Here is a 72,089-nt window from a genome sequence, read left to right as displayed (position 1 = left end):
AGGAGGTGTTGAATTTTGTGTCTGCATGTGCTACCTGTACTCGTTCTAAGGTAGATCATACTCATCCGGCAGGGCGTCTTTTACCTCTGGCCATCCCCAACAGGCCTTGGACGCACCTATCAATGGATTTCATTACGGATCTACCAGTGTCAGCGGGGAAGACTGTTATTCTTGTAGTTGATGACAGATTCAGTAAAATGGTGCACTTTATTGCTCTTACCGCATTGCCTAATGCTAACACACTGGCTCAGGTTTTTATTGACCACATCGTGAAGCTTCACGGGGTCCCTTCCGATATTGTTTCGGATCGTGGTACCCAATTTGTTTCTAAATTTTGGAAAGCTTTTTGTTCTCGTTTAGGGGTTCATTTGTCGTTTTCTTCATCTTTCCATCCACAGTCCAACGGTCAGACTGAACGTACCAATCAAAACCTAGAGACATATTTGAGATGCTTTGTTTCCGAAAATCAGGAGGAGTGGTCATCTTATTTGCCATTAGCCAAGTTTGCCATTAATAATCGTCGTCAAGAATCCACCGATAAGTCACCATTTTTTGGTGCGTATGGTTTCCATCCTCAGTTTTGTATGTTTAGTGAGGGGGGGCCATCTGGGATTCCCGAGGAGGAACGATTTGCGTCTTCACTTTCATCAGTGTGGCAGAGTGTGCAAGAAAGTTTGAAGAGAATTGGTGGTAGATACAAACGTGTGGCTGATAAGAAGCGCTCTGAAGGTCCGGACCTTGGGGTGAATGACTTGGAGTGGTTGTCTACCAGAAATATCAAGTTGAAGGTTCCCTCGTGGAAATTAGGTCTGAGATTTATTGGTCCTTATAGGGTAATTAAGATCATTAACCCGGTGGCTTTTCGTCTGGAGCTACCTGAGACTCTAAGGATCCATAATATCTTCCACAGATCTCTGCTTAAGAGATATGTAGAACCTCCTGAACCATTGCCATTACCGCCTCCACCGGTGGTTGTTGATGGCAGTCTTGAGTTTCAGGTAGAAAAGATTGTTGATTCACAATATGTTCGCCGCTGTCTTCAGTACCTGGTGCACTGGAAAGGTTATGGTTCCGAAGAGAGAATGTGGGTGCCAGCATCAGAGATAAAGGCGGACAGACTCATTCGGGCTTTTCATAGGTCCCATCCGGAGAGGCCTGGTCTTGAGGGTCCGGTGGCCCCTCGTAGAAAGGGGGGTACTGTCACGACTGTGACTGATCCAGACAGGTCTGGGAGGAGAAGGTCGCAGCGACTTGCTACTCGCGATAGCTTGTGAGTTTGCTCCGTGGTTCAGGGTATGTCATCCGGGTTTTGCCTTGTGAACCTTTTTGTCCTGACTGGGAGTTTGTAGGCATCCTTCTCAGGTGAGTCCTGTCTGCCACTCCCAGCTACTATATTAGTTTCAGTTCCACTTGCAGTCATTGCCAGATATAGTCCTTACTTCCAGTGCTATTCTGACCTTTGAAGGAGATCGGTTGACGGTATTGCTGTGGAGCTCTTGTCTGGCGTGGACTGATGTTATTGGGATCACCTTCTCTGCTCGTGACTGGATAAGTCTATCTCTGCTGGAGATTGTTTGTTTGTTTATTTGTTTGTTGCTGTCTTCCCCTGTTGTTCTCCTAGACATGAGTGATGGTGACTAGTGCTCCCATCTGCCTTTCCCCAGTCTAGTCTTCTTAGGGGGACTGAGGGTTTAGGCATCCTGCTCGCCGCACGGGTTCACACCCCGTCTAGGGTATCAGGGCAGACAGGTGCCAGCTTAGAGTTAGTCAGGGGTGGCCGTTCTATTTCCCATCCGTAGATAAGGGTCCCCCTTCCCCTCCGTCTGGTGCGACATGACTGCTGCTGGGATAGCGGTCGTGACACTACCAGAAACTTTTCAGAAATAGAGGCTAAATTAGATTTAAATACACTGGGGTGTCCCCAAGCACTGACTCCATATAAGGACATAGCTATACACTACGTGCAGAATTATTAGGCAAATGAGTATTTTGACCACATCATCCTCTTTATGCATGTTGTCTTACTCCAAGCTGTATAGGCTCGAAAGCCTACTACCAATTAAGCATATTAGGTGATGTGCATCTCTGTAATGAGAAGGGGTGTGGTCTAATGACATCAACACCCTATATCAGGTGTGCATAATTATTAGGCAACTTCCTTTCCTTTGGCAAAATGGGTCAAAAGAAGGACTTTACAGGCTCAGAAAAGTCAAAAATAGTGAGATATCTTGCAGAGGGATGCAGCACTCTTAAAATTGCAAAGCTTCTGAAGCGTGATCATCGAACAATCAAGCGTTTCATTCAAAATAGTCAACAGGGTCGCAAGAAGCGTGTGGAAAAACCAAGGCACAAAATAACTGCCCATGAACTGAGAAAAGTCAAGCGTGCAGCTGCCAAGATGCCACTTGCCACCAGTTTGGCCATATTTCAGAGCTGCAACATCACTGGAGTGCCCAAAAGCACAAGGTGTGCAATACTCAGAGACATGGCCAAGGTAAGAAAGGCTGAAAGACGACCACCACTGAACAAGACACACAAGCTGAAACGTCAAGACTGGGCCAAGAAATATCTCAAGACTGATTTTTCTAAGGTTTTATGGACTGATGAAATGAGAGTGAGTCTTGATGGGCCAGATGGCTGGATTGGTAAAGGGCAGAGAGCTCCAGTCCGACTCAGATGCCAGCAAGGTGGAGGTGGAGTACTGGTTTGGGCTGGTATCATCAAAGATGAGCTTGTGGGGCCTTTTTGGGTTGAGGATGGAGTCAAGCTCAACTCCCAGTCCTACTGCCAGTTTCTGGAAGACACCTTCTTCAAGCAGTGGTACAGGAAGAAGTCTGCAAGGTAAGAAAAACATGATTTTCATGCAGGACAATGCTCCATCACACGCGTCCGAGTACTCCACAACATGGCTGGCAAGAAAGGGTATAAAAGAAGAAAATCTAATGACATGGCCTCCTTGTTCACCTGATCTGAACCCCATTGAGAACCTGTGGTCCATCATCAAATGTGGTATTTACAAGGAGGGAAAACAGTACACCTCTCTGAACAGTGTCTGGGAGGCTGTGGTTGCTGCTGCACGCAATGTTGATGGTGAACAGATCAAAACACTGACAGAATCCATGGATGGCAGGCTTTTGAGTGTCCTTGCAAAGAAAGGTGGCTATATTGGTCACTGATTTGTTTTTGTTTTGTTTTTGAATGTCAGAAATGTATATTTGTGAATGTTGAGATGTTATATTGGTTTCACTGGTAAAAATAAATAATTGAAATGGGTATATATTTGTTTTTTGTTAAGTTGCCTAATAATTATGTACAGTAATAGTCACCTGCACACACAGATATCCCCCTAAAATAGCTAAAACTAAAAACAAACTAAAAACTACTTCCAAAAATATTCAGCTTTGATATTAATGAGTTTTTTGGGTTCATTGAGAACATGGTTGTTGTTCAATAATAAAATTAATCCTCAAAAATACAACTTGCCTAATAATTCTGCACTCCCTGTATATGGAGTCAGAGCAGGGACTCCTAAGCCAAACTCGAGTCCCGAAACCCGCCCCTCTTCAGAGCAGGGGGTTCCTGGTTTAATGCTTGAGTTCCATTAATTTCCATTGTGCTCGGGTGCTCTGTAGAGCGCCCGAGCATCGGGAAATGTTCTACTCGAGCACACGAGCACTTTGGTGCTCGATCAACACTACTAATAATGTTTCCAAATAATAAATCCAAGAGAGAATGAATGACGACGGTATTGAAATACATGCTCACAACACTATTTTCCTTCAGAAGTGATAATTAGGGTTGAGTGAATCCAAGCATCCAAAGTGGACTTCGATCCAAATTTCAGGGAAAATTCAATTCGCCGCGATGCCAAATTTCCTAGTGCCTCATGGTAACAAATCAATTTTCCCTGAAATGGCAGGAAAAAAATATATACTCGCCTCATCCATTTAAGCATGAAGAGGCCGCCATGGCCATCTTGATTAAAGATCCCATGTGAAAACTTGTGTGCGGTTACGTATGATGTCACCACACCGCCCAGCGTGATGGCATCATCATGCACAGCACAAAAGTTCACGTGGGATCCTCAATCAAGATGCCTGCGGCAGCCTCTTCATGCTTATACTGATGATGCCCTCCTCTCCTACTTCGTTCTCCTCCTCTGACTTGGAGATTTTGCTCAAAAGTCGGCCACTGATGGGCCTGTGCATGCACACTGTTAAAATCAGTGCCTCTGCCCGTAGGGAAGTTGAGAAGTGCACATATGCAGGCTTGGCAGTGGCCGTCACTCATGCGAGATCTCCAAGCCAGAGGACGAGGATGAAGTAGGAGAGGAAGGCAGGCTAGAGGAGTGCAAGGGGAGCTGTCATCTGGGCAGATAGCTGAGGGGTCTGGGCACTTGCGGCCGTAACTCTGCCCCTGGGCATTTGCAACAGCCAGGTACTATTTTAATGTAGGGCAAACGTTCTATAATGCGATGTGAATGGTCTACAAAGCTCAGAGTAGGTGACTTGGAGGCTGACCATACACATTAAACAGCTGTAAGCCAAATGCTTGTTCAACTGACCACTCTCTCTACCAATCCCCATACATGTGCTCAGTGTCAGACTGGGGTGCCTAGGGCCCACCATTAAAATTAATTCTAGGAGCCCACTGTACAGATACATGCAAATATTACCTGCCCATACAGCGGCAGACAGCAGCAAGAAGGTAAGAGATGATTGATTATGGTGGTCTCTGCAACAACTTCAAAAGGTGGGTCCCAAGGAAGTGTCACAACCAGACAGCTGAGAAGCTCTGACAGAGGCCTTTCAGAACCTCCCCCTTGAGTTTCTGTGTTGTGGTATTCAGCTCCTCCTCTCGTTAGTCTCTCTCAGCTGTCATGTGTTGGACTAATTGCTTCCCTTTAAATTCTTCCCCAGAAGGCTTTTCTGGGCGGCTTATATTTCTTCCTGGAGTATGTGTGCATGCCCATCTGGTTCTCCTCTCCTCCACAAAGTTAAGTGTTAAACTGTTATCTGTTATTTTCTGTTTGCTGGATCCCAGGTGACCCTGACTCCCTCCGTGTCTGGTGTAGGGAGCCGGTGGTCGTGTCCCCTCACTATTGTAGGGTGCTCAGGGGTTATATAGTCAAGGTACGTGGATATGCATACCTCCACCATTCGGATCTATGCATAGGCTGAGCAGCCAGGGAAAGTGCCAGGTCTTCTACAGGGGTCTCCCTTTCGTTCCTTAGCTTTTGGATCCAGCGAGTCATTTATGCATGTTGTTTTGCCTTGTTACCTGTACACATTCCGTGACAGGAAGAGAGGATACTGGCTGGCCTGCCGGCATACCTAGAAGTCATCTTAGCCTCCAAAGCACCTATAATAATAAACTGGGTAGTAATCTACCCAGTTTTTATATTGATATACACGTAGGCTGGATGTATGTGTCCTGAATGCGGAGAGGTGAGAATAACACAATGCCATAAACACCTAGCAGCTGCTTATGTCCCAGAGAAAAAAAGGAGCAGGTAGCTGAAATCCAATATGATTGTTCCTCCCTTGATTTTTGCTGTCAGAGTAGAGTAAGAAGACCCCCGTATGCATTAGATGGTAGCACCAAAATTGGCAGATTCGGCCAACATTTATTTAACGTGTATGACCAGCTTATACTATGTGTATCCTATGTGGATCCTATGTGGATACTGTACTTCAATGCCATGATTTACATAGATAATAAAATGCTGGCATATAACTTTAGATAGCAGTGTTCTTAAACGCCACCTGCTGGCAATTTGTAAAATTCAAACCCCTGTTCTCATTAGTTGAACAGATCAATTACAAATCTCTGCAAGATACCTAAAGGGAACGTGTCACCAATTTTTTTTTTCTGCCAGTTAAAACATATTCTAAGTTTTGCACATGATTATACTATAGGGGCTGCCATCGTGCATGAGATATTCTTAATCGCATTTACAGATATGCTTTACAGCAGCCAGCATGGGCTATAGAAACTGAAACAGGAGATGGCTCATTGACTTCTATGGGAGAGTCTTCTAGGCCTGCTCTGTGACCTGTGCAGAAGTCACTGTACAAGGAAAGAATAGAGAAGCTTTGATAATCACCTATTGTGAATGGTGGATCCTGTCTTATCTATATACAGAAGTGACATATGTTATCCTAATCCTTCACACAATGATAAGGAGATAACTGCAGTAAAGTAATCTGTACTGACTTAGAAGTGGCGTTTATTATTAGGCTTAGGCCCCTTTCACACGAGCGAGTTTTCCGCACGGGTGCAATGCGTGAGGTAAAAGCATTGCACCCGCACTGAATCCGGACCAATTCACTTCAATGGGGCCGTTGCAGATGAGCGGTGATTTTTATGCATCACCCCTCAATCAACATTTTAGTGAGGTAAAAGCATTGCACCCACTCTGAATCCGGACTGAACTTCAATGGGGCCGTGCTCATCTGCAACGGCCCCATTGAAGTGAATGGGTCTGGATTCAGTGCTGGCGCAATGCTTTCCCCTCACTAAAATGTGACGTCAGAGCAGGTTCTGCTGAATAAAGATAAAAGATCCTTCTATCTTCATTCAGCAGGACCTGCACTGACGTCACTACGCGGTGAGCGCGATTACATCATCAAATGTCATTTTGCAGGTCCTGAAAGGAGAAGAAATAAGATGATGCCGGCTGCGTGATCAAGAGGATAAGGTCAGTTATTTTTTTTTATTTTTTAACCCCTCAATCGACATTTTAGTAAGCATTATTTTTCCTTATAACCATGTTATAAGGGAAAATAATAAAATCTACAGAACAGCGATCCCAAACACGAACTTCAGTGAAGAAGTCCGGGTTCGGTTCTGGGTACCACATTCAGTTTTTTATCACGCGCGTGCAAAACACATTGCACCCACGCGGTAAAAACTGAACAACGCAACGCAATCGCAGTCAAAACTGACTGAAATTGCATGCGCACTCTCGCAAGTTTCCCGCAATGCACACGTGACGCATCCGGAGCAAATCCGGGACGCTCGTGTGAGAGGCCTTAGTGTGAAAACTGCAGGATTGTATGTTGATTTTTAATATAAATATTGACATGGAAAATTCAAAATAATATCACCAAAAAAATTTTAAGATAAAAACTTGATTTAAATAATAAGTCATTTTCTGATGACCCATTCCCATTTAATGTGAGCCGTGTTTATGAGTTTATACTGCGTTGACTGAATCATTCATTAAACTTGATAGGGGAAAGGAACATTTTAAAATATACCAGTACATTTTGTGTCTTGCCAGGATTGATTGGAGTGCTGCTTACCATGCGCAGGAAGATAGACATCTATTGTATGTTTTTATCACATTCCTCTGCAGTCAGTTTATATGAGAAGCATGGGGGATGGAAATCCCAATTACATTGATTTAACATCAATGAGAACTTTCTTTGACAACAGACTGAAGACTGTGTCCTATATTTAGATTGACTAAATGTATTGTGTTGCATTTCATGTGAACCAGCCACATATCCCTGTCTCTGGGCTCATTAACCACATTGTTAAGTCCTTGGAGGAGGCTTCCAATGAGCGTCACATCTGCAATAATTAGTGCCGGCTTTATTCATTGTTTCCATAATTCCAGGTCAGCTAATTTCACATGAAACCATGAAAGCCATTGTATAGCATGCGCGGTAAATCCTCACTTATTGCTGTATGTCTCAGCTGCTTTTCCTCACAGTCACATTTTCTTTTCTGTTCTTCAGCATCACAGCTGGTGCTCAATAAAGTCCTCGCAAAAGAAAAAAAACACTGTCGATCTGCGAATTGCTTCCTCCGTACTCCATTTTAGTCATATATTTTATTATACCTTTTGGCTGCCAGAGCTTGTGGTCAATTGTGGCTGCATGAAAAATTGTCTTCTACTTTAAAAAGGAAAAAAATTTACTTCATGACATGCTGCATACATTATTTTACTAATGTTTTACATTTCTGTAAGCCCATCCCAGTCTCCAGCGGCTAAGGGCATGAGTTGGCTGACACCAGTGAAAAGCCTCATAAAATTAAAAATCACTACAGTCTACAGTTCTAGGAGTATTACAATGGGAAATTGGGAATTTACACAGTACATAAATCTCCCTTGTTCAAGCTACTGAATTTATTGAATTTTGGTTGTTGTCAATAAATACGGGCACTGAAATATCTGCTTGAATTTTTTGGAGTTTCTTATTTCTCTCTATTAGTTTTATCATCGCCTTTGCACCTGTGTTTATTTCTTAAAAGGGTTGTCTTAGGTGACTAAGGCTGAGTTCACACGGGCGAGATTTCCGCGCGGGTGCAATGCGGTAGGTGAACGTATTGCACCCGCACTGAATCCGGCACCATTCATTTCTATGGGGCTGTGCACATGAGCGATTTTTTTCACGCATCACTTCTGCAATGCTTTAAAATCGCAGCATGCTCTATATTCTGCGTTTGTAACGCAGGACAGGCCCCATAGAAATGAATGGGGCTGAGTGAAAATCGCAAGCATCCGCAAGCAAGTGCGGATGCGGTGCGATTTTCACTCATGGTTGCTAGGTGACAGTCTATTCACTGTATTATTTTCTCTTATAACATGGTTATAAGGGAAAATAATAGCATTCTGAATACAGAATGCTTAGTACAAGGGCAATTGAGGGTTAAAAAAATAAAAAATAAATTAACTCACCTTGTCCTCTTCATCGCGCAGTTCCCGGTCTCTTCTGATGAGCTGTCGGCTAAAGGACCTTTGGTGACGTCAGATCACATGCTCCAATCACATGGTACATCACCACGGTGATGTACCATGTGATTGGAGCATGTGATCTGACGTCACCAAAGGTCCTTTAGCCGACAGCTCATCAGAAGAGACCGGGAACTGCGCGATGAAGAGGACAAGGTGAGTTAATTTATTTTTTATTTTTTTAACCCTCAATTGCCCTTGTACTAAGCATTCTGTATTCAGAATGCTATTATTTTCCCTTATAACCATGTTATAAGGGAAAATAATACAATCTACACTACAACTAACCCAAACCTGAACTTCTGTGAAGAAGTTCGGGTCTGGGTACCACAGTCGGTTTTTTATCACGCGAGTGCAAAACACATTGCACCCGCGTGATAAACACTGAACATCGGAACGCAATCGCAGTCAAAACTGACTGCAATTGCGTACCCAATCGCGCGGGTTTGCCGCAATACACCGGGACGCATCCGGACCTAATCCGGACACGCCCGTGTGAACTCAGCCTAAGGCTGGGTTCACGCGGGTGTGTCCGGATTAGGTCCGGATGCGTCCCAGGTGTATTGCGGGTGCAATATGTTTTGCACGCGCGTGATAAAAAAACAACTGTGGTACCCAGACCCGAACTTCTTCACAGAAGTTCAGGTTTGGGTTCGGTGTTGTGTAGATATTATTTTCCCTTATAACATGGTTATAAGGGAAAATAATAGCATTCTGAATACAGAATGCTTAGTAGGTGATCAATTGAGGGTTAGGACCTGTGGTCCATCACCACGGTGATGGACCATGTGATTGGAGCATGTGATCTGACGTCACCACAGGTCCTAGCCGGTAATTCATCATTAAAGAGGTGGTCCATCACCGCGGTGATGGACCATGTGATTGAAGCATGTGATCTGACGTCACCACAGGTCCTAGCCGGTAATTCATCATTAAAGAGGTGGTCCATCACCGCGGTGATGGACCATGTGATTGGAGCATGTGATCTGATGTCACCACAGGTCCTAGCCAGTAATTCATCATTAAAGAAGTAAAGAAGAGACCGGGAACTACGCGATCAAGAGGAGAAGGTGAGTTAATTTTATTTTTTTTTTTAACCCTCAATTGATCACCTACTAAGCATTCTGTATTCAGAATGCTATTATTTTACCTTATAACCATGTTATAAGGGAAAATAATGCAGTGAATAGACTGTCACCTAGCAACCATGCATCAAAATCGCACCGCATCTGCACTTGCTTGCGGATGCTTGCGATTTTCACTCAGTCCTATTCACTTCTATGGGGCCTGTCCTGCGTTAAAAACGCAGAATACAGAGCATGCTGCGATTTTCAAGCATTACAGAAGTGATGCGTGAAAAAAAACGCTCATGTACACAGCCCCATTGAAATGAATGGGTCCGGATTCAGTGCGGGTGCAATGCATTCACCTCCCACATTGCGGCCGCGTGGAAATCTCGCCCGTGTGAACTCAACCTAAGACATAGGTGCCATATCGCTAGAATATGCCACCAATGTCAGATACGTAGGTGTGGATCCCACTGCCTCGACCTGCTCCTATGTCCAGAATGAAACCCTTAGGCCTCTTTCAGATGGGCGAGTATTCCGCACGGATGCGATGCGTGAGTTGAACGCATTGCACCCGCACTGAATCCCAACCCATTCATTTCTATGGGGCTGTTCACATGAGCGGTGATTTTCACGCATCACTTGGGCGTTGCGTGAAAATCGCAGCATGCTCTATTTTGTGCGTTTTTCACGTAACGCAGGCCCAATAGAAATTAATAAGGTTGCTTGAAAATCGCAAGCATCCGCAAGCAAGTGCGGATGCGGTGCGATTTTCAAGCACGGTTGCTAGGAGATGATCGGGATGGAGACCCGATCATTATTATTTTCCCTTATAACATGGTTATAAGGGAAAATAATAGCATTCTGAATACAGAATGCATAGTAAAATAGCGCAGGAGGGTTTAAAAAAAAATATATTTAACTCACCTTAATCCACTTGATAGCGCAGCCGGCTTCTCTTCTGGCTTCCTTCTTTGCTTTGTGCAGGAACAGGACCTGTGGTGACGTCACTCCGGTCATCACATGATCCATCACATGATCTTTTACCATGGTGATGGATCATGTGATGGACCATGTGATGACCGGAGTGACGTCACCACAGGTCCTGTTCCTGCACAAAGCAAAGAAAGAAGCCAGATGCCGGCTGCGCGATCAAGTGGATTAAGGTGAGTTAAATATATATATTTTTTTTTTAACCCCTCCAGCACTATTTTACTATGCATTCTGTATTCAGAATGCTATTATTTTCCCTTATAACCAAGTTATAAGGGAAAATAATACAATCTACAGAACACCGATCCCAAGCCCGAACTTCTGTGAAGAAGTTCGGGTTTGGGTACCAAACATGCCGATTTTTCTCACGCGCGTGCAAAACGCATTACAATGTTTTGCACTCGTGCGGAAAAATCGGGCATGTTCCCGCAACGCACCAGCACCTTTTCCCGCAACGCCCGTCTGAAAGAGGGCATAAAGGGAACAGAGAGCAGCCACACATGCGCAGCCGCTTTCCTCCATTTCTGTGGGAGGTGAAGGGAGTGATGGCTGCGCTTGGGTGGTGCACTCTCCATTCATTTGTATGGGTCTTCTGAAAATAGCCAAGCACACTCACTCTGCTATTTTTGTAACTCTCATAAAAATGTATGTGTCATTCATGCGCTGTGTGCACTCCTTCCTTCAAGGGCACCCTTCTTTACATAAGAGTAGGATCCAGAGGTGATATCTTGCTAGGATATACCACCAATGTCTGAGGTGACACAACCCCTTTAATATTACATACAAATTTGATTTTGATGATCACCAATTTCTCCAGGATATGCGCCTCGATCAAATCCTGGAGCCATTGGTGAGGTCCATCATCAGAACTCTAATGTCTATGCAATATTAAAGGGATTGTGTCACCGCAGACATTGGTGGTATATCCTAGCGAGATATCACCTCTGGATCCTACTCTTATGTAAAGAAGGGTGCCCTTGAAGGAAGGAGTGCACACAGCGCATAAATTACACATTAATTTCTATGAGAGTTACAAAAAGAGCAGAGTGAGTGTGCTTGGCTATTTTCAGAAGACCCATACAAATGAATGGAGAGTGCACCACCCAAGCGCAGCCATCACTCCCTTCACCTCTAAGGGACTGCTGAAAATAGCCAAGCGAGTGCTCTGCTATTTTTGGAACTCCCACAGAAAGGGTTGGCCCATCTCAGACATATTGTCAGGATATGCCATCAACATCTAATAGGTGTGAGTCCCACCTTCAGAATGAGGTCCTCAAGATGAAGGTTAGCACACCAGGCGTGGCGTGCTCTGCATTCATTCACATAGAAAAATTAACTCACCTCATCCTGTTGTTCGCGCAGCCGGCATCATCTTCTTTCTCCTTTTTTAAGGACCTGCAAAAGGACCTTTGATGATGTCATCAAAGGTCCTTTGGTAGGTCCTGAAAGAAAAAGAAAGAAGAAGATAAGGGAAAATAATAAAATATACAGAACACCGATCCCAAACCCAAACTTCAGTGAAGAAGTCCAGGTTCAGGTCTGGGTACCACAGTCCACCAAACACATTGCACCCGCGCGATAAAAACTGAACATCGGAACGCAATCGCAGTCAAAACTGACTGCAATTGTGTACCTACTCACACGATTTTCCCTGATTACAGACGCAACGCATGCGGACCTAATCCGGACACGCTAGTCTGCAAGGGACCTAAGTCAAATAATGTGGGTGAGGCCAAGGGAGACTTTTTTATGGCAATTTTTATTAAATGGGTTGGCCACTTTCTGGTTACTGTTGACTAATGTGCTTGTAGGATGTCTATATGGCACTTACTAATATAGCCTTTGTTGAAATTCTGCTCCATTTTCTATATTTCATAAGATATGCCACCAAGTTTGCCAAGTCTTTTGTGCTGTCCATACAAAAGTCTTGTCCATAAAATGGCTGCTGATGGAGGGTCATGTGACCAGGCAAATCACCTCCATCTAATGCCTTCTCCATTTAAATAAACTGCACCTGCCATTTGCACTTCACTGTTAGGAGTTTACTGCAGGTTCAGTGTGTTTGAATAGAGGAGACATCACATGGAGGTGTTTTGCCTGGTTACATGACCCTTCTTCAGTGGCTATCTTAGGACAGGACCTCTGTGTGGACAGCACAGATTTGTCTAACAAGGTGACATGGCTTATGAAATATTGCAAATGGCACAGAATATCAACCAAGGCTATATAATCATCTTACATACAAATTGGTCACAAGTAGCCAGAAAGTGGCCAACCCCTTTAATTAAAATTTCTTCCATTTAATTAAAAAAAATCGTAAATTCGTCAGACATCTGAGGCATTGCACTGGGATTCTTGTGTTGCCTGGGATTCTTGATGTTTGTGTACTCAGAAACTGGGTATGGCGTGTGGTGACTTGACATATAATCAAGTGCAATTCCAGTATGGTCACACTCTATACTGCAGTATTTCCAGCAGCACCAGTCCTCCTTGCTATCTAATCTCACTCTTCTAAATCTGTGACTTGTTCCTTAAAAAAGTTCCAGTATATAGTGGAACTTTCCTGGACTGGTGGTGCATGTCCTGGGGGAACCCACAATCATAGATCACAATTATATTCTAAAAATGAAGAAGGTGGAGAGCGCACAATACATATTTTAGTGCTGCCCACCTTTTTCCAGAAAAGCTCCTGTTTCCTTCATTTGAAAGATACATTGTTTATCTAGGTTAAGTTTGGGTTAATACCATTTTAAGTATGATGTCATGCTTTAATGAATCACTTAGTGCTTGCACTTAATGTTAAGCCTGAGTCTGTACCCGTGACATTTGATGTATTTTGATCGTAGAATCCACTTATTTAAAATAACAGAGAAAACTATTTCTAGCCTTCCAGAATTTTATTTATACTTGCCAACTCCCCTAATTTACAGCTATTACATTTACCATACAGCACCACATATTTGGTTTTGGTCAGACAAAGTAATAGGTGTGGTAACAAATGTGGGCAAGTAAGAAAAACTAAAATAATTCCTCAAGACGAATTCATGTGTTTAAAAGAAAAAAAAAAAAACAGGTAAGGTCACAAAGGAAAAGAAAACGTCATGACTCCACAAGGACCAATATAAAAGCAAACAATCCAGTAAGCCCTTGTAAAATAGTGCCAGCAGATATATATCAAAAGCAAACTAGAGAATATTGTGCCAAGTACAAAATCTAAGACTTACCTTCAGAAATATGACTACAAAATGCAGCCAAATCTGGTACTACAATAAAATATTGATTTTATTCCCTCAGCTAGTATCAAACTCAAGTGCTATATGATTTAACAAAAAAAAGCTAAGTTTTTCCACATGGTCACCAATTTAGTTGCTCCATTTCTTAAAGGAGTTTTACAGGCTCCCGATGTTGTTGCCCTATCCTCAGTATGGGTCATTAATATCCAATCATTGAGGGTCAGGCACCTTGCACCCCCAGCCATCAGCTGGCTGTTCCCTGCAACCTCCGAATTAGCACTGTGAATGGAGTCTTGTCAGGTTACTGAATCTCAGCTCCCGATCAATACAGGGACCTGACTGTGATTGATAGCTGGAACCCTGCTGTATCTGCTGGTTTTGCATTAAACGCCGATGCCAGCGGATTAACCCCATATATGCTGTGATCAACGCTAATCTCTGCCTCTTCATTGACCCCCAACGCTGTGGTGACAGGAGGTCGGTGGCTGTCATGGCAACCCGAGGCCATGCAAAGGACCCGGGGTCTGCCATGTACGGAAGCCTATGAGGTCCATTCCCCAGGCTGGGTTTCCTAGGCAACTGTCAGTGTAATACACAGACAGTCAATGTAGTACAATACATTTATCGTACTTCATTGAAACAGGGAACAGACCCTGAAATATTAACCCCTTAAAGGGAACCTGTCACCGGGATTTTGTGTACAGAGCTGAGGACATGGGCTGCTAGATGGCCGCTAGCACATCCGTAATACCCAGTCCCCATAGCTCTGTGTGCTTTTATTGTGTCAAAAACCCCATTTGATACATATGCAAATTAACCTGAGATGAGTCCTGTATGTGAGAGGAGTCAGGGACAGGACTCATCTCAGGGTAATTTGCAATGATATTTTATTTTTTGGGGATGTTACAAGGTTTAGAACTTTAGAAGCAAATATAGAAAATTTACAAAAACCCAATTTTTAGGGACCACTACAGCTCTGAAGTCACTTTGCGAGGCTTACATAATAGAAACCACCCAAAAATGACCCCATTCTATAAACTACACCCCTCAAGGTATTCAAAACTGATTTTACAAACTTTGTTAACCCTTTAGGTGTTGCACAAGAGTTATTGGCAAATGGGGATGGAATTTGAGAATTAAATTTTTTTGCCTAATTTTCCATTTTAACCCATTTTTTCCACTAACAAAGCAAGGGTTAACAGCCAAACAAGACTGTATCTTTATTGCCCTGACTCTGCCGTTTACAGAAACACCCCATATGTGGCCGTAAACTACTGTACGGCCACACAGCGGGGCGTAGAGTGAAAGGTGCGCCGTTTGGTTTTTGGAGGGCTGATTTTGCTGGACTGATTTGTTGACACCATGTCCTATTTGAAGCCCCCTGATGCACCCCTAGAGTAGAAAACTCCCTAAAAGTGACCCCATGTAAGAAACTACACCCCTCAAGGTATTCAAAACTGATTTTTTTACAAACTTTGTTAACCCTTTAGGTGTTGCACAAGATTTAATGGAAAATAGAGATACAATTTCAAAATTTCACTTTTTTGGCAGATTTTTCATTTTAATATCTTTTTTCAAGTAACAAAGCAAGTGTTAACAGCCAAACAAAACTCATTATTTATTTCCCTGATTCTGTAGTTTACAGAAACACCTCATATGTGGTCGTAAACAGCTGTACGGGCACACGGCAGGGCGCAGAAGGAAAGAAATGCCATACGGTTTTTGGAAGGCAGATTTTGCTGGACTGGTTTTTTTGACACCATGTCCCATTTGAAGCCCCCCCTGATGCACCCCTAGAGTAGAAACTCCAAAAAAGTGACCCCATTTTAGAAACTACGGTATAAGGTGGCAGTTTTGTTGGTACTAGTTTAGGGTACATATGATTTTTGGTTGCTCTATATTACACTTTTTGTGCGGCAAGGTAACAAGAAATAGCTTTTTTGGCACCGTTTTTTTTTTTGTTATTTACAACATTCATCTGAAAGGTTAGATCATGTGGTAATTTTATAGAGCAGGTTGTCACGGACGCGGCGATACCTAATATGTATACTTTTTATTTATTAAAGTATGTAAGTTTTACACAATGATTTCATTTTTAAAACAAAAAAAGTTTTAGTGTCTCCATAGTCTAAGAGCCATAGTTTTTACAGTTTTTGGGCGATTTTCTTATGTAGGGTCTCATTTTTTGCGGGATGAAATGGCTGCTTTTTTTAAACCGTTTTTATTTTTATTTTTTTACGGTGGTCACCTGAGGGGTTAACTCATGTGATATTTTTATAGAGCCGGTCGATACGGACACGGCGATACCTAATATGTATACTTTTTTTATTTATGTTTTACACAATGATTTCATTTTTGAAAAAAAAAATCATGTTTTAGTGTTTACACCGTTTTTTCAGTTTTTGGGCGATTATTTTGGGTAGGGTCGCATTTTTTGCGGGATGAGATGACGGTTTGATTGGCTCCATTTTGGCGTACATGCGACTTTTTTTATCCCTTTTATTACCTTTTTTGGGAAGTAAGGTGGGCAAAATTTCAATTTTCTCATAGTTTTTATTTTTTTATTTTTATGGCGTTCACCGTGCAGGGAAAGTAACATGACTGTTTTATAGATCAGGTCGTTACGGACGCGGCGATACCAAACATGTGTAGGGAATTTTTTTCATTTTTAATTAGTGATGAATGTGTTTTTTGATTTTCACTTTTTTTTTCACTTTTTCTTACTTTTTTTTACCCAGACCCACTTGGTTCTTGAAGATCCAGTGGGTCTGATGTCTGTATAATACAGTACAGAACCCTATATAGGGTTCTGTACTGTATTTTACTAACACTGAACAGATCTATGCTTTTAGCATAGATCTGTTCAGCACCATGGGAACCTGTTGCCATGGGAACCTTCCCCCGCTGCGAAGTTGTGGCCACAACTTCGCAGACAGGGAAGGGTAAGGACTGGGGCTTCGGGGGGCTGTCTGGGGGCTCTCTCCCTCTCCCATCGGGGGGCTGCAAAGGCACAGCAGCCCCCCGATGGGAGAGGGAGGGAGCCGCATCTTACTGGTAACTCTTTCCATACAGCGGTCTGTATGGACCACTGTATGGAAAGGGTTAAACGGCTGACATCCATTCACCGATGTCAGCCGTTTATACCAGGGTGTCAGCAATGTGCTGACACCCTGGTATACCCACTAGAAGCCAACGATTAGGGGACCGCGGCGATCAGAAACAGCAGAAATCGCAACAAACCGCAGGTCTGAATTGACCTGCGGTTTGCTGCGATCACCGATACGGGGGGGTCATATGACTCAGCCGGCATCCTGTGTGGATTAACCCCTGGGGCGCCACAATCTCAATTTAAACTCATGACGTACCGGTACGTCATGGGTCCTTAAGGCAGGCAGCTCCCACAGTTATATTGTATTGTCCCACATACAGAAACATGTGGCACCTTCATTACACACACCTGTTTCTGTCCGGACCATTTTCAGTTGCTTAGCAGAAGGGCATTTGTTGTCACAGCACCCATTACATGTCCTGCCATTAAAAGCCAGCCATTGTTGGCTGTCATTTGTAGTGGTGTCATGAACGAGAAACTTGGACTGCTATGGACTTCAACCATGTTTTCTTTAGCAATGAATAAAGGTTCAGGTTTGAGCCTGGAGTCCTCGTGGTAAAAGCATCAATCCGGTCTTTGCTGTGGAACAACACACTGCATCAAATGATTGTGTGATGATCTGTGGATACTTTGCATACCACAGTTGGTCACTTCTAGTAATGACCAGTGTTCCCGCTAAGCCTTGGCAGCTTATGAGCGGGGTCGGCTTAGAGATAGGCAATGCCTAGTCAAAGGTGGGCGATATGACAATCAAACAAGAGATCGTCGACACATTGGCCAAACATCAAATCTAGCGTACTAAGTAAGACAAGCATGATCCATATAACTACAAGGTGTATAACTTATACCGGATAATAGCCGCGGTTTTTCCGCAGGGGAATTCGCTCGTAATCTACATGTGCGGGTAGCATTTTGGATGGGTGCATCTGACCGCAGTGTTATTGAGCTAAAAAAAAATTGCCACAAAAGGGGTAAAACATTGTGTGTGAATACAGTCTGAAGCAAAATGCAAGGGGTTTCATCTGAATAAATTATTGGCAACTAAAAAAATTTAACTAGTAGTCAGCAGAAAAATATATATTGTGCAGGGATTGCATTTGTCATGATTTGTCATGCAAATAATAAATCAAATTAGGCTAAATGCAGTCTCAAATGGGACTACTACCCACTGCATCCTGCACATGATGGACAATATGAGCTATGCTACAGTTAACCAGTGACCAACCCAGGAGCTGAGTCACATCGTTGAGTTATATCCTAATGAGAAAGATTTCATAATCAGGATTTGGAGAAGAGGCAGAGGGATAGCAGAGCAGGGAGAGGCTGGTGCTGCTACTGGGGGGCTCATACCATGGGGGAGATCATGGCACCAAGGCTGATGGAGCAGGAGCTGGACAGGTTGGTCATTGGTTCAGTACCAGGCTGCTGGGGACTCAGCTTGCAGGGAACACTGGCCATGATCTCCCCCATGGTATGAGCACCCAGTAGCAGCACCAGCCTCTCCCTGCTCTGCTATCCCTCTGCCCCTTCTCCAAATCCTGATTATGAAATCTTTCTCATTAGGATAAAACACAATGATGTGAGTGAGAGGAACTAGCAAAAAATCAAGATTATCCCAAACAGTGTGCTAATTACCAATTTACCATCCAGCCAGAAAATGCACCCATGAATAGTGCCAATCAGAAAATTCCCCCATAAACAATAGGTGTCAGAGTCTCCCCATAAGCAATGATAGAGCGTGCCCCCATAAATAGTGGTAAACAGACTGTGTGTGCCCCCATAAACAGTGGTAGTCACACAGTGCCCCCATAAACAGTGGTAGTCACACAGTGCCCCCATAAACAGTGATAGAGTGTGTCCCATAAATAGTGGTAGTCAGACTGTGTCCCCATAAACAGTGATAGTCAGGCTGTGCCCCCATAAAAAGTGATAGTCAGGCTGTGCCCCCATAAACAGTGGTAGTCAGACTGTGCCCCCATAAACAGTGGTAGTCAGACTGTGCCCCCATAAACAGTGGTAGTCAGACTGTGCCCCCATAAACAGTGATAGAGAGTTCCCCATAAATAGTGGTAGTCAGACTGTGCCCCATAACAGTGATAGTCAGACAGTGCCCCCATAAACAGTGGTACTCAGACTGTGCCCCCATAAACAGTGGTAATCAATGCCCCCATAAATAGTGGTAGTCAGCCTGACACAGGGTAAAACCACTCTAGCCTCTAAGATGGCGCCGCCAACGCCACCTCCACATTACCTCACTGCATCCTCTTCCAGTCAGAAAAAGGAGGAGGCAGCAGTAGCGTGGCAATATGTGGTAGGAGGCGCCCAGCTGAACTGCACACAGAACGAGGTCTAATTGAAGAAGTCATCATGAGTGTGGGCATTTTGCCATCAGGGTGATCGGCGCGCTGAGTGGACATTGTAAACTTGTGAGCGGAGGCACAATAATTGCTACATTCGTCACACGGATTGTTTCTGGACTGAAAACTTGTTCATGTGAAAGTTGCCTCAGTAGCATTCCATACAATACGGACAGAAAAAGTGCACTCACTGAACACAGTCGCAGAAAAAACTGATTGAACTGCAAAAGTCAGTTATTCCCTGAACAGATCCAGACACAATTCGTATCACTCATGTGAAAGAGGCCTTAGGGCAGGGTGGACTGGGTAATTAAAGTGGCCCTGGAAAAAAAACTAAATGTCACAAACTCACCTATCCGGGCTCCAGTGTTGCAGTCACTGGATGCAACAGGATGCAATGCTCTTTCTCCCCACAGCGGGCATGTGCTGGAGGAGACTAACAGTGAACTGATTGCTCAGCTGATCTATTCCTGTGTGCTAGTGTTCCGACTAATGGAGCGCCGAGTCATGGACCTATCAGGTTCTGATCCTGAGACTCAGTGTTCTATTTAAACCTCTTCCTGTCCTTATACCAGTGCTAGTGATAGTCTGTGACTCCTCCTGGTTCCAACCCATCCCTGTATCATAACTCTGCTTCTGTGTGGTTTTGTCTCTGTGTTTCAACTGTCTTGCACCTTATTAGGGTAGGAAATATCGACCAGTTGCGGACTTGCAATTTAGATCTTACACTGCAAGTAGACAGGGAAAGTGGATGGGGTTCCAGGCAGGGCTCACTGTATCTTCCCTACCGACTGCTGTAACACTAAAGGTGGTCTCATGTTGTAGGTGAGTCCAAATTGACAAGAGGCGGGGCAAATAAGTAGGCAGAGCCAACAGAAGTAGGCAGGGTCAGCAATACCATAATGCAGCACAAAATACTGCTGTATCACTATTCTGAAGATAATGAGACAGTTGAATTCAGGAGGGCACCTGCAGTTGCTGGCCAAATGCATAAGTGCCTGATGCTCCAAGCATTAGATCGTTATGTACCTGGCCAGTGGCCGCGAGGGTGGTTGGGCAGCTAACTGGGCATCGGCCCACCAGGACATTTCCCTGCAGGGTCTATAGCCAGTCCTTAAGGTTTAGGGTTGTACCATTAGATTTGTACACCATGCCCGCCCCAGAATAACATAACACCGGGCCCCGCTCACTGTAATAGTAATAATCCTATGTGAACAACTTGAAATCCCCTGCGATCCTCTCCCTCTCTGTACTCACAAACTCACTTAGCATAGAGGCAGCAGCAGGCAGTGTAATAAGAGCCGACAGTGGAAGCTAGCCCCGCCCCTCCCTGCCGTCCAACCAATCAGAGGCAGTCAGCAGTCCAGCACTGACTCACAGCACAGGGGGAGTCGTGCAGGAACTCAGAGAATCGTCTGAGTTTATTAGTTAAAAGAATCGAGTCCCTGCCAGGCTTCCTGCTCTGCGGCTCCCTGTCTCCCGACAAGTCTGTCCAGGTGGGTATAGTATTCCATGTAGCAGAGATGTGTGTGTGTGTACAGGGTGCTTGCAGCAATGTAGCAGAGCTGTGTGTTTGTACAGGGTGCTTGCAGCAATGTAGCAGAGCTGTGTGTGTGTACAGGGTGCTTGCAGCAATGTAGCAGAGCTGTGTGTGTGCAGGGTGCTTGCAGCAATGTAGCAGGCTGTGTGTGTGTACAGGGTGCTTGCAGCAATGTAGCAGGCTGTGTGTGTGTGTACAGGGTGCTTGCAGCAATGTAGCAGATCTGTGTGTGTACAGGGTGCTTGCAGCAATGTAGCAGAGCTGTGTGTGTGCAGGGTGCTTGCAGCAATGTAGCAGGCTGTGTGTGTGTACAGGGTGTTTGCAGCAATGTAGCAGGCTGTGTGTGTGTACAGGGTGCTTGCAGCAATGTAGCAGAGCTGTGTGTGTGCAGGGTGCTTGCAGCAATGTAGCAGGCTGTGTGTGTGTACAGGGTGCTTGCAGCAATGTAGCAGATCTGTGTGTGTACAGGGTGCTTGCAGCAATGTAGCAGAGCTGTGTGTGTGTACAGGGTGCTTGCAGCAATGTAGCAGAGCTGTGTGTGTGTACAGGGTGCTTGCAGCAATGTAGCAGAGCTGTGTGTGTGTACAGGGTGCTTGCAGCAATGTAGCAGAGCTGTGTGTGTGTACAGGGTGCTTGCAGCAATGTAGCAGTGCTGTATGTGTACAGGGTGCTTGCAGCAATGTAGCAGAGCTGTGTGTGTACAGGGTGCTTGCAGCAATGTAGCAGAGCTGTGTGTGTACAGGGTGCTTGCAGCAATGTAGCAGAGCAGGAAGCCTGGCAGGGACTCGGTGACAGGATTATTTTAACTCAAAGAATCAAATGAGTCTCTGACTCATTTGATTCTTTTATCTAATAAACTCTTAGACCATTATCTAAATCCCTGCAATAACTATACAGTGTAATTACATCAGTCTGCTCCACTGCAGCAGAGCTGTGTTTTCCAGGAGCGAGTCCCTGCAGACCTTCGGTTCACTTGAGAGCCGACTCAGCAAGTGAACCGAAGATTCAATGAGCTGAGCATGCGCATTGATCTTCAGTTCACTTGCTTCTGCCGGCTCAAGAAGTGAACCGAAGATCCGATTCATGAAAATGATCCGAACTTCCCATCTCTAAATCTCAGTAGCAGGCCGGGCGGCAGCGCAACTCACTGACGTCATGCGCCTGCTCCGCCTGCTTCATTCATAAAGTGGGAGGAGCAGACGCGTGACGTCAGTGAGTTGCACTGCCGCCCGGCCTGCTACTGAGTTTGTGAGTAGGGAGAGGATCGCAGAAGATTTCAAGTTGTTCACATATAAATATTAGTATAACAGTGAGCGGGGCCGGTGTAATAGAATACAGTGACTGCACCGGGCCCTGCTGCCATTACAACACCAGATGCCGGTGTTCCGTTTACTTGACAGTATTATGTCTATATATCGTGGGAGATAGTTTTACATTACGTCTAGCTTGAAGTGCTGACTAACAGGGCCGGACTGGCCATAGGGCAGACCGGGCATTTGCCCGGTGGGCCGGGCTGAACACAATCAGCCGTTTTTTTTTTTTTTTTTTTTTTTATTAATGTGGCAGGCAGCAGCCAGCAACAGGATGGCCCGATGTGGGCGGAGCTATCATAGCCCCGCCCCTTTTCTGCCCGTGAAGCGATTCCTGCAGCCTGAACCTTTCCTGCCCAGCAGCATGCTGAACATCAGTTGGATTGTCACCAGTTAACTGCACCAGTGATGTGAGTGGCAGGAGAACTGGGGTTATATTCAGCTTTCCCAGACTGTGCACATGTGACCTGCAGTAAAGTAGGAAAGCTGGGTGAATTATATCATGAAATGTCATCCAGCTTCCCTGCTATCCTGCATGGCACAAGTGCAGAGGCATTAGAGTATGGGGGAGAGGCACAGCAGGAAAGCTGGGTGTCTATATATGTGTATGGCATATGTGTGCGTCCATGTATGTGGAGAGTGTGTGCATGAGTGCATCCATGTATGTGGAGAGTGCGTGTATGACTGCGTCCATGTATGTGGAGAGTGTGTGTATGAGTGCGTCCATGTATGTGGAGAGTGTGTGTATGACTGCGTCCATGTATGTGGAGAGTGTGTGCATGTGTGCGTCCATGTATGTGGAGAGTGTGTGTATGACTGCGTCCATGGATGTGGAGAGTGCGTGTATGACTGAGTCCATGTATGTGGAGAGTGCGTGTATGACTGAGTCCATGTATGTGGAGAGTGCGTGTATGACTGCGTCCATGTATGTGGAGAGTGCGTGTATGACTGCGTCCATGTATGTGGAGAGTGCGTCCATGTATGTGGAGAGTGCGTCCATGTATGTGGAGAGTGTGTTTATGACTGCATCCTTGTATGTGGAGACTGCGTCCTTGTATGTGGAGAGTGCGTGTATGACTGCGTCCATGTATGTGGAGAGTGCGTGTATGACTGCACTATGGGGGCATCTACTGGGGGCCCTATATACTGGCATGCATTATAGGTGGGCACTATGGAGAAGTGGGGGACAAGAGCACTATGAGGGCATTATATAGGGGCATTTAATACTGGCACCCATTTTGATGCCACTATGGGGAAGGGAGGAAAGGAGCATTATGGGGGTATCTATGTGGGGCATTTTATAGTGCCACATTATGGAGGGCACTATGGAGACGGGGAAGGAGCACTATGGGGGCATCTTCTGGGGGGACTATATAGGAGTATTTTATACAGGCACAAATTATAAGGTCCCTATGGGCACCTAAGCTCAACTGGGCACTAAGTGTTTTTTGTAGTGGCACACAGTGCAGGTCATTAGAACACATGAGGGCACTCTGGGGACATTGGCTCTACTGGGGACACTAAGAGGAGGTGTTTCTTTTTTTACTGCCACACGACTGAGCATTTTTTGTACTGGTGCACATTATAAGGGGGGGGGGGGGTTTCTACTGTCACACATTATAAAGATAATTATTACTATCGGGGCATTATGGTGGGCTTTATTACAACTGGGGGACTATGGGAGCATTATTACTTGTGGGACACATTACTGACTTTGGGAGAACCATTACTTTGGGGGCACCCTGGCACAGCATCAGTTTAGCACAGTTCTTTTTGCAGTATAGTTTTGGGGAGCACAGCTTCTCATTATTGGGGTTGCATGATGGGATGTTAATTGGAGGATGATGGAAAAGTAGGAAACTAAGATGTCTGTCAAACTCTGCGGAGACGTGAGATGGCTGAAAGAAATGATCACGGTGGTCTGGTCTGAATGGAGAAGATGAAGAAAGAGAACATCTACATCAGAGGAGACGTCACTGGATATAAGAGGTATGGGGTGCTGTATGAGGCTACTTTCACATCTGCGATAGTGATCCTGGCAGGCTGTTCCAGCTGAGAATTCACTGGATCCGGCACTGCTGGATGCTGATGGAATGCCCGCCAGTCCCATTAACTATAATGGGGTACAGCAGAAATCAGGCCACAATCTGGGAAAAATGCAGAGAATCAGCGGGACATAAACCGCTGCATGCTGTGCTTTGTGTCCAGTCGATTCCTTGCATTTTCTGCCGGATTAGGTGGCCGGATCGTACTAAGACCCCTAATGTCACCTGGGGACCCCCAAAGAACCTTGTGTGTTGGCTGAAGCCTTCCTATCTTACTGGTGGCTGGCCCTGCCTCTCAATTGTGCTTCAGGTTTTGGCTCCGCCCCTAGACTGCAAGGGGGTGGGGCCTGTTGTGGGTCATGTGATTGGGCTGCTCAGTCAAAAATGCCCGGGCCTATTTTTTGTCCCAGTCCGGCCCTGCTGACTAATATAACATTTTAAATCTTTATTTCATTTCCTTAAAACTATTTTCCACGATATAGACATAATAATGTCAATTAAACGTCACAGAGGTGCTGAAGAGGTCTAGATATTTTCTTTTTGTTTGCATTTTGTTAACCTCTACTGCGCCTGCACCAAGTCGTCTTTTTCGCGCATGCGCAGTGTATTGGGGATCATTCACTCACAGGGACACTGTTATGGGGGGATCTGTGGATGACACATATATAGCATAAGGTGCTATATATGTGTCACCCACAGATCCCCCCCCCCCCCCCACAACAGTGTCATCCACAGATCCTCACAACAGTGCCATCCACAGAGCCCCCATAACAGTGTGTCATCCACAGAGCCCCCATAACAATGTGTCATCCACAGAGCCCCCATAACAGTGTGTCATCCACAGAGCCCCCATAACAATGTGTCATCCACAGAGCCCCCATAACAGTGTGTCATCCACAGAGCCCCCATAACAGTGTGCCATCCACAGATCCCCCATAACAGTGTGTCATCCACAGAGCCCCCATAACAGTGTGTCATCCACAGAGCCCCCATAACAGTGTGTCATCCACAGAGCCCCCATAACAGTGTGTCATCCACAGAGCCCCCATAACAGTGTGTCATCCACAGAGCCCCCATAACAGTGTGTCATCCACAGAGCCCCCATAACAGTGTGTCATCCACAGAGCCCCCATAACAGTGTGTCATCCACAGAGCCCCCATAACAGTGTGTCATCCACAGAGCCCCCATAACAGTGTGTCATCCACAGAGCCCCCATAACGCCTTTTGGTTCAAAATATTTTTTTATTTGGCTATTCCCCACCCCTCTTGTAATTGTTCCGCTACTTGTGGGCGCGCAAGTAGCGGAACACTTGTTGAGTCACTTCGGTGGGCAATCCCGTCCTGCAGCGCGTGATTCCGCAAGACCTGCCGCTGTAGGTCACGGGTCTCGCGGGATCACGCGCCACAGGATGGGATTGCACACCGAAGTGACTGAACTCATGCCCATGTAGCCCGCAAGTAGCGGATCAGTGGAACAAGTACAAGGTGTGTGGGGGGATGATCTGTGGGGTTGCCCAGATGGCTAGGCCCCTCACAGTAGTTATTAACCCCTTTCAGCAGTCCCCCATTCCCTGAAGGGGAGACTGCTGAAAGGGATTAATAACTACTGTGAAGGGCCTCCCCCCCTTTCACAGTAGTTATGCCCAGATATGTGCCCCCTTCACAGTAGTTATGCCCACACTGCTTCTAACAGAGGCTCACTAATGGACGCTGAGATTAGATCACCCCATACGAAAGCATTGAATCAATGCTTTCCTATGGGGAAAAATTTGACCCTGGGGGTCATCATGCAAGGTGAGAGGACGTCCAGCGTCAGATACCGGACCAAAGGTCTGTTTTACTCCAGGAAGCCCCAGAGGCTGACTTATTGCTGGAACGTAAACAATGCAGTTTCTCTAGAACATTGCAGCTCGATTTGCAAAAAGGACACTGTACCCCGACCACTGCAATGAGCTGAAGTGGTCTGGGTGCCTTTTGTGTCACTTTAACTTTGAAATCTTATTAAAGATTGTGTAGGGTGTGGCTGGAGGCAGGGCACGGAGGCGGAACAAGGGTGGGGCTTGCAGCACAACATGGGTGGGGCCTGTAAGGGGGCCCTTGATTTATTTTGCCCGGGGGCCCTGAGGGTTCTCAGTCCGCCCCTGTTTGTGGAGCCACCTTTTGCTGCAGATGCAAATCTCTTGGGTACGTGTGTATTAACTTAGTGCATGTAGACACTAGGATTTTTGCCTATTCTTCCAGGTTTCGCTCCAGGTACCAGCTGTCGGGGGGTGCCGGATAAAATGAGTGCTAAAGCACCAGGGAGCTGATGGTCCTTACACTTACTTACCGCTCAGCTCTCCCGCCCTTCTTCCCTCCTCCAGGCTGGCACACTGAATGGCGAAGGGAGCCATCTGCTCCCTGCTTCACTATTCAGCCCTGCAGGCACAGATCGCACTGCCGAACTTTGTAGGAGTGTGAAAGCTTGGGATTCTGCCTGTGCAGAACTCCCTCACAGTGCTGCAGCATGCTTCACAGATCATTGGGAATGGGACAAGGTGAAGATTTAAAGTTTGTTTTTGTTTTTTATAACACAGGGGGCACAATGTGATAATTACTACTTTGTGAAGGGGGCACAGAGTGGGCATATCTACTGTGGGGGTTCAGTGAGGGCAAAACTTCTCTGGAAGGGGCACCAAGAGAGCACAACTACTGTGAAGGGGCACAGAGAGGGCATGACTACTGTGAAGGGGGCACAGAGAGGTCATACTGTGAAGGGGCATAGCAACTGTTATGGGGGCATATAGAGGGCATATCTACTGAGAGAGGGACACTGAGGGCATAAATACTCTGAAGGGGGAACAGAGAGGGCATAGCTACTGTGAGGGGGGCACAATGAGGGCATAACTAACTACTGTGAAGGGGCACAGAGAGGTTAATACATACTGTGAGAGGTGCACAATGAGGGGATAACTACTGTGAAGGAGCACACAGGGGGAATAACTAATATGAGGGGGACATAATGAAGGTATAACTACTGTGAACAGGGCATAACTACTGTGAAGGGGTTCTATAAAAGGATAACTACTGTGAGGGGGAAAAATTAAGGCATAAAAACTGTGAGGATGCAAAAGTATAGGGGGGTGCCGCCAGAGAAAGGAACCGCCCCAGGTGGCAAATACCCTAGGCACACCACTGGCTACCCTAACCATGGGCAACATCAAATCCCAGTGGGCTCCCTCCTTCCAATTCCTTTTTTTACTCTGAAACACTGCCAGGCAAAAAGAATATTGTATTAACTTTGTCTACATGATAAATGCCATTTGTTGAAGTGAGACAACCCCTTTAATGAAGAATTATGGATTTTATTTGAGTGCTGAATGAATCTATACAAATATCGTATTGCCTGGAGCCAACCCTGTGTTCGTGCACCGATGCATACAATGGAGGTGAGCTGATTCAATCTATTTCTTCTGTGATTAAAGGAGTTGTGCAATGGCTTTCTATATTGATGGCTGCTGTGTTCTTTCCAAACAGCTGATTGTCGGGGGTGCCGGGAGTCGGATCTGATATTGATGACCTATATTGGGGATAGGTCACCAATATTAGATAGATTGGGGTCTAATTCCCGACACTCCCACCAATCAGCTGTTTGAAGGGGTTGCAGCGCTTGTGCAAACTCTGCTTCTTCTTCAAAATTAGCGCCACACTGCCTTCTTTGCAGTGGCAGTGCAATTGCCACAGTTAATAAAGTTTCAAACGTTTTCAAAAATATTTTAAAAAGTATAAAAATTCAAATACCCCTTTCCCCATTGTAAAAATAAAAATAAATAAACAATAAAAAAAATAAACATCATTAATATCATAGCATCTGAAAATTCTCCAGATATAAAAGTACCGTACGGTGAATGGCATAAATGTAAAAAAAAAATCTAAATGGCTAGTTTACCTTTTTTGGGTCATTGACTAACAAAAAAAAAAAAATAATTTAAAAGTGATTAAAAAGTCATACACAGTCCAAACTGGTATTCATAAAAAACTATAGATCACCCTGCAAAAAATTAGCCATCACACAGCTCTATAGACATAAATATGAAATAGTTATAGGGGTCAGAATATGACAAAGAAAATTTCTAGTTTTTAACAGTATTGAAACCAAAAAAACTATAAAAATGTGGTATTGCTGTGATTGTAGAATGAAGTTACCATGTCAGTTTTACCGCATAGAAAATTATTGGGGGAAAAAAAGAACCATGGCAAAATTATTGGCTTTTTTTTTTACCAGTTTTACCCGATTAATTTTTTTTTCAAGCTTCCCACTACTCTGTAATAATAAATAGAGCCATTAGAAAGAACAACTTGTCCCGTGCAAAACAAGCCCCCATACATGTATGTGAATGGAAAAATTAACAAAAGCTATGGTTAGGGGGAAGGGAGTAAAAAACGAACACAAAAAAAAAACTGAACATTGCTGCATGAGGAAGGGGTTAAAATTGGGGTCTTTCAAAAAAATACCGGATTTCATCCAGTTAATTTTGAGTCCAGAAAGGGACCCAAATTGCACATATGTGTGGAAAACACACTCTGCCAACCAAACATCACCCAGAAAAAGTAGCATGTCATCCACATATAACAAGATCCTGACCTCCTTTTATGTTTACTTCCAATTTTTTTTAAATCATCTGAGGTTCCATCATTATCACAGATGAGATCAGGGACAGGGGACACCCCTGCCAAGCACAATGCCATAAATTAAACGGAGAGGTCCTGCCCCTATCCTCACTTCTGTATCTCTAGTTTAAGTGATCAGAATAAATTTATGTATGTGATAAGCTAATCTAAATAATATCGAAGTATGAAGAAAGTAACTATGCCTTGTTGTGCTGTGCTTTCTGCATGGTACTGGTACATGCCTCGGGCTCTGTGCTCAATCTAAGAAAAAGTAATATAAAATATTTAGGAGATCAATAGCAATAAACTCAAGATGCATAATCAAGAAAGCAGTCATAAAAATGGACAGACAACCACAAAATATGTTTACCAGCAATCAAAATACTTTTATCACATTAGGACATCATTTTTCCATTGTGGTTCCAAGTATGGAACTATATATAGATGATTATTTTCTTATTTATAATGTTCAGCTGTTATTCATATATACCAAGCCACAAACTAATGCATAGATGCAGTCTTATAGCAATATGGATACAATATTACAGACACTGGCCCACATTTAGCCATGTGTCTGCACCAAAAATCTGGGAAAATTGCATAATTTTCCACATGTAGGGTTTCTACATAGTTTTTTGACATGCTCATAAAGGGCAGGGCTTAGCAGAAAGTGGGGCAGGGACTAATATGCTCCATTTTGCACCAAAATATCAGCACAATTGTGGCACAAAGATCTCAAAGTAAGCCAACTAATAGTTGGTATGAAGTTAGACAAAGTGCTTATCCCTGCACCACATCTATCATCCAGCCTAAGCCACTGAGATAAATCTGGTGCAGGTCTAGACAGCCTAAATGTACGCCACCTACAGGATTAGTAAACCTGAGCCATTCTTTTCTCTCCCTAATACACAAAAAACATTCTATATGGCTGTGTTTAACATTGGAAGATCATAGAGGGACAGGACGGATTTATACTAATCTATGGGTGGTATATTACAGTTATTTAATAAAAAGGATCTCATACTGTCCTGAGCTTGAACATTTGGTTAGAGGTAAAACATGTATCTATGCCCATTTTATTTATTCTACTATATTTCCATTGGTAGCATATCCTTGGTACAGGCTGGCTGACTGCTTGGCAGTGGCAATTCATTAACAGTTTGCTAATCCTGTTTTACACTACTTTTCAATCACATGCATAATTTTACATTTGTATGCTATATATGTATATACACTTACATTACATATATAGGGAGACATTTATGAAGACCAGCGATTTAGACAGCCTCTACATAACATAGGTGGACTTTACATTCGCTTGCAGGCATAGAGTTAGACTCTCTACGCTTAAAACAGGCATAGAAAATGATAAATGAGATGGCCCTTTTCCCCACCCACTCCACACCCTTTTTTTAGACCTGACGTGAGTGACGAGAAAGGGGAAAAAGTCACAGATGGCAGCACAAATAACCTTTGCGCCACAATCTGCGACAGATATACCCCAAAAAGTGGCATATGTCTGTTCGTAAACGACCCCCATAGTTTTTTGTCCAGCCGAATGCATATTTACCTGGTAGCAGTCGGATCTCTGGGGCCGGTGGGCATTCAGGTATCACCCAGCAATGCTGGATCCAGAGAGCTCTGGCAGGCTGTTCTCTGCTAGTGTGAAACTAGCCTAACTTAGACCTGCATTTTTCACTTTTTGTCTATGTTTGTGGTATTATTTCTTGTGCTTCACACTGCCTAAACAAGAAGGCAGTGTACTATATGGTTCGTAGAACTTCCGGATGATCCTACAGCGCCTTGAAAAAGTATTCATACCCATTGAACTTCTCCACATTTTTTCACGTTGCACCCACAAACAGTTTTTTATTTGGATTTTACGTGACAGCATAACGCAAAGTAGCATCCCTAGCATCAAGGGTGGCGCAAGGGGGACTCCTCCCTGTCTGCCATGGGCTGTTCCCCCCGACACTAGTTGTTTTCATCCATGCATGAGGAGAATCAGAGGCGGCGTTGCGGGGACCAGGAGCGGCACAGGGAACGGGGACCTGGGTAAGTATAATTAGCGTGGGAGGCCCGGCATATGGTGGGGCTTTTTTTAGGATTGGATAGCCTCTTTAAAGGAAACAGACTATATTGCTTACTTCAAAGGTATATAAAAAAACGTAGACAAAGTGTAGTGTATGCTGCTTAACAGGCATACTAAAATGTCACTGACTTTATCAGTAGTTCATCTTTCCTTGCAGTCTGTAAAAATCATGCTTTTCATGACTCATAGATGTTATATTTAGAGATGAGCAAAGTTCTTAAAAATTCAATTTGGCTGCTTCACTGAATTTACTAAAATTCTTTTGTAAGTAGCGGGTGCAATGACAGGGAACGGCGATTGCGCCAGTCTCTTTCATTAAACCCCTCAGATGCCGTATTCATTGCTGAATTTAGAATCTGAAATCAATATTAAAGAATTGTAGGGGTTGCTCATAAAAAAATAAAAAAATTGTACTTAACTCATCTATTTGAGGCCATCTCTTTCGTGGAGATCCAGCGCAAAATCTTGCACAGTGTGTGATGACAATATCACCCCAGTCGGCATGGTGACATCACATGTCATCAGACGCAAGATTTCTCGCAGGATCTTCAAGCAAGATGGCCGCGTCGTCCACTTTGCACTCAAATGGATGAGGTAAGTATGTTGTTTTTTTCCACTTTGTTAACTTTGATTCGCTCAACACTAGTTATATTAGTTAAAGACATTTAAGCATAAAGACTTAAAAATGGAGAATACTTGACAATTAAGTACAATTAGCACAATTCATGTTCATTAACCACTTAATTTCTTTCACATGTCAAACTGCAAACGGGATTTCTTATGGTTTGTTTTCAAAAATGGCTTTTTATCTTGCAACTCTTCCATAAAGGCCAGATTTGTGGAATACACAATTAATAGTTGTCCTGTGGACAGATTCTCCCACCTGAGCATTGGATCTCTGCAGCTCCTCCAGAGTGATCATGGGCCTCGTGGCTGCTTCTCTAATTAGTGCTCTCCTTGCCTGGGCTTTCAGTTTAGGCGGACCATATCTTGGTAGGTTTGCAGTTGTTCCATACTCCTTCCACTTCCTGATGATGGAGTGAACAGTGCTCCGTGAGATGTTCAGAGCTTGGGATATTTTTTTTTATAACCCAAACCTTTTTTACGCTTCTCCACAACTTTATCCCTGACCTGTCTGGTGTGTTCCTTGGTATTCATGCTGTTTGATCACTAATGTTCTCTAACAAACCTCCGAGGGCTATTTTCAGAACAGCTGTAGTTATACTGAGAATAAATTATACACAGGTGGATTAGGAGACTTCTGAAGGCAATTGGTCACACTGGATTTTAACAATTTTGAAAACCATGTATTATTTACTTTCACTTCACATATACTTGCTATTTTGTGTTGGTCTATCATATAAAATCACAATAAAATACATTTACGTTTGTGGGTCTAACGTGAAAAATGTGGAAAAGTTCAAGGGGTATGAAATAAAGTTAAAAACCAGTAAACACTACATACATGAGTTAAAGCTGTATGATGTATAGATCTTGCTATATTCCAAGCCTTCTTGTGCTTTATTCCTAGCATTTCTGTGATGTTTTCCCTCATAATTTAGGAACATGTTAAGGGATTTTTTATTTTATTGATTCTCTGGTATTCTACAACTGGTTCTCAAGGAAAAGAAAATGAAAATGAACTGATGGTCACTGCTAGCTTGAGTAGATAATTGATTCTTATATTTGGAGTGATCATTTCCATAAATTAATGAGAATATGTAATGTTGTCATTGTTATGCTGTATCTATCGCTTTGTGTTGACTCTATCCATTTCTGTCTTTGTGGCCTGTACATTGTGCCTAGTACAACTATATTACTAGTAAATGGAGTAATATGCCCCTAGCAATGTGAATGTTATCATATACACATAATTGTATATGGTTCTATCAACTCCATCATTTCTTGTTAAAAACATGAATTAAATCATTTTTATGTCAAAGGCATGGGATAATGGAAACTGTGAATATATGCACATAATAACACTCAGATGCAGGCAAGCCAAGCAATAGTTGTACAATATTGGTTGGTATTGGTAGCATAAATGTATTTTTCAGACAATGCATGCAATAAACTGATAAATGTCATTCTTGTGCATGTGAATGGAATTTTAAATTGTACAACTTAAAAGGTATATTGGAGGCCATTTCAGACAGAAAATGTCATTACTGCGAAAGGAATGAAATAATATGTACAGTATGAACAAACAGCAGAAAAGGAAATAAATCTCATGTTAATATCTCATAAAACTAACCAGCACAAATATATTTATATTAATATCTGTAAATTAGAAAATATTTCTTCCATAAGTTTAGCTTAATGAGGTATTCTCATCTGGGACATTGAGGACATATCACTAGGATATTCTATCAATGTCAGATAGGAGCGGATCACACCTCTGGAACCCACTTCTACCTCCAGAATGGGAATCCCAAATTGAACAAACAGCAGCCGTGCTCTCCACTCTTTGTTTGTGGGAGTTCTGAAAATAGAAGAGTGCTTCTTTGTCACTTCTGCGGCCCCGTTCTCTAGACAGGAGCGGGTTCCAAAGGTGGGACCTGGACCTATGTGACATTGATGCCATATCCTAGCAATATGCCATCAATATCCCAGATGGGCAAAGCCCTTTAAATGGAATCTGTCACATAATTTATGATGTCCTCATGAGCTCCTGCTCTCCTTGCCTACCCGCTGATGATTGACAGTTCTCTCTTAGGGAGAAAACTAAGAAGAGAACTGTCTATCATAGGTAGGTGGGCGGTAGCGCGGAAACTCGTGAAAAAGTCAGACTCCTTTCGGCAGTGTTTGCCTTTTCTTTGGCGCATGCTGTTAACTGTAAGTTCTCAGGAGCTGTGTTATTTTAGCACAGGAGTAATAGAATGCAGAAATCAGTGTCATTACTGAGGTGACAGGTTTCCTTTAAAGAGTTTCTTCAGTTTTTAACACATTCTGGCTCCTTCTCTCTCCTTGCCAGACCTCTGGAGGGAAGCATACTTACCTTCTTCCTGCTACTAGTTTTTGGCTATTTCTGTCCACAGGTGCATGTACCCTCCTCCAGTCTCTGTTCATAAACACTGATGGACGGCAGGGGTGATGTGTCCCCCACTATGTCACTTCATGCACAGTTGTAGTCCAGCTCCATAATTCAGCACCTCATATACAAGCCTTTATATTTTGAGGTTTTTCTTATGAAGGCATATATACAGAATCCAGAGGATAAAATTGTGGCATGCTAAGTGGCAGGGCCAGGTTCTATAATATACCTATAGTATGCAAGAAAAACTAAAGAAAGGGTAAGCCAGATTTTATGATATCACTATGGTATGCTAGAAAGACTGAATAAAGGGTAAGCCAGTTTCTATAATATTCCTATAGTATGCTGGTAAGACTAATTAAAGGGTAAGCCAGGTTCTATTATATCACTATAGTATGCTGGTAAGACTAAAGAAAGGGTAAGCCAGGTTCTATTATATCACTATAGTATGCTGGTAAGACTAAAGAAAGGGTAAGCCAGTTTCTATAATATCACTATAGTATGCTGGTAAGGCTAAAGAAAGGGTAAGCCAGGTTCTATGATATCAGTCGCTATAGTATGCTGGAACGACTAAAGAAAGGGTAAGCAGGGTTGTATTATATCACTGAAAATCACAGAAATAAGATAATAATGCACTTAGTAAAGTAGATGCAAGCATTATATATGGACAAAGTCCTCACTCTGATATGATAATATCTGAGACACTTAGCCAATATATTTTTATCAAAACACATCTGAGCCCGCCTACCAAGCGCCAAGGTGGTCTCAGGTCAGGCGGGTCCTACGCTAAACCTACCTAAGCCATTGGGCTTCTATGTTCAGGAGCACAGACGCCGCACATATGGTGTGCTGCTCCTAGTCACCTCCATGTGCATCAAGCAACCAATGGGAGGAGGAGCAAGCACAGCCATATGTACCACCTAATTAAGGCGCTCTATTGGATAGGAAGGGCAAAAGTGCAGAGGAATGCTACTCCCAAGAAGCCCGTCTGCGCTCCTGTGATTTTCTTCAATAATATGGCCATTGACATCCGCAAATTTATATATCATACTGTGCAGGATGTTTTTACCTTAGTTTTTTCTGTGATTTTTATTGTCTATATAGTATTTGCTTGAGGGAGTGGCACCTTCAAGTGCGAATGCGCACCTATTTTATCTTGGGAGTAGCATTCCTCTGCACTTTTGCCCTTCATATCCAATAGAGCGCCTTGATTAGGTGTCTTTGTATTATATCACTACAGTATGCTGGAAAGAATAAAGATAGGGTAAGCTAGGTTCTATGATATCAGTCGCTATAATATGCTCAAACGACTAAAGAAAGGATAAGCCTGGGTCTATTATATCTCTGTAGTATTAAAGAAAGGGTAAGCCTGGTTCTATTATATCTCTGTAGTATTAAAGAAAGGGTAAGCCAGGTTCTATTATATCTCTGTAGTATTAAAAAAAGGGTAAGCCAGGTTCTATTATATCGCTGTAGTAATAAAGAAAGGGGAAGCCAGGTTTTATGATATCACTATAGTATGCTGGAAAGGGTAAGCTAGGTTCTATAATATCACAGTAGAATGCTGGAAAGAATACAGAAAGGGTGAGCCAGGTTCCATACTCCACTAGAGTATGTTGGAAAAACTGAAGAAAGGGTAAGCCAGCTTCTATTATATCAGTATAGTATGCTGGGAAGACTAAAGAACGGGTAAGCCAGGTTCTATAATATTCCTATAGTATGCTGGGAAGACTAAAGAAAGGGTAAGCCAGGTTCTATAATATTTCTATAGTATGCTGGGAATACTAAAGAAAGGGTAAGCCAGGTTCTATAATATTTCTATAGTATGCTGGGAATACTAAAGAAAGGGTAAGCCAGGTTCTATAATATTCCTATAGTATGCTGGGAAGACTAAAGAACGGGTAAGCCAGGTTCTATAATATTCCTATAGTATGCTGGGAAGACTAAAGAAAGGGTAAGCCAGGTTCTATAATATTTCTATAGTATGCTGGGAATACTAAAAAAAGGGTAAGCCAGGTTCTATAATATTCCTATAGTATGCTGGGAAGACTAAAGAACGGGTAAGCCAGGTTCTATAATATTCCTATAGTATGCTGGGAAGACTAAAGAAAGGGTAAGCCAGGTTCTATAATATTTCTATAGTATGCTGGGAATACTAAAAAAAGGGTAAGCCAGGTTCTATAATATTCCTATAGTATGCTGGGAAGACTCTCCATGAAACAAATAAACAGAAATATGATTGAACCCTTTCAGACCTGGAGGATTATTTTTTTTTTTTTCATTCACATAGCAGTATGAGGGCTTGTTGTTTTGTGGGACAAGTTGCACTTTCTAATTCCACCATGTAATATTGCATACAATGTAGTGGGGAGATGGAAATAAATTCCAAATGGGGTGAAATTGGAAGAAATATGCAATTCTGCAACAGTTTTATGATTTTTTACAGTGTTCCCTATACAATAAAACTGACCTGTTGCTTTCATTCTCAATGTCAGTTCAATTACGGCAAAACCAAATATGTATAATTTATTCATATGTATATATAGTAACATGTATAGTTTTTCTTGCGTTTTATTACTGAATAAAAATAAAAACTTATATATTTTTTTCATCATCATATTCAGACCCCTGTAACTTTTTTGTAGTTCTGTGTACAAAGCTGTGTGAGCATTTTTTGCCAGGGCAGTCTGTACTTTTCATTCATACCATTTGGGAAGGGGAGGATTACATTTTTTGTGTGAGGTGAAGTGACCAAAAAACAATCGGCCATTTAGAATATTTTTCCCCATTTCGCCATTTGCCATACGGGTAAATATTTTTATATTTTAGAGGTGATGCACATGATATAGTTTTTTTTACATTTTGGGTAAAGTTGGGTGATTTAAATTTGGTTATTAAAAAAAAAACAAAAAAACTTTTTTTAAATAAATCCCTTAGGTAACTGCCGTATTTTTCGCCCCATAAGACGTATTATGGGGCAAATACTAATGAATCACTTCCATTTTGGAACCGGAGGACCGGGAAGCGGTGAAGGCTCACCGCTTCCTGGTCCTCGGCTGTGCACAGTGTGAGGGAGCGATGTAACCTCACGCTGTGTGCACCAGGTCACAGCACAGCAGACTGAAGAGGAGGAAGACTGAGCGCGGGAGGGGGGTCTGATCTGAGATCTTATTAGGGTCTTATTAACATTGGGGGTCTGATTGGTGGATTGACCTGAGGTGTCATGAAACATTTTTTCTTATTGCCCCCCCCCCCCCCCCCCTCTAAAACCTAGGTGCATCTTATGGGGAAAAAAATTTGGTATAACATGCAATCATCAGATTGTTTCTCTCATGCATAAGCATTGGAGTGTATGAGAAATAGATTGTATTCGTATGGAGCCTTGCCAGAGGCATGGGCTCCATACAAACTAATGTATGGCAGCCTCTTGTCATTTAGGAGGACAGGAGTTGCCACACATTGCATCCTGCTTCCCCAAACCTCGCTGGGGGAGCCAGAGCATACCCAGAAGTGTGCGCTTCCTGATTTTGGGGTTTTTGCTTGTACAGATGCCGTGGTCACATTGACTACAACATCCTATGAGTAAAAGGTCTGCTATCTGCATTGCCGTCAGTTGCAGACATTAGTCCTGGATACCTGCTGTTTAAAGCAGCAGGCACCCGGCAGGTATGGCGCCTACTATGCTCACGAGTGGGTGCCATCTTTAAGGTCCTGGCCAGCAGTGTAACATGTAGTGTGCTAATAAAAATGACAATGCTGGTCTCTTAAAGAAGACTTGTAACCTCTCCCGACCTGTCTGTTTTAGTAACGACTTGCATCCCCCATTTAATAACAATTTTGGAACATCTTTTATTATGACTTAATCTTGTGTCATTACTCTGTTATTCCTGCTAGAGGTTTTGAATAAATAGCAGTTTTCAATGAAGGTCCACTTGGTGTTACCTGTTGGGGGTTGTCCCTGCACAGTTTTAAATGATCCAATCATTGCTGCCAGTGTCAGACTGTGCAGGGACACCCCACCCCCAACTGGTAACACTCATCTGGACCTTCGTTGAAAACTGCTAGTAATTCATTCTTAGCTTCTAGCAGGAGTAAAATAGGAATGGCACATCATTCAGTCATAAGAAAAGGTGCTGCAGAATTGTTACTACAAGGGGGATGTAAGCAGTTACTAAAGCGGACACGTCAGGAGAGGTGACAGGTCCTCTTTAAAATTTCTCTCACTGTGATATAGTATGTCATCATTAGGTGCTTTAATGATGAAGTCTATGCTGATGTAAAAATAGACCATCTTAATTATCATCTTTGCTATGGGCATGTCAGTGCAGCAAGTTATTACTTCAGATTCCAGTATCTTTATATGTGTGTAATAAAAAGAAGTAAGCTATGAGCCAATAAATATGATATATCCGCAATCCCAGCAAAAACATATATTTGCCTTTTTCCTCCACAATTATACCAGCCTCAGAGCCACTATTACTGAGCATCTAACGTGCCTGTCACACTCTCGAGGACTAGGTGGAAGTAATACAGAATTATAAAACCTCACAGGTTCAAAGGCTGATCATTCGTTTTGCTTTACCTCATGGGGATTATAATCCCAGACAGTTTTTAGTTCAGAGTACAAATAATATGAATTGTTCGTTTTTCACTGTATACGGCAGGTTGTCCATGCGTCTTGGGATATCTGCATACAGCACTGATTCTCTGGGTATTGCTGGGGGGAAGAAAGTGGATTTAATACCTTCTATTACAGTTCAGCCCAAACCTAAAATAATATAATATTGGTAGCTGACTGTTTTGCAAATAGCCAAGAAAAGTAGAAATGAAGCGGCATTTTGGTTTGGTTAGAGGTTGTCTTCTAGTGGCTTTTCTGACAGTTTGCTGAGATGCTCCATAGACATAACACCTTGAGCTTACATCACACTCAAAGGGTTCCTGACATCAGAAAAATCATTATGTATCTGGCTGACATTAGCGATGTGCTAATGTCAGCAGAACATAACAGTATGCTTTATATCGCCCTGCCTGCCGCCGTTCCATCAAAATAAAGACCTTTATAATATGCTAATGAGCCTCTAGGTGCTAGTGGGGCCTTGCTGCCGCACCTAGAGGATCCGTCTTCTCACCCTTTGGCACGCCCATGTCCAGTTGATTGCCATCCTAGTTCTCCTCTGTGCCCGTAAAATCCCGAGCCTGCGCCGTCCCATTTAGTATTCGGCGCAGTGAGCGAAGCTGGCAGCAGGAGAGCGTCCTTCACTCACTGCGTCTGCACCGAATACTAAACAGGACTGCGCAGGCGCGGGATTTTACGGGCACAGAGGAGAACTAGGACGTCAATCAACTGGACATGGGCGTGCCAAAGGGTGAGAAGACGGATCCTCTAGGTGCGGCATCAAGGCCCCACTAGCACCTAGAGGCTCATTAGCATATTATAAAAGTCTTTATTTTGAGGGAACGGCGGCAGGCAGGGAGATATAAAGCATACTGTTATGTTCTGCTGACATTAGCACATCGCTAATGTCAGCCAGATACATAACGATTTTTCTGATGACAGGAACCCTTTAACCCCTTAAGGACACAGCCTTTTTACACCTTAGGACCAGGCCATTTTTTGCAAATCTGACCAGTGTCACTTTAAGTGCTGATAACTTTAAAACGCTTTGACTTATCCAGGCCGTTCTGACATTGTTTTTTCGTCACATATTGTACTTCATGACACTAGTAAAATTAAGTCAAAAAAATCGCACCAAAAAATACCAAATTTATCAAAAATTTTGAAAAATTAGCAAATTTCAAAGTTTCAGTTTCTCTACTTCTGTAATACATAGTAATACCCCCAAAAATTGTGATGACTTTACATTCCCCATATGTCTACTTCATGTGTGAATTATTTTGGGAATGATATTTTATTTTTTGGGGATGTTATAAGGCTTAGAAGTTTAGGAGCAAATCTTGAAATTTTTCTGAAATTTACAAAAACTTAATTTTTAGGGACCATTTCAGGTCTGAAGTCGCTTTGCGAGGCTTACATAATAGAAACCACCCAAAAATGACCCCATCTAAGAAACTACACCCCTCAAGGTATTCAAAAGTGATTTTACATATGTTGTTAACCCTTTAGGTGTTGCACAAGAGTTATTGGCAAATGGGGATGAAATTTGAGAATTTCATTTTTCTGTCTAATATTTCATTTTTACCCATTTTTTCCACTAACAAAGCAAGGGTTAACAGCCAAACAAGACTGTATCTTTATTGCCCTGACTCTGCAGTTTACAGAAACACCCAATATGTGGCCGTAAACTACTGTACGGCCACACAGCGGGGCGTAGAGTGAAAGGTGCGCCGTATGGTTTTTGGAAGGTTGATTTTTATGGACTGGTTTATTTACACCATGTCCCATTTGAAGCCCCCTGATGCACCCCTAGAGTAGAAACTCCCTAAAAGTGACCCCATCTAAGAAACTACACCCCTCAAGGTATTCAAAACTGGTTTTACATACGTCGTTAACCCTTTAGATGTTGCACAAGAGTTATTGGCAAATGGGGATGAAATTTGAAAATTCCATTTTTTTGCCTTATTTTCCATTTTAACCCATGTTTTCCACTAACAAAGCAAGGGTTAACAGCCAAACAAGACTGTATCTTTATTACCCTGACTCTGCCGTTTACAGAAACACCCAATATGTGGCCGTACACTACTGTACGGCCACACAGCGGGGCGTAGAGTGAAAGGTGCGCCGTTTGGTTTTTGGAGGGCTGATTTTTATGGACCGGTTTATTTACACCGTGTCCTGTTTCAACCCCCCTGATGCACCCCTGGAGTCGAAACTCCCTAAAAGTGACCCCATTTTGGAAACTACGGGATAAGGTGGCATTTTTTGGGGGAGTATTTTTAGGGCAAATATAATTTTTGGTTGCTCTATATTACATTTTTGTGAGGCAAGGTTACCAAAAATAGAAATTCTGATATTTCATCTCCATTTGCCATTAACTGTTGAGGAACACCTAAAGGGTTAATAAAGTTTGTATAATCATTTTTGAATACCTTGAGGGGTGTAGTTTCTTAAATGGGGTCAATTTTAGGGAGTTTTTACTCTAGGGGGGCATCAGGGGGGCTTCAAAAGGGATATGGTGTCAATAAAAAAGGCCATCAAAATCGGCCTTCCAGAAACCATGTCGGTCCTTTCCTTTTACGGATACAGCAGTTTACGACCACAAATGTGGCGTTTCTGTAAACTGCAGTATCAGGGTAATAAATTTTAACTTTTGTTTGGTTGTTAACCCTTGTTTTGTTACCGGAAAAAACGGACTGAAATGGAAAAGTGCCAAAAATAGCGGTTTTGGCACCGTTTTTTTTTTTTTTTTTTTTTAACCGTGTTAATCTGGGTAGTTAGGTCATGGGATATTGTTATAGAGGAGATTCTTACGGACGCGGCAATATCTAATAAGTCTACTTTTTTTTTACAATTATTTAGGTTTTTGACTATATTATCTTTTTTGATACAACTTTTTTTTTGGGTATCTCTAAAGTCTAAGTGTCATTTTTTTATTTTCTTTTAGCCAATTATCTTATGTGGGGGCTCATTTTTTGCGGGATGAGATGACGGTTTTATTGGCACTAATTTGGGGGCTATATGACTTTTTGATCGCTTGCTATTAAACTTTTTATTATGTAAGGTGACAAAAAAAATCTTTTTTTGCACCTTTTTTTTTTTTTTCTGGACCGTGTTAATCTGGGGGGTTAGGTAATGGGGCATTTTTATAGAGGAGATTATTACCGACGCGGCAATACCTATGTCTACTTTTAATAAATTATTTTAGTTTTTTTGGGTGTCTCAAGTCTGAGAACCATTTTTTTTTTTTTATCCGATGTCAGTGCTAAATTGGGATATAAATTTAGTACTCCATGGAAGTGTGATACTCCCTGAAGCAACCGTCAATGCAGAGGCCCGGATGATCGGGGCAAGTGTCGCACTGAGTAGTCGTGTCCTTCCGTATCCCCCTCCTGCGACACACTCTGCACTTTTTTTGGGTTCGTCCCTTCTTTCCAGTATGGGGGACCACACCTGGAAAGTGTTGGCCAGGGACGATCCGGGCACCTACAGTTCCCGAGGTACTCCGGCCTGCTCTTTCCCGGTCCGAAAAGATCAGGGCCTTGAGGACTGCCTCATAGAACTGAAGGAATGTCCCTGTGCTGCCAGCGCTTCGGGATAGTACAAAAGAGTTGTACATGGCAACCTGCACCAAGTAGACCGCAACTTTTTTGTACCATGCCCGGGTTTTGCGCATGGCGTTATATGGCTTGAGGACTTGATCAGAGAGATCAACTCCTCCCATATACCGATTGTAAGCGACGATACAATCGGGCTTGAGGACCGTTGCCGCGGTACCTCGCACAGGGACAGGGGTGATGCCGTTACCATGAATTGTGGACAGCATAAGGACATCCCTCTTGTCCTTATACCTGACCAGCAACCGGTTTCCAGTGGTAAGGGCACGGGTCTCACCCCTGGGGATAGGTACCTGGAGGGGGTGGGCAGGGAGGCCGCGTTGATTTTTCCGCACGGTCCCACAAGCGGACGTGGATCTGGCGGCAAGGGACTGGAACAAGGGGATACTGGTATAAAAGTTATCCACGTAAAGGTGGTAACCCTTATCCAGCAGTGGGTACATAAGGTCCCACACAAGTTTCCCGGTAACACCCAGAGTGGGGGGACATTCTGGGGGTTGAATCCGGGAATCTCGCCCCTCGTATACACGAAATTTGTAAGTGTACCCTGAGGTACTCTCACAAATTTTGTATAGCTTCACGCCATACCTCGCCCGCTTGGAGGGCACATACTGGCGGAAAATGAGTCTCCCCTTGAACGCAATGAGAGACTCATCAACCGCGACCTCTCTTCCAGGTACATAGGCCTCCATGAATTTGGCCCCAAAGTGATCGATGACCGGCCGTATCTTGTACAGACGGTCATGGGCAGGATCACCTCGGGGGGGACATGCTGCATTATCGGAATAATGCACACATTTCCGGATGGCCTCAAACCGGGAGCGTGTCATGGCTGTACTGTAAAGTGGGGCCTGGTATAGGACGTCCCCACTCCAGTACAGCCTGACACTGGGTTTTTTGACCAGGCCCATATGCAGCACGAGGCCCCAAAATGTCCTCATTTCGGCTGCACTGACCGGCGTCCAGCCACCGGGCCTGGCCAAAAAGGAGCCCGGGTGTTGAGCGACGAACTGTTGGGCGTACAGATTCGTCTGCTCCACCATCAGATTTACCAGTGGGTCACTGAAAAAATGACAAAAAAAGTCATATTCAGTGTAGCCCACTGTGGAAATCTGGATTCCTGATTGGCCTACAAAATCAGGAATCACAGGCTCGTATCGCTCTGGGCTACACCAGACAAGTTCACCGGCAGGGGGCTCCGGTGGATTTAACTGGTGGGCCGGGAAACCAGTACGAGCCCCAGAGCTGCTCGTACTAGTGTGGGCCACAGGGTCCCTAACATGGCGGTCCCCTTGCTCCGCCTGGCGGCGTCTCCGCCGCCTTGGGGGCTCATCATCATCGCTAGATGATGAGGAGGATGCGGATGACAACAGGAATGTGGGGTCATCCTCATCCTCACTGGGACTCTCGGAGTCAGAGGCAATCTGGGCGTATGCCTCCTCGGCCGAGAACGTCCGGCAGGCCATAGGGGAGTGTGTGTCTGCGTGTATATGTGCGTGTGTGTAACTCTTTATTTTGTGTGCGTGTGTGTGGGGGCACGGGTGTTCACGAACTCACCCTAAAACTAACAGAAAAAAAATAAAATAAACTAACTAAAAAAAGGGCAAAAAATGTGGGGAAAAAAATTCAAAACCGCTGATCAACCGTCCGAAGTTGATCAGCGGTGGGGTGTGCGATGCGCTAACAGTGGCCGGACACTAAGTGCCGGCCACAGTCAGCGTACACGAAAAAAAAAAATGCACCCCAAAAAAGGTGGGGGGGGGGGCAGGGGGTGGGGGGGCAAGTGGCAGCACCCCTGGGGGGTCTAGGGTCACACAGCTGTGCTGTGGACCCCAGACACCCTAACTAGGGTGATGCAATCAAAGTTCAAAAACTAACTTTCCCTTTTTTTTTCCCTGCCTAAACCAAACTTTCCCTAGCTGTCCCTATGTACCTGATGGGGTCCTGGGGGGCACAGATCGGGTCCTGGGGGGCACAGATCGGGTCCTGGGGGGCACAGATCGGGTGCAGCAGACACGTGCAGGCAGCTCCTCTCTCCTCCGGCTCCGGAACACAAAAGGAGGAGGAGAGGAGCGCCTGCCTCTTTTGAATCTGCCGCCGGACCGCCCACAGACCAATCAGAAAGCGATCCTGAGTGGTGATGTCACCATCACCACTCAGGATCGCTGGATGGTGATTGGTGGAGTGAAATCACACCACCATCACCATCCTGTTCCGGGTTATCGGGACTTCAGAGACCCGAATAACCTGGAAACGCAGAAAACCGCAGGTCTGAATTGACCTGCGGTTTTCTGCGATCGCATACATGGGGGGGTCACCGGACCCCCCGGCGCATTTGCTCCAAGTGCCTGCTCAATGATTTGAGCAGGCACGGGGTTCCGATCACCGCCCGCCGTGCGGCGGTGATCGAAAATGCACAGGGCGTACATGTACGCCCTGTGTCCTTAAGTACCAGGGCACAAGGGCGTACCTGTACGCCCTATGTCCTTAAGAGGTTAATGGCTTTATCTAATATACCCACAGGCACACAAAGCAACACATCTGGGATCCCATCTGCTAATGTCTACTACAGAGATTGGAGGTGGATAGGTATGCTGATTACTAATGGCTGCAGTAGGCGGCAGTGCAAGATCCTGGCTATATCTTATTATTAGAGTACTGCAGCTGTACCATTTTTGCCACTGTTCTGCTGGCGTATTTATAAGGGCACTGCTATATGGATGGTTCAATTCTATGGGTAGATTTGCATCGTGGAAACAATGGTATGGGCAGTTCTGTGTTGATGGAATTACAGAGCTTGTTCATCTGGTGAAATGATTTTTCCTGCAGCACAGGCTTCCAGGCTCATTGTTAGTATATCCCAGTTCAGGCCACTAAGTGGCAGCACTAAACTGTGATATAGTAATTTCTATAGAGAATAATGGAGCAATTTCCATTATTCTGTATAAGTTGCAATCTGATGAAAAGTAATTAAAAAAAGTAAAAAAACGTTTTGAAAATATTAAAAAAATGTAAATTGTTAAATCACCCCACTTTCCCAAAAAATTTACAAAATTATGGGCATTGTCGCATGCGAAAACACCCATACTATTAAAATATAAAAAAAAGTTGGCCCATATGGTGAAGGATGTAACTGAATTTTTTTTAAAAAAAAGGCTGATTTGCCGTTTTTTCATCACTTTATCTCCCAAGAAAATTGAATAAAAAGTGATCAAGTTATACACACCCCAAAATGGTATTGTAAAAAAAAGACAGATTTCCCTCAAATGAGCCCCTACACAACTATAAAAAAAAGTTGTAGGGGTCACCGGGGAGCAGGGGTTCTGTTAGGGTTGCCACCTTTCCCAACAACAACAAATAATAGTTACACAAAATAAAAAGGTTGGTGTGTCTATTTAGCCTCTATTTTTGAGATGATTGTGCTGGGATTCGAACTCATAGCCTTCTAAATTAAAGTCAAGAATCTTAACCACTGGGCTATAGAACTTCATGTAAGGGTAATTTCACACTTGTGTTAAAGTTTTCCAGTATTGAGTTCCGTCACAGGGGCTCAATACCGGAAAAATCGCTTCCGTTTTATCCTAATGCATTCTGAATGGAAAGCATTCCGTTCAGTATGCATCAGGATGTCTTTAGTTCAGTCACTCTTACGGTATTTGGCCAGATAAAATACTGCAGCATGCTGCAGTATTTTCTCCAGCCAAAATTCCGGAAAACTTGCCGGAATGCCAGATCCGCATTCATTTTTATTGAAATGTATTAATGCCAGATCTGGTACCAAGTGTTCCAAAAAAACTGATCCGGTCTCCCGAAAAATGTGAAGAAAATAAATACCGGATCTGTTTTTCCAGATGGCACTGGAGAGACAGATCCGGTGTTCCAATGCATTTGTCAGTCGGATCCGCATCTGGATCTGGAAACAAATGCTATCCGTTTGCATATGGATTTCCGGATCCGGCAGGCAGTTACGGCAACAGAACTGCCTGCCGGAATTCAACAACGTAAGTCTGAAAGTACCCTAAACCTGCTGTATATATATTATGGCTAAAAACCTCAGTAGTAGTTTCCCACATATTAGGGTACTTTCACACTAGCGTTTTTGTTTTCCGATATTGAGTTCTGTCACAGGCAGGGGTCTTGCTAGGGTCTCCCGGGGCACAAGCCCACGTGAAGCCACGCCCTCACCCCATGAAGCCATTTGCTGTAAATGTTACTACGGAGACATGTTTAAAGCTCCCATCCAGTCCAATGGTAACTATATAAATTTCTGTGCACTGAGCTCCCCCTAGTGGTGGCTGGAGGCAGTTTTATCATCTACAGTGTGAAAGGAAATTAGGGAACATTATCAATCTATACCAGTTGTCTGTATATTTAAATATATGGTGTTCAGACTCAGTGTCATATTTTTGATGTCCATGTGTAAAATACATATTTTACAAGAAGCCATTAATATTGCAGTCATGCTTAAACAAAATCTTCCCAAACAAGCTGAAGTAAATCTCAGAGCAGAGGCCACACAGGAAAGTTTGAAAAAAAAAAGCTAAATATTGGAATGCCATTTTTCGCTTGCTCATTAAATTGAGCTATTTCAAGTATGGCTGAGGGTATAAAACACAGTCCCTTGCCTGTGCCATTATTCTGACCCCTGTTCTAAATAATCATTATCGTGCTACAATTGTTATATGTGTGTCTAATTTTGGTGGCATTTCAATATTCCATATACTCTCTCCCTTCAGTGTATTAGATTTATTTCACATTTAAAGAAATATCAGATTTTTATTACTAAAAGCTGTCTCCTTTCTTTCACAGTATAAGATATTCACTTGGTTTTAAATTTGAATGTTTTAATGGAGAAAAAGGCCAAATCTCCATTTTGTGTGAATTAATCTGCCTAGTGCTATTATTGTCTCTTTTATGGAGCGATAAACTAGCCAAATAAGGCTTATTTTAGAAATAGAATCTTATTACCAGAATAATAAAAAGAAATAAATTACAGAGTACAGCTTTATGCTCCCCTGACAAAAAAGTTCCCTAAAGGTCATACTTTTGGCCTGGAAAATCATATAAAAATGTGATATCACAATGACTGAGCATATCCAATTATGTCACTAAACATTTATTAAAAATACAATTAAATCCTAATAAGTAAATGATAAACCGCTAGTCTGAATACATTTTTTCAGGGGGGCAACTAAATATGCAGTATGCAGCCCTGAAGGGTGAGCGATGGTGAGGTCACAGGGGTAGTTACTAACCGAGGGTGTTTTTGGTACTCACAGTTTTTATATACCCTGGGCAGATGTACAGCAGTGATGGAGAGGCTGGCACATGGATCCTCTGGGGCACTCTCTGTGTGTGGGGACCAGGCCGGGTGGTAGGTGAGGTGCCCTGGATGTTGCAGGTTTTTAATGTGCTGGTGGCAATATCCCTTTAAGTTTGTGACGCCAGTGCCGATAACGGTGGCACACCGATTTATTGTAGTAATAATTGAGGAACACAAGTTGCAGTAAACCAGAACTTCCTTTTACTGAAACAGTTCAACTATTTACAGTCTTTAGTTGGTTCCATATGTCAAAAGGTTGAATACAGGCAGGCTTGATACAAAACGGCAGGCAAAGTATTTGCAAGATACTCAGAAGGCATAAACACTTACAGATCAGGCTGCACTTTTTCTCAGGTCCTGTCTGGGCTACTCCAAGGCCCGTATGCCCTATTGTTGGCTTTATCCTTGGGTAGGGAAAACCTTCCTCTGGTATATGTCTCCTTGCTATAGAATATCCTTCAGCTCTCTGTTTGGCTGGAATTAAACTTGGCTCTGCTCTGTACCTTTATAGGAACTTGGTTTCTCAGGAGGTAAACTCTTCTCCTGGTGGCTAGCTAGGAGCCTGTGCTGTCTAGCTGCATGTCAGAAGCTGCTCCTCAGCTCTCCTCTGACTAAAGTGCTAGCTTAACTCCCTTGTAGACTCCCTCTTTCCTGTCCTGGCCTAACTATATATACTAGGGGTTCCCTAGCTCCCTCTACTGTCTAGGAAGAGGAACTACCCCTAACAGGCCTGATACAGGAGATACACAGGAAAAATCACATATAACATCATATAAAATACAATGACCCTGTTCCACAGGAGGTGGAGAACAACGTGGCCCAATTGACCATTGTGTAGTGCCCAAATTTACCTAGTGGGACACTACATATGTTATGTGAAATTGCCTGCCCTCTTGCCCACAGCTTCAAAATCTGAAATTAGGCGCCTATGAAAGAAATGGCCTATACCATTGCAGTAACATTTTCAACTTTGAGCTCCCGTTTGCTCTTGTGTACCATTCTTGTGTCATATCGATCCCTATAGGTCTGATTCCCATATTGTGTAGTTTGACTAAAGAGGACACCATGAGTGCAATAAGTATTGAGATGGTTTACCGACATCTTGGGAGCTTGCCAAACTTCAAATAAATGGTTTCAAATTAGACAACATGAAATGTAATAATTCCTGAAACTGCCACTATAAACTGTACACTTTTAGTGAGGGGTGGACAAGGTGCTTTAAGTGGCCCTGGAAAAAAAAAATTAAGTGGCCCCATGTCGTAGGTAGGTTCAAATTGACAAAAGGCAGGGTAGCCCAGGTAGGCAGGGACAACAGTAGTAGGCGGGGCCAGCAATACCTCAAAATGTCACGAAATACTGCCACTGCAGCATTCAACTTTATCACCATCCTGAGGACGGCAATTCAGTTTAATTCTGGAGGGCGACTGCTGGCCAAGTACCTGATGATTCTAGCGTTAATGCTGAGAGGATCAGATCGTTATATACCTGGCTGGTGGCCATGAAGAGGACTCAGGTGGCCTTCTGGGCCAGTGGCGTAGCGTGTGTTGCCAGCACCCGGGGCAAAACCTAGTGTTGCGACCCCTAACTTTTGGGCACGCGCCATTTTTATAGAATGATGCCCCACAGCATACCAAGACCAATATTACCAATAATACTATACAAGAGACAAATACTGCAAATATCATTAACATGTATTACCAGTTCTTAATGACCTGATCTTACACCATAATAATACTGCATATAATACAATATAAGACCAATATTGCCACCATACAGTTAGTATGTAGTGGTAGATACAGGTCCTACACAAGTGAATACACAATCATTACAATGCAGGTAAATGCACAGTTCAGTTGACTATAACGATATGTAAAAAGGAGTGGAAAATCCCTTTCAGAACAGTCACTTGAATATGTAATATTTACCTCACCAGAAATTAATTGCAGGACTTTTATTAGCATGCACTAGTCTTGATCTTAAATTGTGTTGGATAAGCTAAAACCAGGACACGTGTCAAACGCAGACAGAATAATGGAGACAACAGAAGGACATAACTAGACACTTTGCTAATTACCAAGATATGAACCTAGAAGGCCCAAAGCTACAATGGATACTGCAACTTATACCATTTGCTGAAGTAAGACAATCTTTTAAAACATGGCATCCTAACTAGGACACATTGCAGAATCTCATAACATACAGTGTTCCATATGACTTTACACATCATCTTCTGAATAATGGACACAAATATCCAGTTTCATCTTAATCTGTTCCCATGAGTCAAGAACACAGCTCTGCACAATCCCTGACTACGGCATAGAAAGCTTCTGTGCTTAGATTCGTACTGCCAGTTACTGCCATGGCACTGCTCTACTGTGCAACATCCTGATAACAGATAAACTCTGATTTGCCGCTGAATTGATTTGTAGTAAAACAAGAGGCAAAAAAAAAAATCATACTTTAAATCTAGTAGACAACATTATAGCTAATGTTCAGTCAATTCTAAATCCAGGTAAATCCACTTACCTCCATTTAAAATTGCCTGCTTTAGATTTTTGCTAATTTTTCAATAACGGTATTGAACTATGTTTTGAAATCTACCTCAATTGAAAGCATTGCTAGGTTAGTCTCTCCTGGCTCATTGTAGATCTTAGATATGTTTTGATTATGATTTTCATTGGCAGTTGAAACAGTGATAGTTAAAAAGATTCTTAATGCCACAACAAAGTTAGTCAAACTCTCCTGCAGCTTCCACTTATACACCCACCGAAGCAAATCTAAAGCGGTCCAGTTAGCAGGCTGCTCATCAGTGTTGACTTACTTATACAAGAAAATGTGTTTCTGAAGGCGATTTATTTAATTGAACATACAGTGGATATAAAAAGTCTACACACCCCTGTTAAAATGTCAGGTAATGAGACAAAGATAAATCATTTCAGAACTTTTTCCACCTTTAATGTGACCTTTAAACTGTAACACTCAATTGAAAAACAAACTGAAATCTTTTAGGTGGAGGGAAGAAAACAAAAAATAATAATGTGGTTGCATAAATGTGCACACCCTCTTATAACTGGGGATGTAGCTGTGTTCAGAATTAAGCAATCACATTCAAAATCATGTTCAATAGGAGTCATCATACACCTGCCATCATTTAAAGTGCCTCTAATTAACCCCAAATAAAGTTCAGCTGCTCTAGTAGGTCTTTCCTGAAATTTTATTAGTTGCATCCCACAGCAAAAGCCATGGTCCACAGAGAGCTTCCAAAGCATCAGAGGGATCTCATTGTTAAAATGTATCAGTCAGGAGAAGGGTACAAAAGAATTTCCAAGGCATTAGATATACCATGGAACACAGTGAAGACAGTCATCATCAAGTGGAGAAAACAGTAAAATTACCAAGAACTGGACAACTCTCTATAATTGATGAAAAGATGAGAAGAAAACTGGTCTGGGAGGCTACCAAGAGGCCTAAAGCAACATTAAAGGAGCTGCAGGAATATCTGGCAAGTACTGGCTGTGTGGTACATGTGACAAAAATCTCCTGTATTCTTCATATGTCTGGGCTATGGGGTAGAGTGGCAAGACTAAAGCCTTTTCATACATAGAAAAACATCCAAGCCAGGCTACATTTTGCAAAAACACATCTGAAGTCTCCTAAAGGCCTATGTGGGAAACGGTGCTATGGTCTGATGAAACCAAGGTTGAACTTTTTGGCCATAATTCCAAAAGATATGTTTGGCGCAAAAACAACACTGCACATCACCAAAAGAACACCATACCCACAGTGAAGCATGGTGGTGGCAGCATCATGCCTTGGGGCTGTTTTTCTTCAGCTGGAACTGGGGCCTTAGTTAAGCTTGAGGGAATTATGAACAGTTCCAAATACCAGTCAATATTGGCACAAAACCTTCAGGCTTCTGCTAGAAAGCTGAACATGAAGAGGAACTTCATCTTTCAGCATGACAACGACCCAAAGCATACATCCAAATCAACAAAGGAATGGCTTCACCAGAAGATTAACGTTTTGGAATGGCCCAGCCAGAGCCCAGACCTGAATCCGATTGAAAATCTGTGGGGTGATCTGAAGAGGGCTGTGCACAGGAGATGCTCTCGCAATCTGACAGATTTGGAGTGTTTTTGCAAAGTAAAGTGGGAAAATCTTGCCAAGTCAAAATGTGCCATGCTGATAGACTCATACCCAAAAAGACTGAGTGCTGTAATAAAATCAAAAGGTGCTTCAACAAAGTATTAGTTTAAGGGTGTGCATACTTATGCAATCATATTATTTTATTTTTATATATTTTTCTTCCCTCTACCTACATGTAAAAGATTTCAGTTTGCTTTTAAATTGAGTTGAACAGTTTATAGGTCACATTAAAGGTGGAAAAAGTTCTGAAATGATTTATCTTTTTGTCTCATTTTTTTACATCACAGAAACCTGACATTTTAACATGGGTGTGTAGACTTTTTATATCCACTGTAGCTGCAGCATGTGTTCTGAATTTGTTCATTGATAAAATCATCTTTTTTAATATCCAGCAAAGTCTGGATTTGCAGGAATGCAAACCGCTGGTGAAGCATATACATCTGTGTTGTATGTTTTGTGATTTCTGCCTCAAGCCAATCAACTGCTTCTAGTTGTTCTCTTTTTGTTTCTTGTATTAAGGTCAAGCCAGCATCACAACTTAGCTCATCAGGCATCTTCTTACGTCTTCCAACTATTCTCTCTGTAGAAATATTGTACATTTGGCATATCTGCAGAGCTTTTTCAGTTGCCTCTAACACTACAGTCTCGTTTTTCCTGGCAAAATAAAACCAGTGCTTTCAGCTTTTGCACATATTGATCAAGTGCAAGTCCTTCTTGCTGCAGGTAGATCTGAGCATTGTTCACTTCGTTTAGTACTGAGCTCCAAAAATGAAAAAATAAAAAAAAGGATAACTCATGATGCAGAGGTTTCTTCTAGCCTATGTCGCAACACTTCCAAAGCATCTATTATTTCCTCAGTGTATTTAGCAAGTACATATACAACTTCATGCTTAGAACTCCATCTTGTGTCACATGATCTCTTTAAGTTAATTGGTACTTGTTCCTTAAAGGGGTTCTGCACTTTGTTTTAACTGATGATCTATCCTCTGGATAGATCATCAGCTTCTGATCGGCCGGGGTCCGACACCTGGGACCCCCGCCGATCAGCAGCGCCGCGGCCTTCGCACTGTTTACTGCCGGCCCAGTGATGTCACAACTAGTATCAACTAGCGTGGGCGCGGCTAAGCTCCATTAAGTAAACAGAGCTTAGCCCCGCCCACGCTAGTTGATACTAATCTTGACGTCACTCGGCCAGCGGTAAAAAGTAAGAAGGCCGCGGCGCTCCCGGAGTGTCGCTGCCTTCTCAAACAGCTGATCGGCTGGGGTCCCGGGTGTCGGACCCTGGCTGATCAGAAGCTGATGATCTATCCAGAGGATAGATCATCAGTTAAAACAAAGTGCAGAACCCTTTTAAGAACATTCCATCTATGGGTTGAGCTTGAGAAGAAAGTATACAATATTTCTACAGAGCTAAAGAAAGTCATAGACTTCGTTCCAACACCAACTGCATGTACACCGGCAAGATTAAGCGAGTGATTGTTACATGACACAAACACTGCTTTGGGATTGATATCCAACATTGCGTTTCTGCACATCACTAATGTGTCCAGCTATAGTTGCTGCATTGTCGTATCCTTGGCCATAGCAGTGCTCCAGCTTAAGGCCATCTGCTTGTAACTTGCCATGAATCTGTTTTGTAATTATATCAGCTGATTTCCCATATAACTGAATAAAATCAATGAAATATTCCACATGTTGACTTCAGTATCTTACATGTGGACATATCGAATCACTTGCGACATTTGTTCAGTGTGAGAAATATCTGGAGTGCTATCAAACATGATAGCAAAATACTTGGCCTTTGCAATTTTTTTAAAGATGGCTGTTCTAACATGATCACCAATCGAGCTGATGAACTCATTCTGGCTCTGTGGAGAAAGGTAGGACACAGAGTACCCATGTGCCTGCTAAACTTTGTGAAGATGCTGATTGGCAACTGGGTCATATTTTGCTAGTAACTTGAAAGTTTCTAGGAAGTTTCCACAGTTATCATCAGTGCTTAGATTTTCTGAGTGACCACGTAAGGGTAAGGATTGCCTTGCTAGATACAGCACACAGTCAACTATTCTGGCTAGGATTGCCTTCTACTTTTCAAATGACCTGTTGTGCAAGCTGGGCAGCAGCATCAATAGTCTCTTTTTTTTGTAGCCGCATTTCAAATTCTTTCCACATTGTAAATGCACAAAGGTGGTAAGAACTGCGCTCATGTTCTAGCAACCTGGGGTTTAGTTTTCTCCATGCTTTAAATCCATTAGACTTTCCAATTTTTTTTTCCCTTTGGCCTTATGGAAAACCATACAATGAAAACAATATGCAGCACATTTTATAGGTGAAAACACTAACCATGTCCTTAACATAGTCTCGCCATTCTCTAAATTCATGTAGAACCAGTCCTTAGAAAATGACCTGCCATCACTATCTTTTGGAAACAATGCATCCTTATTCTGCGGTTCCACTGTTCCTCTCTTGACAAGTTCAGTTTCATCCACTGTTTCAGGCCAATAGCCGATATTGGTGAAGACGTTGAGATCAATTCTATCTGGCAGAATATTTGGCTGAGCAGAAGTAGGAGCATCTTCACACAAAGCTGTCTCCTCTATTTCTAAAGTAACAAAAGGAATGTCCACAGTAGTGATGAGCGGGAGGTGCCATATTCGATTTCGCGAGATTTTGCGAATATTCGATTGAATATTCGTCTTATATTCGTAGAAATTATTCTATTTATCGCGTATAATATGCGATTTAATTGTTCGCGTATTGCGAATTTTCTTTTAGCTGTATAAGACAACTTTCCTGTGGCTATGGCTAGGCTAATATGTGTATTTTACGAATATTCTCTATATTGCTATAACTTTAACTATATTTTTTGAATATTCGTAATACTCTAAAAAACTAAGTTATAGCAATATAGAGAATATTTGTAAAATACACATATACACTGTACTTTAGCTAATATAGTGCTATAATCTTTTATTTTTTTAGTCAATTTTTTTTTGCCTCTTCTGAACTTCAGTTTTGGAAAAAATTTACACTACTAAAAAATATATACTATAGCACTATATTAGCTAAATTGCAGTCTATATGTGTATTTTACGAATATTCCCTATATTGCTATAACTTCGTTTTTTAGAATATTCGTAATATTCTAATAGACGAAGTTATAGCAATATAGCGAATATATTCGTTATTTAGAATATTCGTCTTTTTTTCCCCAAAGTGTACTGTTATTCCACTTTGGCATACTGCTCCCCGACAAGCGTCCCCGTCACCATGGGAACGCCTGTGGGTTAGAATATACAATCAGATCTTAGTTTTCACAATCTCAGGGAAAACTCAGATCCGATGGTATTTTCTAACCCACAGGCGTTCCGATGGTGACGGGGACGCTTGTCGGGGAGGAGTATGTGAACAACTGTACAGATAGGAAAAATAATGCAAAAATTCTAAATAACGAATATATTCACTATATTGCTATATATTCGTTTTTAGAATATTGGTCATTTTTTTTTCCATATGAAAACATGATTCCTTCCTGCTTAAGTTGTTTATGGGCCAATGACTTATTGACCCACAAGAAAGAAGCAGGGAGGAATCATGTTTTCAGATGTAAAAAAATGACGAATATTTGATATAACGAATATATAGCACTATATTCGTAATATTCGCAAATTTACGAAGTTGCGATATTCGTGATTAATATTTGCTATTCGAATATTCAAGCTCAACACTAGACCACAGACACTTGTTCGAGTTCGTGAGGGTCTTGTGATGATACTGGTGATGGTGATCCTAATGTACTTTCAGCTGTCAAGGCTTCCAACTTGTTTAGCTTGCTGCTTTTGCAATATCCTCCCTCTTTTTGCCTTGTGCACCTGATTCTTTTTTGTTTGGCATTATGGCTAACAGCAGAGGTGTAGTCTCCTGCCAAAAAAATTATTAAAAAAAATAAAAACCTAAATATTTATTCACGGTCACTCAATGGGCCAGCATACACATGTCATGATCATGGTTAGGCATGTGTGTCCATGCATTTACTTACCTTGTGACTTTGTGATGATGTTAAGAAAGTTCTTCTTTCTCCTGGTAGCAGAGATGTTATAGTTAAGCTGGGTAAGGAGTTCTCCTTATTGTTGACCACGTTAGTCTCCAAATGGCAAGAGCTGGAATGACACAGGAAGGTATTTATCAAATTCAGCCACACTCACTATCAACCAAGCATTTGTGTCCATGCATTCAATTACTCAGCATTTGCATTCAGCTGCAGAATAAGGACTTCAGGTCAGTTTTAGTGCACAGTGAACTCCATGGTGTCAAACCCCCCAAAAACCTAGGTTGAAGTCATATGAATGGCGAAATAAAAAGGTCATGGTTATTAGAATGTGGGTGTCATGTTCTAACGAGAAACCACCACCGCTAGAACATATCTAAGCAAACACACAGGCAAGCAGAGAAATGACAGTAAGCAGAAACTGGAACAGCAGGTAAGGGATCAGTGGCAAGAAATACCACTGGACCAAGAGCACCGGTTTTACTTGGGGCAAAACCCAGAGGGCAGAGATACAGTGAGCTCGTTCTTCACAGAGCCCCAGATGGTAGGGATGAACTTAGCCGAGGCTCACTGGTTGCACCTCCAGGACGGTCCCGGTGCACTTGGTCACTTACCTGCAGAGACAAGCAGCTGCCTGGACCCCATGTAGATTGACACATGGTAGTCACAGGCAGAGCTGCACACAGACTCGATGTTCTCCCTCCAGAGAACCCAGGAGCCCTCTCACGAAGTCATAGACAGGACAAGCAAAAGCCTGTTCCCCATGCATAGTTAGTCCCATGAGCAAACAGATAGATCTGCACACAAGGCCTAGAAAAATCAGACAGGAACAGAAGCAAAGGTCTGGACGCCATGCAGGAAGACACATGCAAGTCGCAGACCAGAAACAGAACAAAACTAAGAAGACATAGAACTAGACTAGGAGACCTAGCACACAGACATGACTCCGATAACCAGGCAAGGCAGGAAGACCAGGTGACCTCGATGACATAGTAGGTGGCCACACAAAGAGGGCAGATGGCATCACCCAGGTGAGGTGCATGGCTCCTGCACCCAGCAAGGCTGGAGACAGACCTCCCCTAAACCCAGGCACGCAGGTATATAAAGAGCACCTAGTGATCACACCCAGACCAGGGCCATTAACCCCATCAGAACCAAACAGGGAGGGGAGCTTGCATGAACACAGAAGTGAAAGCACAGGCTACCAGAGCACAAACAACCCTTGTCACAGTGACCACATTGTGACACTACCAGAACTGAGACAACAGGGAGGGGAGCAAGCATACACTAGGAGCAGTTTACACACAGGCTGCCACAACTACACGTAGGCCATAACTACACTGTCAGAGTGCGGGGAAAAACTAAAATGCTAAAATTAAAATAGGCCCTGTCTTACGGGTTGTCTCAAATCAGCAAATAGCATTTATTATGTAGAGTAGAGGACGTTACTACAAGGCACTTACTAATGTATTGTAATTGTTCATATTGCTTTCGTTGATGGCTGGATCAATTCTTCCATCACATTCTACACAGCCTGTATCCATGGTTACGACCACCCTGCAATCCAGCAGTGGTGGTCATGCTTGCACACTATAGTGAAAAGCGCCAACTTTTCTGGTAGCTGGGACTGTGGAAGCACACATAGGCTGGCACCTTTTCCGCTGTAGTATACAACTACGACCACCACTGATTGATTACAGGATGGTGGTAACCATGGAAACCGTGTATAATGTGATGGCAAAATGAATCCAGCTATCAAAACAGGTAATATGGCGACAATACATTTGTAAGTGTCTTGTATTAACTTTTTATACATGATAAATGCCATTTACTGAAGTGAGAGATCCACTTTATTGTTTTTTGTGGGGTCACTGGGGAATTTTTTTTATTTTGGTAGACATAATTTTTTGCAAAGTTTTTGGGGAGGGCTAAAAACTTTGAATCACATATTTTTATTCAGTTCTTCAGGTTTTTTTTCGTTATAGCATTGAACAAGCAGGAAAAACATTTTTTATTTAAACCTTTAATTGTTTGGATATTTTCACATGTGGCAAAACAAAACCTGTGTAACTGCTCAGATGGTGTAGTTGCTCCCCTGTAGTCTGGCGCCTGGGAAAACGCCCCCCACGCTACGCCACTGCCCTGGGCATCAGCCCAACGGGAAATTGTCTTGTATGGTCTATAACCAATCCTCCTGTGCTTTTATTTTCTGATTTCCGATTTTGGATGCATGTAGACACCACTAGAGGAGTTATCTGCATAAAGCAGGAGTGGCCAACCTTACAGACACAAAGAGCCACAAGAGCCACATGGCTGTTTGCCATGGTGGGGACACATCGGATATGGTGGTACAGGGCATAGAAAGGGTTTTATTGCCTAAAAGAGGAGGAGACCACAGAAGAAAATTACTAAATAGAGAGTCCTTCTGGCTATTTGCATTAAATACGCGCCAACAAGATGGTCTGAACAAACATCTAGATTTAATTCTGCAACAATAATCCACACCTTCAGAGTCCCCGCAGCTTCCAGATTTATGAAAAAAAATAAAAAATCTTTTCTTTCATTTTATTATATTCCATTATCTTCTCAGCCAGTATATATCTCATGTATTTTTGCATAGGTTATTTTAATGTGTATTGCACGTTTTTTTTCTTTTTCTCATGAGAAGAGTTGTTCAAAGCGGTGGCAGTCTTTTGAGGGTTTTTGCAGTCATGTGATCACAATTAGTGAAGACAGGTGCAGTCTCTCTTATAAATAGTGCCACTTTTAATGTCTTACTGTGTCATGAGTAAGGGCTGGAATTGTCTCTGGTAGCCCGAAACGCGTAGACAAGACTTTTTGTAACTACAATTGGATGTAATTTTACAGCAAGCAAAATAAAGATTCCTTTATCGAAGTGGAGCTAGATTCCTTGAACCTTTTTGCATTTGTGTTAGCCGGGCCTGACACGGGTTTTCTGTGCTTACAGGTGAAGGAGGGGCAGGTGAGAGCTGCTGAACTTTCCTTTTTACTACACAAAAAAAATGTATGACTGCCAGGAGCCACAAGCTATACATTTACACAAATATGCGTGCTTAGATGATCTGACATGGGGGGATATTTGAGCATGGGGTGTCTGATTTGTGGTGTCTTATGTGAACACTGGGGGGCTTATTTTGTGGGTCTGATGAGGATTTGGAGGTCTTATCTGAGCTCATACTACCCCCATGTCAGATAAGACCCCCATGATCAGTACTTCAATAAAAAACTGTGGACTGTTCTCCATGTGTAGGAGGCTTATCCTGCCGTACCTCTGCTGTCGCTGCTCTGAGGACTGTGGGGCCCTCTCCACAGTGACCTGACATGCACAGGGTCAGGTCAGAGCACGGGCCTGCATGTACTATCATTATAGCAACACCAAGCTTTTTTTTTTTTTGTTTGTTTTTTTGTTTTAATAAAAATTATTTTCTTCTTTTCATCACTATATTCTGGCCCCCATAACTTTTTTTAATAGTTAAGTGTGAGGGCTCATTTTTCTGGGGTGAACTGTAACTTTAATTGATACCAATTTTGTGTGAATTTGCTGTGTATCACATTTTTATTCATGTTTTTTAGGCCTCATGTACACGGCCATTGTGCAGCCATTCCGTGCATTGGGGACCGCACTTTTTGGTCCCCAATGCACAGGCAATGTCCATGCGGTGGCCAGGACGGATCCTTCGGCACCACAAAAAAATAGAACATGTTCTATTTTTTTGCGTTGCGGAGGCTCAAACAGAAACACCACGGAAGCACTCCGTGTTCCGTGCCTCCGTTCAGCTCCACAGCTCCGGAATGTGGACCCATTCAAGCTTGAATGGGTTGGCATCTGTGATGCGGGGAGCACACAGCCGGTGCCCGCATACTGCGGACCCGCCGTTTGCGGGCTGCAATACGGCCACGGCTGGGCAACGGCCGTGTGTACAAGGCTTAGGCAGATGAAGATATGAAAAAATAGCAAATTGGCCGGGTGTCTACTGTTTTAAAAGACAATATCGCCAACAAGTCATACGGTGGTAGGGTAGTGGATAATCATGCTAATTAAGTGTAACTATTGGGAGGATGAATAAACAGGGGTATAAAATACTTTGCATACTTTTTGTTTTTATTTTTTATTTTGCAGCATAAAATACGAGTGCAGCAGTGTCATTATCATTTAGAGACAATTGCAGTCATAAACAGTGAATTTTGTGGCCATTTTGCATTGCCACTAGTGTTAAGCAAACTTCTGTTTACGAGTTCGGCGTACAAGGTTCGGGTTATCTAAGAATTCCGTTATGGATTCCGCTGGTAATGGAATCCATAATGGAATTGTTACACGAACCTTGTATACTGAACTTAAAAACAGAAGTTTGCTCATCCCTAATTGCCACTTATCTGCCTCCCAAGAAACTACATGGCCAACAGGTGAGCATACCAGAAGAGAATTTTCTTCCTTTGGCCATGCTGTTTCTTGATAGGTTACAAAGTCGTTATGTAACTGCAGAAATACAAATATGGCTGACTGTCAAAATGTCCCTCCCAACCACTGTCACTGGGTTATCTACCAGCCGCACATTGCCCCTCACATAGCTTACACTTCAAGCTGCAGCCTGCAGGCAACACTGATGACCTGAAAGATTGTGGTTGCAGAAGTTGCCCAGCGAGTGTTCAGTACAGTAAGCAATGTGCTCACCCTTAAAGCCACCTCCAGCCGTCTTCTATTCTTGCTCCTGTACTTTATTTCAGCAAGGAGGCGGTGCTGATTAAGTCCTGCGCAGAATGTCCTCAAACGTCAGGACGTTATCACTGTAGGCCTGCTGTGAGTACTTATTAGCAGGGCACTGCAACTCTCGGCAGTGCTGCGCTTTACACTTTGTGACATCAAACCAATGAGGGGCGTTTAGGGTGGAGTTGGGCCCCATAAAGACAACAGGCCGGGGGCTGCCGACTATTATAACCCGCCACTGATTAGCAGGCCCGCTCCCCTGCGAGCCGCATATGTAGACAGAACGCTGCAGAGAGGAGGAGCTGCAAATGAAGTTCTAAGGAGACGCAGGTTGGACACCCCTGGCATAAAGATTTACTACTGAATTCAAACAGGGCTGGTTAAAAGGTAATTTGTTTTGTTTCCTTGATCCAATGCATCTTAAAAGAAGATAAAGAAAGATTGCATATAGACTTGATTACAAAATCATTACGCAAACTACAAAGTGTAGTCTGATTCTCCTCTTATTCTTGATAGCCTACCTAACCTGTGTCAGCAGGAGACAGATGGAAAGAAGTATGACTGTGGGATTTGGCCCAAAAAAGTAATATGACAGCTTTTTCATATAAAGTGGATTTTCTGATATATGGTGCTATTATACATACCTTTAACCACTTCAACCCCCCTAGCTGAAACACCCTTAATAACCAGGCCACGTTTTACACTTCTGCACTACACTACTTTCACCGTTTATTGCTCGGTCATGCAACTTACCACCCAAATGAATTTTACCTCCTTTTCTTCTCACTAATAGAGCTTTCATTTGGTGGTATTTCATTGCTGCTGACATTTTTTGTTATTAATCGAAATTTAACGATTTTTTTGCAAAAAAATGACATTTTTCCATTTCAGTTGTAAAATTTTGCAAAAAAACTACATCCATATATAAAATTTTCGCTAAATTTATTGTTCTACATGTCTTTGATAAAAAAAAAATGTTTGGGTAAAAAAAAATAATGGTTTGGGTAAAAGTTATAGCGTTTTCAAACTATGGTACAAAAATGTGAATTTCCGCTTTTTGAAGCAGCTCTGACTTTCGGAGCACCTGTCATGTTTCCTGAGGTTCTACAATGCCCAGACAGTACAAACACCCCACAAATGACCCCATTTCAGAAAGTAGACACCCTAAGGTATTCGCTGATGGGCACAGTGAGTTCATAGAACTTTTTATTTTTTGTCACAAGTTAGCGGAAAATTATGATTTATTTTATTTTTTATTTTTTTCTTACAAAGTCTCATATTCCACTAACTTGTGACAAAAAATAAAAACTTCCATGAACTCACTATGCCCATCACAAAATACCTTGGGGTGTCTTCTTTCCAAAATGAGGTCATTTGTGGAGTAGTTATACTGCCCTGGCATTTTAGGGGCCCATATGCATGAGAAATAGTTTGCAATCAAAATCTGTAAAAAATGACCGGTGAAATCCGAAAGGTGCTCTTTGGAATGTGGGACCATTTGCCCACCTAGGCTGCAAAAAAGTGTCACACATCTGGTATCGCCGTACTCAGGAGAAATTGGGGAATGTGTTTTGGGGTGTCATTTTACATATACCCATGCTGGGTGAGATAAATATCTTGGTCAAATGCCAACTTTGTATAAAAAAAATGGGAAATGTTGTCTTTTGCCAAGATATTTCTCTCACCCAGCATGGGTATATGTAAAATGACACCCCAAAACACATTCCCCAACTTCTCCTGAGTACGGCGATACCACATGTGTGACACTTTTTTGCAGCCTAGATGTGCAAAGGTGCCCAAATTCCTTTTAGGAGGGCATTTTTAGACATTTGGATCCCAGACTTCTTCTCACGCTTTAGGGCCCTTAAAAAGCCAAGGCAGTATAAATACCCCACATGTGACCCCATTTTGGAAAGAAGACACCCCAAGGTATTAAATGAGGGGCCTGGCGAGTTCATAGACATTTTTCTTTTTTTGGCATAAGTTAGCGGAAATTGATTTTTTTTTTTGTTTTTTCTCACAAAGTCTCACTTTCCGCTAACTTGGGACAAAAATTTCAATCTTTCATGGACTCAATATGCCCCTCAGCGAATATCTTGGGGTGTCTTCTTTCCAAAATGGGGTCATTTGTGGGGTGTTTGTACTGCCCTGGCATTTGAGGGTCTCCGCAATCATTAAATGTATGGCCAGCATTAGGAGTTTCTGCTATTCTCCTTATATTGAGCATACAGGTAATGAGATTTTTTTTTCCGTTCAGCCTCCAGGCTGAAAGAAAAAAATGAACGGCACAGATTTCTTCATTCACATCGATCAATGTGGATGAAAAAATCTCTGCCAAAAAAAAAAAGGAGGGGAAAGGCGTCTGCCAGGACATAGGAGCTCCGCCCAACATCCATACCCACTTAGCTCGTATGCCCTGGCAAACCCGATTTCTCCATTCACATCAATCGATGTGGATAAATAAATCATTGCCAGGATTTTATTTATTTTTTATATACAAAGTGTTTGCCAAAGCATATGAACACCGCCACCTCCTCAGCTCATATGCCTCGGCAAACGTATCTTTTACTGCAGAGGAGAAATCTCGTCTTGCAGCGCCGCATATACCGACTTGTGTGTAATCTGACAGCAGCGCAATGCTTCTGTCAGAATGCACATCAGTGCTGCAGCTAGTCGATCGGTTGGTCCACCTGGAAGGTAAAAAAAACAAAACAAAAAATAAAAAACCAGGCCGCAACGCAAAATTTTTTATTAACTTTATGATAACTTTAGAACATAAGATATTAACTTTTTAACTTTTGAAACTGAACGTTAACTTTTTTGCTTACTGGTGTTTTTTTTTTTTTTTTTTTTTACCTTTATAGGACAAACCTCTCCTTCCCCATGGACAATGTGCAAAGCGCAAATCGCCCAAAGATGTGGGGAAGTACATTATGCACTTTATCCCAGGTGAAAGAAGAGGTTTGCAGCAGCTGTGTGTGAATGGGCCCTAATAGCCCTGTGTGCCTGTCCTGGTGAGATGTGATCCCTATGCTAGGTGTACCTGTGTGTGGTACTTCCGGAAACACTCCCCTAAGCATAGGGCAGGGTGGTCAGGGCAGTCAGGACAGAAATAGCGGGTGTTACGCCTTATTCCACTCCTGCTACAGACACGACATCTTTTTCGGGGTGACGGTTGGTTTGAGGTACCAGCAACGAGATTGGGGAAATGTCGCTCGTGTAGACGGCTAACTACACTGGTGGATGGGGCCACGGAACCTCCTGGATACAGGAGGTTCTCGATGATCTCTTCCTGAAATTTGAGGAAGGATCCTGTTCTCCCAGCCTTACTGTAGAGAACAAAACTATTATATGCAGCCAATTGAATCAAATATACAGACACTTTCTTATACCAGCATCTGGTGCGTCGGGAAACTAAATACGGAGACAACATCTGGTCATTGAAGTCCACCCCTCCCATGTGAAGGTTATAGTCGTGGACTGAGAGGGGCTTTTCAATGACACGGGTTGCTCGCTCAATTTGGATTGTCGTGTCTGCGTGAATGGAGGAGAGCATGTAAACGTCACGCTTGTATCTACATTTCACCGCGAACAGTTCTTCGTTACACAAGGCAGCCCTCTTCCCCCTTGCAAGACGGGTGGTAACGAGCCATTGGGGGAAGCCCGCACGACTAGTTCGTGCGGTGCCACAGCAGCCAATCTGTTCTAGAAACAAATGCCTGAAGAGGGCCACACTTGTGTAGAAATTGTCCACATAAAGATGGTACCCCTTGCCAAATAAGGGTGACACCAAGTCCCAGACTGTCTTCCCACTGCTCCCCAGGTAGTCAGGGCAACCGACCGGCTCCAGGGTCTGATCTTTTCCCTCATAGATCCAAAATTTGTGGGTATAGCCTGTGGCCCTTTCACAGAGCTTATACAATTTGACCCCATACCGGGCGCGCTTGCTTGGGATGTATTGTTTGAAGCCAAGGCGCCCGGTAAAATGTATTAGGGACTCGTCTACGCAGATGTTTTGCTCAGGGGTATACAAATCTGCAAATTTCTGGTTGAAGTGGTCTATGAGGGGCCGAATTTTGTGGAGCCGGTCAAAAGCTGGGTGGCCTCTGGGACGGGAGGTGGTGTTATCGCTAAAGTGCAGGAAACGCAGGATGGTCTCAAATCGTGTCCTGGACATAGCAGCAGAGAACATGGGCATGTGATGAATTGGGTTCGTGGACCAATATGACCGCAATTCATGCTTTTTGGTTAGACCCATGTTGAGGAGAAGGCCCAGAAAAATTTTAATTTCGGAAACTTGGACTGGTTTCCACCGGAGGCTGGGCATAAAAGCTACCCGGGTTGGCGGATATAAATTGTGTGGCATACCGGTTTGTTTCTGCCACAACTAAGTCCAAGAGCTCCGCAGTCAAGAACAGCTCAAAAAATCCCAGGGCCGAACCGATCTGAGCTGTCTCAACCCGAACTCCAGACTGGGTGGTGAAAGGGGGAACTACAGGTGCGGCTGAAGTTCGGGACTGCCAATCAGGGTTTGCCAGCACCTCAGGGATTCTAGGGGCTCTACGGGCCTGTCTGTGCGGTGGCTGCGACGGGGTAACTACTGCACGTGCCACCGTACCAGCTTCAACTGCCCTTCTGGTGCTCGCCACTTCACCATGTTTTACGGCAGTGCTGGTACTAGGTCCAGGATGGGCTGCGCTGCTGGTGTATGCCTCACCACGTAATCCGACAGTGCCAGCCCCACTCTGCTGCCCTTGAAGTGGATCCTGCGCAACCTGTGGTCTAGCGACAAGGGGCCGGGTACACCTGGTGGTATCAGGGACCTCAACCTCCTCGTCCGAACTTTGAGTCAGAATGCTTTCTACAGGTTCATATTCTGACCCGCTAGATTCGTCAGATGAGGGTTCCCATTCCTCATCCGACTGGGTCAGAAGCCTGTAGGCCTCTTCAGAAGAATACCCCCTGTTTGACATTTGGGCAACTAAATTTAGGGGTATTCCCTGAGACTACCCAAGAAAAAAAGCAAGCCTGTCTTACAAATGGGAGGCTAGCGAAGTCCCGGAGGCCGATGCGGTTGATAAAAAATATCAAAACAGATTTTTTTTTATCGCCGCAGCGCTTGTAAAGTGATTGTGCAGTGATCAAAAAAAAATATGTTTGTCACTGCGGTGGGGCGGGCATGGGCGAACGCACGTGTGGGCGACCGATCAGGCCTGATGGGGCAAACACTGCGTTTTGGGTGAAGGGCAAGCTAAGGTGACACTAATACAATTATAGCTCTGACTGTGATCAGTTTTGATCACTTACAGATACTATAAAAGTACAAATTCTGATTAGCGATACGCTAATCAGCGAATAAGTGACTGCGGTGCGGTGGGCTGGGCGCTAAACAATCGCTAAACTACCTAACCAGGGGGCCTAAACTATCCTAAACCTAACAGTCAATACCATTTACTAATATAAAGTGTTAGCTGGCTTCTGATTTGATTTTTTAAAAATCAGCAACCTGCCAGCTACGATCATTGGCTGGCAGGTTGCTGACGAAATACTCCTTGAACTTTTGCCGGCCCGCGATGCGCATGCGCGGGCTGGCTTTGACCGAAATCTCGCTTCTCGCGAGATGATGCACGGATGCATCCAGGAGGAATGAATCGACTGCCTTCAGGACGCATCCGTGTGTTAGGCGGTCGGGAGGAGGTTAAAGGGGTATTCCCATCACAATGATCACTGTTAAATCTCTTAATGATTTGACAGTGATCATTTTTCTAAATACATTTTATTACCCAATTCCCACCCTTTTTGAGAAAATAAGTCCCCTCTTACCTGATCGTTGTCTTTTGTCTCCCCTGGTTACGGCCACCTCTACTGTCGAATCGCGCCGGGCTGCGCTTGCGCAGAAGACTGAAGGCTCTCTCCCGGCCGGTCAGCGCAATGTCCTGAACGCGCATTCCGCCGCACATGCGCCATGATGACTTCTTCCTGGCCAGTATAGTATAGAGCCGCGAATAAGCACGCACGTTCAGGACATTGCGCGGCCCAGCCGGGAGAAAAGCTTCAGTCTTCTGCGCAAGAGCGGCCTGGCCGGGAGAAGACGTCAATCAAGCACCACCGAATCCAGGAAGTGAACTTCGCACTGGACGAAGGTAAGTATGAAAACTGAAGATGGTAATACCCCTTTGATTATTACTACTTATGCTACTGTTTTCATTTTTTACACCATCTTATTTTGTTATGGGGCCTTATCGTTACACCCCTGCTTAGATCTGTTTTACTCACTTTGCATTATTTTTTATGTTCAAATATTAGTGGTTTATAATTAGTTTCTGTGTGTGCTATCCTTGCAGCATAGCAAGGTAATCATAAAAAAAGGCACCAGATCTACCTGACCTCGGATAAAAGTTTCTCCTAGGAATTAAATAATAGAAAGACTCCAATTTAGTTCATAGCAACAACTAAAAAATGCTAAATGTTCATTATGAAACTGAAATATAATAAGCCAATACAATTATCTATTGGCTATGGGAGGAGAATATGTCTCTCTCTCATTGGAAACACTGATATTATGATCACATTTGGGTATCACAACTTCCACTTTTGACACATATTGATGTCATTAACATTTTAGATATCTTTGCTCTATATAAAACAAAATGAAGAAGGAGAGGGATATGTACATGAAATATATAATTTCGGGTACCTGTAAGGATTTTTAAGTAATTGGGCTGAACTGTAATACCAGCGCAAGGGCAAGAGTGGTATCAACAGACCTAATCTATGACTAATTTAGAGCATATGTGTAACCTTTCTGCCTACTTTAACCCTTTCAGTACCGAGCCACTTTTCACCTTAAATCCCAGGCTGATTTTTGCAAATTTGACATGTGTCACTTTATGTGATAATAACTTTGGAACGCTTTCACTTATCCGAGCAATTTTGAAATTGTGACACATTGTACCTCATGACAGTGGTAAATTTGAGTTGATACATTTCATCTTTGATTATAAAATAATCCAAAATTCACCCAAAATTTGAAAAAATTTACAATTTTCTAAATTAGAATTTCTCTACTTTTAAGACCGATAGTAATACCTCATAAATTAGTTATCAATCAACATTCCCCATATGTCTGCTTTATGTTGGCATAATTTTGTAAATGTGATTTTATTTTTTTTGGACGTTAGAAGGCTTCAAATTTTAGAAGCAATTTTTCAAATTTTTAACAAAATTTCCAAACCATTTTTTTAATCACCAATTCAGTTATAAAGTGATTTTTAGGGGCTTACGTAATAGTACCCACCCATAAATTACCCCATTTTAGAAACTACACCCCTAAAATTATTCAAAACAGATGTTACAAACTTTATTAACCCTTGAGGTGTTCCACAAGAATTAAAAGAAAATTCACCTAGTGAAATTTCACTTTTTTGGTCGATTTTTTTGTAATAATTTTTTTCTTGCAACACTGCAACACAGCAAGGGCTAAGAGCAAAATAAACCTCAATATTCATTACTCTGATTCTGCAGTTTACAGAAGATACCCCTTATGTGGTGGTAAACTGCTCTATGGGCACGTGGCAGTGGTCAGAAGGAAAGGAGTGCCATATGGATTTTGTAGGCAGATTTTGCTAGAACAGTTTTCGTATTTGAATTTTGTATTAGAATTTTTGTATTTTCTATTTGAAAAGACCCTGATGTACCCCTTCAGTGGAAACCCTCAAAAAGTGACCCCTTACACCCCTTAAAGAGTATATTAAGGGGGGTACTGAGCACTTTGAATCCCTAAGCATTTTGAAGAATTTAGAAACACTTGGCTGTGAAAATGAAAAGTTTCATTTCTTCTAATAAAATTTTGTTTTAGCCCCAAATTTTTCATTTTCACAGGGGGTAACAGGAGAAAAAGCACCCCATAAATTGTTACCCATTTTGTCCTGAATACTGCAACACCCCATATGTGGTGGTAAACTGCTGGGGGGCACATGGCAAGATTCAGAACGGAAGGAGCACCATATGGCTTTTGCAGCGTAGATTTTGATGGATTGGTTTACGGGTGCCATTGGTTTTTATTTTTTTAGTGATTGTCTTTTAGGGGAGCTCATTTTTGTGGAATGAGGTGACATTTTTTATTGGTACCATTTTGAGGTACAGTACATAAGACTTTTTGATCGCTTGGTATTACACTTTTTGTAAGGCAAGGTGAAAAAAATGGCAACATTTTTTATTTAATTTTTTTTTACAACATTCACCTGAGGGGGCATCTCATGTGATAATTTTATAGAGCAGGTTGTTGCGGATGTGGCGATACCCACACAGTAAAAGCATTTTTGAACAGAATAAAATCTTATTTTTGTGTTGCCATTTTCTAAGAGCCCTATATTTTTTTATTTTTTGGGCAATTGTCTTAGGTAGGGTCTTTTTGCGGGATGAGATATCGGTTTGATTGGTACCTCCTTATGAAGGGTGTCAATGATGGTTTTCTGCCCAACTGTCAGGTCAGCAGTCTTTCCCATGATTATGATTCTTACTGTACCAGACTGAGAGACAATTTTAAGGCTCAGGAGCCCTTTGCAGGTGTTATGGATTAATTAGCTGACTAAAGTGTGACACTTTGAGCCTAGAATATTGAACCTTTTCACAATATTCGAATTTTCTGATATTGTGAATTTGCGGTTTTAATAAGCTATAAGCCATAATCATCAAAATTATAACAAATAAAGGCTTGACATATCTCACTTTGCATGTAATGAGTCTATCTCATATATTAATTTCACCTTTTATGTTGCATTACTGAAATAAATGAACTTTTGCACGATATTCAAATTTTTCGAATTTCACCTGTACATGCAAGTTGCAGAGGCCAAATGAAGCTAAATTTTTTAATTTAAACAACCCATTTTATCACCTTCATGACCAGACACATTTTTTACATTATTCAAATAATTTTTGTGTCCCTTTTTCAGTGATAGATGTGACTTTGTTATATCATGTTTATTTTAGTATATTTATACCTGGAAAAAATGTAAACCAAAAAGTCTGCTTTTCACATTTTTTTCCACTTTTAACAGCACAAATTATGACTACAATATCTTTTGAAATTTTGTCCTCTTTCAGTTTTATATATATATATATATATATATATATATATATATATGTATATATATGTCTCACTGCAGAGCTGATCTCATCCTCTAAGGCCCAAAAGCCATTGCAATTACAGGGCACACAGTTATCATGTGTTAGATAGGAAGGGTGTAGGAATATGTCCTAATTAAAGGGAACCTGTCACCTGGATTTTGGGTATAGAGCTGAGGACATGGGTTGCTAGATCACCACTAGCACATCCGCAAAACCCAGTCCCCATAGCTCCGTGTGTTTTTATTGTGTAAAAAAAACGATTTGATACATATGCAAATGAACATAAAAGAGTCATATCTTACTTGTTTGACCAAAGAAGAGTCATATTTTCAAGCTCTGACTCATCTCAGGTTAATTTGCATATGTATCAAATCTGTTTTTATACACAATAAAAGCCCACCGAGCTATGGGGACTGGGTATTGCGGATGTGCTAGCGGCCATCTAGCAACCCATGTCCTCAGCTCTGTACCCAAAATCCCGGTGACAGGTTCCCTTTAATTAAAGAACATGGGCTCAAACAACTTGTAATACGCGTTACAATGCTGTAGTCTCTGAATAAGTTCATACCTAAAATGGAGAAAAGGAGTGGGATATGTTGAGTGCAGGGAATACAGAGCATGGAATACAGAGGAGTCACATAACTATCCTTGGCATGGCCCCTGCACTGTGTGTCCGCCTGCTTTCTTAAGTTAACCCTTTCCCCAGGAAGTTCTGCAGCTCTATGACATAGAGCAGAGAGACATAGTGTAATAAATGGACATCTGAAAAACAGAAATATCAAAAAGAGCTTGCAGAATGAGTCTTTAATTATTTTACAGAAGCAGAGTGAAAGTTTGGGACACATTCAGTCCTGTGGTCAGTGTGTAAAACAGTGTCATAAATGTAAATTCCCTAATTCTTTTGGCTCTTTGAGATCTGAAATTGCCTTTTATTATGTACCGTATGCTTTCATATGTTCCTTATTGTGTCTTAAACTACAAAAAATGCTTACCCACAGGAAACGTGTCTTGTGAGATTTAAGTTTCATAAATGTTTCTCCAAACTAGATGTCCCCAACAGGACATTTAGTGCAGAGAATTAGGTAGACAACATTGGATGTAGAATATGTGAATAACCCAGGGATCTTATAGTCCTTGTGTGTGTTGGGAATTCAGATCTTGTCTGTCGTGGGAACAGTTTTGCATCTCCTTACTTTACAGGTATACATTTCATGTTGTGTAGTACATGGCAATGAATTCCTGATATGGACATTTTTCAAATATGGAGGTTGTCAGTAACATCAATGGAGGGTCTGGGAAAATGGTTTTCAGCTGGTCATCTTTGTGATGCAATTCTTGTGCAGTTTTCTCAGTACCACTAGCTGTAGCTTGTAGGTCACTACCAGAGTTACACAGTGGGTCTCTTTATTTTCCTTGTATTGGATAAGTTGACTTCTTGGTATCCTGGTGGATCTTGTGATTTGATCTTAAACTGAAGAAAGATGACAGCCATGTAATGGCCTTTTCATATGGAGTAAGTGTTCATCCCTGACGGACTAGAACAGATACAATTATATCTGATGGCCTGACTGTAGAGGATAGACCTTTTAATGTGTTTTGGGTGAAAGCCGTCCCATTTGAGGTATGTAAGCCGAACTATAGTTTTTGATACAGGGATTTCTGTTTTGAGATGTTGTGAAGTTTTATGGTTGTGTCAATAAAGCTGATTTCTGTATTTGAATAGTTGAGTGTTAGGTTTATGGTGGGTTGAAATTCATTGAATCCTTCATGGAATTTCATTAGCTCATGTTTAGGATACCCAGAAGTAGTTTTCCAGCTTTGCTATCAAGGGTTTGCATATTGAGGTGTAATTTTGCTGCCCATTGTGGTTCCAGGAAATTAGGACTACTAATCAGTAACTCATTCAGGAATGTAGCACAGTCTACAATACTGGATTAACATTTAAAAAAAACATTGAACATCAACATGCAGGAAAGAAGGGCAATTCATACCTAAAAAACAACAGAGATCACCATAAAACCTGCAGATAAGGGTGGTGCTATAGTCCTTTTGAACACTTTGGACCATTAAAAGGAGAACACCGACAACTTTACTCTATACTATATCAAAATGGCTGAAGACCAAGCTCAAAAATATTAGTTGAGAGTTGAGAAAAGTCATCAGTTGTTTGCCTGCAGAATCCACAAAACTTATAGACTTGGTACTGAGAATCCCAGGATTGGAGTATTCTATATGCTTCCCAATACATAAGCATGGTAATCTAGGAACGCCGATCATCTCAGGTCGGGAACACTGAAAAGATCTCAGG

The sequence above is a fragment of the Bufo gargarizans genome, chromosome 2 (assembly GCF_014858855.1).
Source record: "Bufo gargarizans isolate SCDJY-AF-19 chromosome 2, ASM1485885v1, whole genome shotgun sequence".
Taxonomy (NCBI): Eukaryota; Metazoa; Chordata; class Amphibia; order Anura; family Bufonidae; genus Bufo; species Bufo gargarizans.
This window is presented reverse-complemented; position numbering follows the sequence as displayed.